Raw genomic sequence first — 72,089 nt, forward strand, 5'->3', positions numbered from 1 at the left:
CTCAGAGGAAGAATGCTCTGCAAATGAAAAGGGCAGCTTCCCTGGACAGGAGCAGGAAACAAAGTAAACAAAAAGTCCCCTACAGACCAGATAAACAGGACAAAGCGTAATTATACAGTAGTTGATCACTGCTCCCACACAGAAGGAGGGACAAAGAGGCATGATTGACCACCAGCAAGCAAGGATTTTTAAATGACACTGAAACTAACAAATGATATAGGTGGAAGCCCACAGAAGACGTATACTTAAAAGTTTACAAGAGGTCGAACGCTTATGCTCGACCTAAAAAGCACTTCAACGCAGCCAGCACAGGCCACGTCATAAACACAGTGTTACCATAATCCAGTTCTTTTCTGCTCAATTTTGTTGTTGTTACATTTTACATTATTTTGTGCAGGTAAAATTTGTAGTCCACTGAACTTGATGCATTTCCACAAAGTTTTAATACTTTGAAAGTGGCAAAAGGCCTCATAACAGCTTTTATTTTTCATTAACCCTAGTGCAGCACTGCCCCCTACCTGGAGTTTGAATGAAACTAAAATGTGGATTACAAAACACTCTGTCCTAGTAAATAATTTGTTTACACCAGATGCATATTTTGAATAGCATGTTAAATAGGCATTATTCATTGGAGAATGCTCAAATATTTGTCAACGAGCCTTGTATTGCAATAAGCTGGTAGTCATCACGCTCAAGGCTCAACTGATAAACAGTTACATTCTTTTCCGAAAACACGCATATTTCGACAAAATGTATCGAACTTGTGAAAACAAACTGTGCCGATATAAACTGGCCGTGGCTGAGGCTTGAATCGAATTCACAGCTCCCGTGGAGGGCACAGACTTTTCGAAGAACTAGCCATGGCAATAGAAGTGTGATGCATGTTGTCACGGGGAGATCTGGTTAAGTTGCTCATATTTCAAAACCACCATCAACACTTGATATAAAACCGTGTGTGGTTCATGGCGAATCGCTCTCCCACCCTGTGCTCGAAAGCGAAACTGTAAATATGCGTAATTGTGACAGAAAACGGCGGGGTACAAAATTCGAACTGTACAGTGTTCTTACTAGTAGTGCTGCATTCTGTTATCCGTCTCCCTATAAATATAGCACTTTCAAAAGCCCACTGCGTTTTGTGTAAAGCGCCCAGCTGATCACCTGAGCTGGGCAGCACTATTTGGAGCGCCTCAAGTGAAATATCTCCCTCCACAAATGTTGCATACCACTTTCAAACTTCCTGCCTTGAGCAACCGCGCTGAGCTAGGACAGTGGCAGGTCTGACTGGGACACCTGGACAGTTAGAGAGGAGTGTGGGCGGGACATCTATACATTTATACCCTGCATCCAACAGGAAACATTTGGCAGAACACTTAACATGCACCCAACACACCACGTAAATGGGCATGACTGCAATCACTACAGAACTCCATTACTAGTCACAGTAAACAACCCCTCAACATAACACGTTAGACTGAACCCTGCACACCTACACACAAACTCTTGAAGATAATGCATATAGTTGGGAGGCATGGACCTTTGGAAGAGAGCCCATGATCATATACAGCCTCACTTTGCAGCATTGCCAATTGGAGAGCAGAGCTGTGCGGCTATGACTTGGCCTTGGAAGTCTGCAAACAAAAATAAATGCCACTTAGTGTGAAATATCACCCAGCGTACATTAGACAGTACACGTACAAAATTGCACGGATACTCCATAAAGTTAGCGGTCACAGAACGCCCAACAGTCCTAACCAGCACTATCAATGATCACAACCCCCATCGGTACACATGAACTTTTCCAAAAACAATATACTCCTTCCACCCAACACCCACAGCTAGTATGATTTACAGGGATACTGTGGACGACACCATGCCTGTAATTCTTATATATTTGTCAAGCAGGGTAATGAGCATTTCAGTCCTTCTGACAGCCTGGATCCAAGTTGGAAGAGATCTCCAACTACACACACACACCTAACAACACACAGATATGCGCCCAAACTACTCATGATTCCACTGAAACAGACTCTGGTGTGTCTGAAAATCTTCTTCAAGACCACATCATAAAGTTACCTACATCTGACAGCTCTGAAAACACTACAGCTGGAAACACGATATAGATCCCCGATTACATAAACTTCTTTCTACAGACCCTGTTGTACTTGCTAGAAAATGTTATTATTTGTACTTCCTCATCGCAATCTATGGGCATTGGCACTTTATTGTCTTTTGCGGGCATCACTGCCAGCTCCATTTCAAGTTTCATGCTTTTAAATGTGCTACTTAAAGTGAGATGGACATGTTGTGTTTCCTTTGTTTTTCAGCGTGTATCGTGTCCCTAACAAAGGTGACCTGGGTCTCGCCCTCTCCAGGCAAACATCAGAGATGGGCTTCCTCTCTGTGGGGTGCGTTGTGGCGACCAGGTGTTGGCCTCTTGTCTCTTGACATAGGAGGCTTCCCTTCTGGTTAGGCAGCCACCACTAGTCATCATCAACAACTTATTTTCTGTTGCAGACCATAGCTGTGCCTATTCCCCTTAGCGTTCTGTCATCCCCATGCACTCACAGTCTACACCAAACCAAGCTTTTCTCTTTAACTTCAGGTGTTTCTAGTTCATCGCAGAAGAATGAGCTTTAGACAGGACATATATGTACGCCTTACCCACGAGTCTATGCAGGGTGTACCTGGGCCCATGGATGTGGCACATGCACCTGGGTAGGGAAGCGTCTGGCTCCTTAGCACATTTTGCTAATTCCAGGATGCATCTCGGTATTAGGATATATCCTCATGAAAGAGCCATCAATGTATGATGAAAGTTCTCTTCTGGTCCAGTTGGGATTTTCCAAATAGTGCGGCGTTGGTGCTGTCTCCGTGGAAGCTTACAGTCGTACGCTTTTCATTCTTTATTCTTTTACGTGCAACTCATGGAACAAACATTCACAAAGCCAATGGATCTTGTTTTTTAGATCTAGGCAAGCTTTAACTGCTTGATAGGTCAGTGGGTGAATGTGAGGAACATAGCGGGTAGATGGATGAATAAATATATGGGGGGGCTGGACACGGATGGTAGGATGGGTTCGGGAGTGCAAGGATTAGGGACAGATCACAAGTGGTGGTAGGAGAGAGCACCCTCCTACCACCAAATGTGGCTACAGATAGTCCCGGCACCTTTTCAGAGCCTTCCATGTCCTTGTTCGTCTAGGTCATCCATTCATTCATTTAGCCGTGTACCTACTTCCCCTTCCACCCATTCATGTATACATCTACACATTAATTCAGACATCCATCCAATCATCAGCTCCTTTACCATTCATCCATGCACCAAACTTTTGACTCACTCTCACTTTCCTGCGCTCAATACAACACATACAAAATCGCCAATTAATAAAGAAGCACTTTCATTGCAAAAAATAAATAAATCAAGGTCTTGAGAAAAGCCTTCAGATCTCACCTATGAAAGATGCTAGCAGACCTTTTGGCTTTGCCAGTGCGTAGTGATAATGCAGAACAAAATCGACAAAATGGAAAAAAAGGCATCAGGTTACACTGAACAGTAGATTATCAATAAGATATATCATTTATTTCATAACTTCAAATGTTCAGATCCTGTCACCTTTACCCATCACTATTTTTCAAAGCGTATCTTTAGAAGTGCACAAAAAAGCCAAAACAATTTTAAAATTTGTTAGGTATTCGCATCCTCCTAAATCAATGTCGTACAACATCCTAAAACATACAAGATGGCATTAAATTATAAACTATAACGTGATAAAAAATGATAGTACATGCAACCGTCTAACCACAAGGAGCCAGTGAAATTCCATGAAAAATCTGATGCAAGTTTCTTGCTATCATTAGGAAGATGCAGGACGATAAGGTCTGTGATAGTACCCATCTCGATTGAAAAAGTTTTTCTGAGAGGAAGTCGAGCATCCCATGATACACAACATAAAACGAACAAATTCAACCACTACCTGGTTGTATTGATAGTCTAGATTTGTGGACAATTGAAGGAGGTGTCATGGTGTGCTTTGAGAAATTTTCCACTTTTACATTATCTTCCATAGTCAAAACATCTAACCTCTGACCATCCCTCCAAAATACCACAGCAGTCAAAGACATTGCCACCTCGCAGAGGAAGAACGCTTGGTAATTAGATGGTCTTGCATCACATGGCGATTGCCAATGCGGACGCAAGAAACCAGGGCAAATGATCACAAGCATCAGAAAAGGAATTAATCCACCTTGCTGTTTTAAGGATGGTCAGCAACTGAAATCATCAATGCCTGAATTAAACTGAGGTGCTGTTTAAGTGTAATGTTCCAACCATACATTTGACCTTTGGTTCTAGCGGGAACTCAAGATGAAAGATCAAATATAATTCCCATCACCCACCACCGATGTGAACACCGGACCATACTTGGATTACTCAAGTCACTGGAGAATTGATACAGGATTCTAGTTTTGACATGCCTATGCCTTGGAAGCAGTATCTTGTAGGTTGTGCTGGTGGGACATCCCATCTATACATATTCCCCAGGCTGCCAGATTCCATCTGTCATCCAAATCTCCTACCACAATCCTTCAAGGTTTTTCCACCAAATTGGTAGCAGTCACTGTCGCCCACTTTCTAGGACCCGTTTCTTACCCTTCACCAAAGTTATTCCTCCAAATACTCCTTCCCGTTATCTCTCATTACTCAGCTTTAGTTCACACATTCTCAAAATGAAGTCTGAGGTTTCTAGAATTGCATCCTGGAGTATATTTACATCTTTCTTGTTTGAAGGTGGAGGAGGTAGGGCACCGGGGCTTGAAGCGCTTAGGCAGCCTTCTAGCTATCTCCATTAAAGCAAATTCTACTGCAGGACTGCACATTCAGTGTGATCTGTAACTTTATTTTACTGCAGAAGATGTGTCTTACTAATGAAGGGCTTAGGAATTCCAGAGTGTTGTGTCTTTCACACAATACCGACCTGTACATATCAGATCTTCCCACTGGTTTTGGTTGTCAGGCCAGTGATTGTGCCAGTAGAAACAAGTCAAAAGCTAGTTAACAGTATGCAATGTACCCAAGCCTATAATGCAACAAAAAGAAAGCCAGGAGGGATGTGTTTAAGAATTATATTCACTCAAATTTTACTGTGAGTGTAAGTTTCAATGTCTCAATTTCATTACAAATGAAAGGTGAATGATTACAAGCTAAATTAGCTGAGGCCTTAAGGCAGCTATATATGGTGAGGTCTTACATTTGGAACAAACCCAAACATTTCTAGTTCTGGAAATCCAGGCAATATTGTATTGACAGCCTGCAATGTTGCTCTACAAACAAGAATTTGCAATGTAATGGGTCTCCCAGTTGCTCGAGTCAGAGCTATTGGCGCTGTAAATTCCTTTTCTTGCCATATAATTTGAAAATGAAGTGTAAAACATTAGTTGACATTAGTGAGCCGATTCAAAGCGACATGGCCGCCATGAGCGCGAAGGAGACACACAGAAAGAAAAGGAAGTTCGCTCACAGTCAAACGTATTGGCAATCGTGCAATTATCCACGTAACAGGGTCATTCTGCAAGGTGGTAACAAAACCGCCCCAAGGCGGGCCAAAACGTAAAGCATTTACAAATGATAAGTAATTTTTGAAAGGCAAGCCCATGAACTAGCAAAAGTGCTGGGTGTAAAGTGGGCATGATTAAAAGGGCACAATTCTTACTAAGCTTGCACGCTTGACCTAAAAATGGCCAAGAGCACCACAACAGTACATTGCTGACATATTGGTAGTTTAAGCAACACAGTAAACTCTGGATATATTTAAGATTGAGCAACAGTGTGCTGCTGACATATTGCAGACTGAGCTACAGTACTTTGCTGATATAACCCTACATTGCTGACATGTAGTTTGAGCAACACTGTACATTGCTGGCAAATTGTACATTGAGCAAAAATACATTGCTGACATTTTAGTTTGAACAACAGATCACTGCCGACATATTGTAAACTGACTAACAGTACACGGCTCACAAATTGTGGATTATGGTGTGACTCCTACCTGTTCCATTAGTTTAAACTTTCCTTGGGCTGATAAATGGATCATTGATTTCGCTATTCAATAGTAACAATGAATATTCAAAAATACCCAGGCAAACTTTTTTTCAGGCTTGATTTAGCTGTTGCTGTGTAACATTTCAGAAGCTCTGAGGTAAATGCTGACCATCAATGTCAAACAAAGTTACACGATTTACAAATTACATAGTTTTATTTAAATAATAACACGTTTAGAAACTAAAAGAATGTTAAACAAACAGACAAAAATGTGCATCTTCACTTCTTAGTTGTCCATGAATACAAACGTCCATCAGGCTGGGTTACGGCACATTCCATCGCCAGTACAACATTCAATGATGGATGGATGGATGGATGAATAGATGGGGAAGAGGGACAGCAGCACTTTTCTTAGGTGGCCATCAGGAAAAGTTCATCATTTCCCACCTTTATCCGACCATTCTTTGTAGCCACCAGCATAGTTCTGGACCCTGTAATTACATGTTGTACACAGAGAGTGACTGATTAAAACTTTGAATAATAAATATTTTCAGTAGAAGTCAAAACTGAAGATGTTTGAAGGTAAGAGAGTGAGAGGCAAAGGCGAAAAATAAAGTTAAACAAATTGAATAAAAGAAGACTCAAGTTAGCTGCTACGCCTATGAGACTGGTAATACATGATGATGGATGTAGAGACATATTACAAAGGCAGAGGGGATACATATCGAGTTGAGAGGAAGACGAAAGTACTACATCAGGAGTATGAGAAAGTAGATGTAAAAATAAAGAACTGAAGTTGACACTTCAAGAAACAATTTAGCAATGTAGAGGACAAGTAAAAACTAGATGTCAAAAGTTGTGTTAAGGCTAATGTTGTTTTTGGATGCAACACTGGAATCGATAATGTGTTTGTTACTACAAACTCTTCCACCTTTAAGAGTGACTGTCACATCCATTTTTTATGGAGAATCATTCAACATAATTTTTCTTGTTCACTTTGTCACCCAATATACGTTTAATTAAATTGTGAGTTTCTTCTCTCAACTACTCGGTGTTACTCCCATCCGTTCCCAGAGTTACTTTACTTAGATGGTTTTTGTAAGATCCCTCTTTTAGATTTCAGATGCATAGGAGAAATCAGACAAAAATGTGTTCACGTTATTCCCTCTACCCTGGCTAAATATTTTTTCCTTTCTTCTAACAGGTTTCCATTCCCTGTTCAAGCTCTAGTGCTTTGCAGACTGGGCAACTGAAACAACTCCCACCGTAATAGTTATTTTTCAAGGTGCCCCAGGTTGTGGGATGGTGGTGCTTTGAATAGCCACCCACAGCTCATTGAGATTGGTTACCTACCCCACACTGCAAACTCTATTTTTAGGTCTGTGTTTTAACAGCACAGCTGCTAACAATATAGAGAGGGCTGTGAGTCTGCCCTTTTCAACCAATGGTTACTCCAACCCCCTTATTTTCAGCCCTGTGTTCGAGACTTTGTCTTGGATCTGCTCAGTGGATTATCAATCTCTCACCTAACGCTATTGGCTGTTTGGGTGTATCGTTCCACCTCACCCCAGTGCTTGCATCAAACTGCATTGGAGACTACTTTACACCTGTAGCCCTCTCTGTTCACTGGGGCTCATTCTCATTCTTCTGGCTCATATGTGCTAAAGCTGCAGATGTTAGCAAATGAAACCCAAATATATTGGTTAGCCAGTGCTTCTGAGGAAAGCTCTTCTATCTCTTCCTTCCTAATCTTTGTAACATTGAAGGACCTGACATCAGGTCCCAGTTGGAAGCTAGGATTTCTCTGCATGTTCTGTTCCTTTGAACATTTCCCTAAGTATTGTCTTTCCATTCATTTGCTATTCTGGATGATCCAGAATTAATTTACTTTTGTGGTTGTATTTCTTTCCGAATTTAGTGGAACAGTGCACAGCACCCCACATTATTTCGGGTTGCACATGGCACTATACCAAGGAGGTGAAATAAAATCCAGTTATTGTAAGCTAGTGTGCTCCTTGCTACATGTACCCAGCAAATAATAAGGCTTTCACCTTAATTAGAAACTCTATACGCCACTAATTGTTATTTTTTCAATATCAAGAGCCTTTTGGGTTCAATAACAGACCGATCGGAGGGGGAAGTAAAACATAAAACCAATGAGCTTTAAAGTAAAAACAAAATGGAGAGATTTCCTCTAAGGAAAAGGGGAAATACAGGAGGACAGATCCGAAGTGTGTCAAAGAAGATTGTTTTCCAAAGGTGCAGCAAACTGGGCAGTGAAAACAAATTGCATCTACGAATTTCCTGTTGGATGGACATGAGCAAAGTATAGTAGAAACTCAAAATATGATTATGTAAACTATGGTCAGTTTCTTTTCCAGCTGCATAGGCAATAATTGCTACAATGAATGCATGAAGACAAGACATAAGAAAAGAATGAATATCTAACACAAACTGTGTTTACGTGGCCATATTTAAAGGAACATACAATATGACGCTGAATTTCCTTGAACACAGGCTAAGCCAGACCTACGACTTGCATTTTACTATATGCCAAAATCTGATGTGGTATGCCTTTAAATTTATATGATTGCAGCATCTCATAGATACGTGCATGCTATTTGTGGAAGAGCATTAATAATTGGATCTGGGCATCTTGTAAGAGACAGCAGACCCTAGACACCAACCATGTCACTGAGATTTTCAAAGGGCATTGAAGAAATGGAGAATATCTGCATGAATTGCTGCGGAAGGTGGTCAGTTCCAGTAAGTGTCCTTACTTTGCATATCCCTGAGCCATGGCAATCTCAGCAGCCCGTGCGCCCCTTCTGCCCATCTGACAGTGCACGATGATATTGTCCTCTGGCTTCGGCTTGTTCACAGTATATTTTTTCTTAAATGATTCGGGATCCATTTTCAGGGCTTGTTCAATTTCATCAACTAAGGAAGAGACCAAAAAAAGAAAAATGTTTATCTGGATCACAAGTTCCATCAACTTATCATACTAGGAGAATTATGTTTATTTGGGCAAATTTGTTTTAGCATCAGATGGTGTTTCCAAAGAAAATGAAGTATAGAAACTGAGCAACTAAGAGCGTAATATGTCATCATATTTATATGGTGCAGGTTGTGCTGCTCGTATAGCCTCGCAGCACCATGTGGTGCGCGATTGTTGTTAATCTTGCAGAGCACGCGATGCACTAGACTGCTGCTGCTGTTGTAAAGTGGGCGAGAGGGTTTTGGGTGGAACAGCTTACGTAGTTGTACACTATACTACAGTCGTGTTGCGGTAAACTGGGAAGGCAGAGGCACCAAGGAGGAGTTTGTGCAGGGCAGAACTGGCAATAGACATATAAAAATTCTTATAAAGAACCCAATGTACCCACACAACTCCACAATATTACCCCAGCTAAACAAAATAATTTCCAACAGTAATACTGCCCCAGTCAAGTCCAAGCAGCCCTGTGTATCACACCCAGGATTCCTGGTTGAAGGTCTACCGAGCCTGTGGTTATTGGGTCCACAACTGCATTCTTTATTTTAGTCACCAAGTAAAGCAGTGATACTCTAGGTGCAGCCCTCCAGACTTTTACATGTGGTCCTCTGGTCATAGTCAACAGCAGCACTGGTCTACTGTCAACTAGACTCAGCACTGACATCAAAAAGATGTTGAATAAAGAGGCAGGCATCTGTTTAAAAACTGATTAAAGTTAATGAAAGGAAGTAACTAGGGTGTTCTGCACCGCTTAACTTTAGGAACAACTTTACATATTTTAAAGACTTCATGCATCAAAGGTGTAAAAATATGATAACGTCTATTCAGAATTCAAATTGTGTCCTTGATTACCATTTCACCTTAGTACATCAGTTTATTGGTGCATTGAGAAGTTTTTCTCAAAAGTGATAGTTTTCAAACAGGGATCTAGAAATATTCATTCTTCACTCAACACTGACTAGAATACCAATAGTAAACAGAAAGGCAAGTCAGTTATGTGCACTCTTTGGATGGCCTGGGTTCCTATTATAAATAAAAAGCATAATAATTTATTAAAGCAAATACAGGAGAAGGTTTTTACACAACATCTTGAAGTCATGTATGTCAAGGTCCTCTTGTATGTGATTATAAAAAAAGAGGGAAAGTGAAATAAAACAATTACCTAGGATCACACAATTTGGTTAAATGGGTCAGCCGGGAATAATCCCAGGTTTTTTGATTCACAATGTGCAGTTCAGCCACTAGATGTAAATCTTTTGCTTTACCTAAACCCACCTTACGGCCAAAAACCCAGACTGTCATCCTGCTGGAATCAATGCAGCTCTCTGTCACAATACAGAGCGATCATTTTTTTCCAGTGGGAAAATGTTTACAAGGAACCATGCAATAAAACAACTACAGCTCAAGCCAGCAGTGAGAGAGAATGTTCTGCCGGGCTCTGGCCGAGCCGAACGCCCCCCACACCCTTTCCCACCCTCAGATTTAGCATCTGCTAAGAGCAGGTGGTAAATATGGGTGGCAGACCTGCCAACTTGAACATAACATTTGCCATGTGAAAGGGGGTGTGGCCTTCTAGGGGCAGGGCTTTATGGTGAGAGCTACCTTTTGAGGCACATCTGCCCTTGTGCCTTGACCCCATCGACCTCCTTCTCTTCCTCTCCCACCCAGAAAAAAAAGAACAAAGGTTGCTGAGGCTGCACCTGACGTCCTGGGGTGTTTCCACACCTCTTCATGGACATCGGCTGCTTGCAGATGCCAGAGAGAAGCTGGAAATTCACACTTTTTAGTGGTTTCCAGCTCCTTTTGCCTGCCACCGTATGATTTTGACTCCTCCCCAGATCACCGTATGAAAAGAGCCACAATTATGTGACATATAGTGGCACGGTGTGAATGAGTCTGGGGTGGGAAAGTGCTCAGAATCAGTTAAAACCTGAAATAAAAGTGTAATTCCCCATCCCAGAGGCTACATAAGGGTGTTCCAGTATGACATGACTTTTTTTTCTTTTTTGCATCCATCAACATTCCTACTACTGTGCCAAGAAAGATGAGTCAAGCACAGGTTTGTGTAATACTAGGAATGCTATGACCATAAGCATGGGCTGCAATTCACGCTTCTCTCTATAGCAGTGGTTCCCAATCTGTGCGCCGCGGCTCCCTGGTGCGCCGTCAAAACTAGCCAGGGGCGCCGCACACAGTTTGGAAACCACTCGGAGGTGCTTTGAATCGGTAGCTTTCATCGTGGTATTGTAAACAGAACACCCTGCATTAATTACTGTGACCAACGGAGGGCGCCAAAGTACCATTAATAATATCCCTATGACAAAAGAACAAAAATAGTTTCCAATAAATGATTTTCAGCAACCTGAACGAGAGAATAAAAAAGACAAACTGTAAATAGTGTAGGTACAGGTAAATAGAGACAGACATGAGACTCCAGAGCGCCCAGCCTCTGTGACAAATCTGAATGTGGGAACAATGAAACCAGAGTTCATTTCTCTGGCGCTGACAAAGCAAGACGGATACCAGAAAGACATAGGGGCTTATTTATACTCTGTTTGCGCCGAATGTGCGTCAAAAATGTTGACGCACTATCGGCGCAAACCCTGCCCCATATTTATACTTTGACGCCCGACCCCGCGGGTGTCAAAATTCCACCATGTGCGTCATTTTTTGGAAGGGGGAACCAGCCTTGCGTTAATTATATGCAAGGTAGGCGTTCCCTTCCAAAAAATGACTTTAAGGCCTGTGCCCCTTATTTATACTCTGGCGTCATTTTGACGTACAGGAGGGGGTGGGCCTTAAAAAACGGCGCACAGCCTGATGTGCGCCGTTTTTTAACGCCTGGGTCAGAGCAGGCGTAAGGGGACCTGTGGGCTCGGAAGGAGCCCAGAGGTGCCCTCCCCTGCCCCCAGGGACATCCCCTGCCACCCTTGCCCACCCCAGGAGGACACCCAAGGGTGGAGGGACCCATCCCAGGGAAGTAAAGTTAAGTTCGGGTAAGTATTTTTTTCAGATTTTTTTTGTGGCATAGGGGGGCCTGAAATGGTAGTACTCCTGAGGCTGGGATTACGTTCCCCCACCCGCCAAAAAAAAGTAACATAATGGGGAGCCGTGGCCAACACGGCCAATAGGTCAAAGGAGCCGGGGATCGAAAAAGTTTGGGAACCACTGCTCTATAGCATAAACATTCAACTTCACAAAGAGGAAATAGAGACTGCTGAGTTAATGCACTTTTTTTTCTCCACAAGAAAATCTCAGGGTGATCTGTTCTCTTTCCCATACTGTAAGCGGAATTACTCCAGCAATCACCAACTATTTATTTCCATGGTGGAAAGAGGTGAGAGAAGAGTTGGTGAATGCCTATAAATGTAGATGTTGTTGGCATGCTTAAACTTCCTATAAAAAAAACATTCCCTGAAACACCCATTTACACCACCCTGAGTGTCCGTCTGCAATTTCACTATGGAGTAGAACCTCTAAGTCTAAGTGGTGAACAAGTCAAAAATGACCCAGCCAATAAGAATAGAATCTGGCATAACATCTTGGAACTATTTGGCATATGCTGAGGTGGTAAGATTCTGGTTACGCCTAGGAACAGGAGAAGGGCAAAAGTTATTGACACTCTTTAAAAATAAGATCATACACAGCAAGCTTAAATGGGCTAAGTGGGTCACAAAAAAACTGGAAGAAATATGTATGAGTTTGGGATCAAATATAGTGAGGCATAACCTACAGAGAGGGACCTATAAGGGCAAACTCAATTATTAATAATAAATAAATGGCGGCAGAAAACATGATATGCAGTATTTAAGGAGGAAGACTTCTATCCAATTAATGGTAAAACGAGTTATGGTTCCCATCCGTAGCTGCCCTACTTAACTCCACTCTTAGATCGGAGATGTTAGATTAAGAACTGGTTTAAATCTGTGTTATATAAACTGTAAGGGGAAAATGGCAATTCAAAGAAGAACGTTGAAGATGCACTTGCAGATTAAAGGTAAAACGTGATCGCTTGCACATTCTTTTAGATTGTATAAAGTTCTGGCCATTACAAAAAAGCAGTTTTAAAGCCATTTTTTTCTTTTTTTTTTTAAATATGGTATTCAAGAACGTAGGCAAGCTGTGGTCTTTTTAACTAATATGCGATATCAGGATCTGACGTGCTTTAGGACAGTTCATGGTTGAGGTTAAGGAATTTTCTCTGGTTTTTGAGTATAGATTTTCAAGGTATTTAAAGGGAATGGCTCAAGTTTATATTTATTTATTTATATATATATATATATATATATATATTTCTTTCTTTTTTTTTTGGTCCAGTAGAAGGCGTTCTGCCAAAACGCGTTGACATCTTATCTCAGGACTTTGTGTTACCCTTATAAGAAATAAATTCAACGAACTGAATTTGAGCTTGCTGAACATGATTTTGTTTCAATAATTGGGATCTGACTAACGGGATCGGTGCAACCGTCAGATGGTCATCGGTCCATCTGTTGAAGATTAATATATATATATATATACACACACACATTTATGAATGTTTTTTATTGTACATACGGGTATACAAGCATTTAATACTAATAACGTTTTTTTATTGTTGTTTAAAGAGTAAGGTCCATATAAACTTTTTTGACTGACTGACAACCTTGAGTGGGATTTTCTGCTGTGGATTTCTCCTCCCTTGAGGCAGAGAATCTGAAATAGGAAGGCAGCAGTCCCAGCCTCGTCACAGAGTGGGATGGGGTCAGTGAGACTGCTGACCCCACCCCACTCTGTGATGAAGTGTCACTGATTGACACTCGCCCTGGGCACTTCAGGGCTTAAACCTGAAGCGTCCAGGTCGAAGTCAATGGGTGATGCTTTCCTGGTCACCCGAGGGAGGGCGTCGAGGCACCTTTGCTGAGCAGAAGAGGTCACGCCCGTAGGAGCTGTGACCTCCTCAGCCCAGCAAAGTTAAGCACAGGCAGCCAGGAGTCTGTGCAAATCGCGCATGTCTGCTCCTGGCTGCATGACCTGAACATGAAGAGTGTCTGTCAGGCTGACCTTTGTTCATCCAGACCGGCACTCTTCATGAGGTGCAAAAGGTGGGGGGGGCGTGGCCCCTCCACCCTAAACGACGAGCCGCTCCTGATCTTTTGAACATGAGGACTGAACCACCCCTTTCCGAATTTCTTTCATGCTCTAGGAAGATGGCTGGGTGAGTTGAACAATCACAACTGAAAACTGTACAGATCTCCAAAAGCAAAAGTCAAACCCGACAAGGCCATCTTGGATTTCTATAATTCTGAAGTCAGCATATCTGGATGGATTATAAACTGTTATTTGCTGTGCCTACAAATGGTGGAAAAGCTGTGAAAAAAATTATTTTATATTATACCAGGAGCTTACAAAGCCCAGATGCGCGACACTGGGCCTCAGAACAGTTTATTCACACTTCTCTGTGAACCCACAGCAATAAAAGCAGATAAATAAAATACATTTTCAAAAAATGGGTCATTAGACCCCAGTTCCTGTCCCTTCTCCATTTTCATAGGAGTGCCTGAAATTAAAATGCACTCCAGGGGTATTTCCTAGTGACCTAGAAGCAAAAAAATAAAATACAACAAGTTGACTCTTTACCTGGAATATTAACAGTGCTCGGGATTTTGCCATTGGAGACCTCCTCCGGCGATCTCACATCGAAAATGGGTACTTTCCCAGTAACTTTCTTCAGATCTTCATATGAAATAACTTTTACTTTTTGGGAAACAATACAAAAAGACATTAAAATATTAAAATCTGTAAACAAGTATCAGTCAGACATCAAAACTGTTGGATTTTCCACGCATGTGAACACATAGCAATTTTAGAGACAAATACAAAAACGTCTGCATTAATGGCCACTGAGTAGTGACAATGGGATGTCATTGATAACTGCAGCTCTTTGAGGAGGAACGACTCTCGACTCTCCAGTTATTCTGTGGAGAATGCTGCTGTATTCCGTAGCAACAGTCCTTGGATTAGCGTATAGACTACGCGGCCCTAACATTGTATTCGCAAATGAACTGTAACTTTCCACCCCTCCCTACCTACACATTACCCTCACCTTAAAGGTCTAACTTCCCCCCCACCTAACACTTCTTACAGGCTACATGATAAACTATATTCCTCAAGCATAAATCTTGACTGAGTTTCTTGCCAGCCAGCCTGCCTGCACCAACACCACCAGGCTGTTTCTGCTGCCATGCTCTATTTTAATGCTTAAAGTCATTTTCCTTACCCCTCAGCTCCTAATCCTTCCGTGCTCTTCGGTGCCTTCATCTGACCTTTATCTTTTCTCTCTCCCAGGAAAATAATACATTATCGCACAAATAAGTAGTTCTTAATTTGTGCCATTGTCTCCCAGTGCTTGGCAATGGCGCTCATTTGTACACCAGCATATGTTTATTATATTCCACCACATGGTGGCACTATGTGAGTAGCTTTTAGCAGAGCTTGTAAGTGGAGCATTTAGCTATTCAATGTACCTTAAACATTATAAAATTAGGAATTAAACCTTCAGTTTAAGGTTACAAGTGAGTGGTGCCAGTTGCAGTGTATTCTTGTAAAAATACATTAGGCACTGGCACTATTTTTTTTATATAAATATAGATTAAGCACTGCATACAAGCCCAATTGTCCTGCCTGCTTCCAATACAGCTCATGATTTTATCCGAATGGTGGCAGATGAGGTTTCCCATGTGCTGACAAACGGAAGTGATACGGTACCACAAGGCATCACACACCTCCATGTCCATCCCATCTCTTTGCGAAATGCCTCTCACATCGCAAACGCATTCCTCCCCTCTGCTCAGAGCCCATTCTGCCCACCCTAGCCACTCTGACGACTAGCTTTCCCACAACCCTGCCCTTCCCCAGTTCAGCATGTGCTTGTCATGGATGGTCCAGCTCTGGTGCATCACTTGTAGGGTGATGGTACAGGCTCAAGAACACTAATCTCTACTGCGCTAATCAGAGTTTCTTACCCTTTGGATTTGGGGTGAGTCTCACTGAATCAATACCGGAAGCTGGGGACACCGGCCTAAGCAATTTCTCTAATCTGAACCACGAAACCAGTGGTTCCCAACCTGTGGTCCGGGGACCCCTGGAGGTCCAGAAAGCCTCCTCACAGAGTCTGCGACTGCTTAGAAAATGAAATATTAACATATTAGGTCCCCAGCTTTCAGTAATGACTCAGTGGGGGGCCCCAGATTCCAATTATGATTCATTGGGGGGTCCCTGGGTTCCAGTAATGATAAAGTGGGGGTCCACAGATGTCAAATGGTTGGGAACCACTGCTCTAAACAATGCACACAAATATTCAAAAAGTGTACTTCAAACAAATTGACAAAGAAACACATTTTAATGAGAAGACTGGAGTTTATCAAAAGTTAGTTTTATTTCTAACATATGACGCAATATGTTAGACTGTAGCATATCACGGTCTATTTATTTCTTATGCATGCTCTCTTTTAAGTCTGCACATACTAGTCCTTCAATTGAGGCCACCAGTCATCCACGCTGTATTCCATTTGCTGTTTTTATGTTGCTCCTACGAGTCCAGCTAAGGATCTCAACTTACATTTTTTTCACTTCAGTTTCAAATTCCTTTTGAGCATTTTAAAATTTTCAATTTTACGTTTTGATTTTTAATGTGTATATACTTTATTAGAACATTGGAACGTTGGCAGCTCCATTGAAAACAGTGGAGTGCTGCGGGCTTTTACTGGCCGGTAAAAGCCCGCAGCACCAACATTCCAATATTCGCTTTGTTCACAGCAACAGCTGTGAACAAAGCCTCACGGAGCCCGAGGGGATTTAAATCCCCTCGGGCTCCGTGAGCTATTTGTTTTATTAATAGAACATTCTGCCCTGAGTGGCAGAATGTTCTAATAGCCTTAGAACCCGCCGTAGCGGCTCGCCTTCGGCTCGGGCATTTAACGCGGGAGCGGGCCTTTAATAGCCGGTAGAGCCCGCTACGGCGGGTTCTAAGGCTATAGTAATGCGCTCAAATTATTAGTTGGTTTCTAAACAGTCGCAGAGCCTCAGGGGTCTGCAAAACCAAGGTTAAGAGCTGCTTCCCTCAATTGTGCCAAACCATTCCAGTGAGTAAACATCACCACAAGGCGCCAATGTCGTCTTTAGCTGCATTTGCCACCGGTCTCCTGCTACTTCAGCTCATGCACCCAGTGGTAGATAGGAAAGTCCAACCCCCTCAAGTCCTGGTACTTACTTTGCACAAGGGCCTTAAATGCAGCTATATTTGCGGCCTTACGTGCAAACACTCAAGCCTACTTCACTCGGTGCAAACAAAGTAAGGAGTGTCCACTTCCAGCAGCTAGCAATATTGGAGCAGGTGCTGGGGGTGAGATGGCCCCAGTCCAAACTGGATATTGCTCATTGTACTACCCAGCTGAGGAATGGTATGGGTATTTCCTTGGCCATTAGGGCCACTGTGACACTCTTACAATGCCTGTGATTGGGTCAGTCATTTCCACACCTCCTCCAACGTAATTCAGTGCACACTTATTCAAGAGCCAACAGCAGCTGCTTTTCAAAGCAAAGCTTCCGCCATTTAGAATGGGCTAAAATTCAACAGCGCTATTGGCATGCATAAGGGAAAAAAAGTTTTATTTTTAATGAAATAAGTAAGGTTGTGAGAAATTTGCCTGATTTGCTTTTGTGTAAAAATTTTCGGTAAGTAATGCAAAATTACAGAAAAACAAATCCATAATTTAGTGCTACATTAAACACAAAATTCATCCTTTTTTCAATGTTTCACGCAGTGTGACATTTTGCACAAAAAAAGCACAAAAAGTAGAACTGCCACGAACTTCAGACACTCGAGTTATGCCTTTTCACCCCACATTTCCAGGCAATGCTTCTGCCACGAATGGCTATTTACCAACTAAACGTGGCACAACTGCATCAATCAATCAAACATTTATTGAGCGTAACATATCACCTGTGAGGTTCCCGAGGCGCTGGAGCTGTATGCTCCTGCGTGGAGGTATGATCATTCAGGTCTTTAGTTCTCTTCTGAATCGCTAGAGTGACAGTGCGGTCCTGAGGTACTAGGCGGTGGGGGGGGGGTTGTTTTTAGCCTGGGCTGCCAGATGCGAGAAGGAGCGTTCGCTGTTGGCTTGATGGATCCGTGGGGTGTCTGCGAGGGAGATGGAAGCTGATCGGAGATGTACTGGTCGGTTGGTGGAAGGTCAGTGTTTTGTTGATGTATACTGGTACTTGGTTGTGCAGGGCCTTGAAGCGTGGGTCAGCATCCTGAATTGGCATCTCTTTTGAATCGGGAGCAGTGTCGTTTCTTGAGGTGGGGTGTGATGTGGATCCTTCTGGGAAGGTAGAGTATGAGTCTTGCTGCTGAGTTCTGTGCTGCCTTGAGTCTCTTCTGGAGGCGTGCTGTGATTCCTACATAGAGCATGTTTCCTTAGTCCAGTCTGCTGGTGATGAGGGCCTGCATGACGGTACTTCTGGTGTTTGCTGGGAGCCACCTGAAGAGCTTACAGAGCATGCAAAGCCTGTGGAAGCAGGCTGGTGGGACTGCATCGACTTGTTTCTTCATGGATAGCTTGCTATCCAGGATGATGCATACGTTGCGGGCATGGTCTGTTGGGGTGGAGGTGTGCCGAGCTCTGCGGGCCACCATGTGTCAGTCCATAGCGAGGTGTTGTTCCCAAAGATGAGGACTTCTGTTTTTTTTTGTGTTGAGTTTGAGACAGTTGTCCGTCATCCAGTCCACTACATCCATCATGCATGCATCTGTGGAAGTTAGCTTTTGTGGTGGAGGGATCTTCGGACAGTGAGATGCTGAGCTGTGAGTTGTCAGCGTAGGAGAGGATGGTGAGCCTGTGTGATCTGACAGTGACAGCGAGGGGTGGGTCATGTAGAGGTTAAAGAGGGTGGGGCTGAGGGACGATCACTGTGGGACTCCACAGATGATCTTCCTGAGCTCTGGGGTGAACGGGGGAGACGGATCCTTTCGGTTATGCATCACTTCAGGAATTTTGTAAAACATGAATAATTTGAAACTTCAGAAATTACACCAGTATAATTTATAATTTGCCCTGGCCTAGAAATAACGAAATACACAAAAGTATGTGGGTGATGACGGCATGCATGATAGCTGAGGAGAGCCTTGACAAAATTTTGTCTGCAGGTAGTAAAATTGATACCGAAACTGCCAGACTAGAATAGAAAGTAGCAGACATGTGGCACCCAATCACTTTTTGCAGACTAAATATATTTGATGTCAACAAACAATTTAGGACAATCAGGCGAAAAAACAAGGATGCTATAAAATCTCTATGTAGCAAAATGTTATTCATGGACGACCGTTGGGTTGCGTTTATTATGCACAAAAAACTCATAAATTCACAGATACTGGACTGCCCCCTTTGTTCTATAGGCTAAAACCCCTGTGGCTGTATGTCAGATATAGTCCTTATCTTAGGCCCCCTTTTCAGAGGCCCCACTCAAAGGTTTTGTACTGAGCAATGGGTCAGGGATAAGAAAAGTGAATAACCCACATTTCCAAGAATACAACTACCTCTCAAACCAAGCATAAAGGAAATCACACATAACTGCAACAATAACCAGATCTCTAACTAAATCTTAACAAGGATGAAGGAAAGTATAAATTATGCCAAAACCATGTTTACAACACTACCCACACGTGTTTTTGCGTATAATAGCCATTGAAAAACACAAAGAAATAATTGAAGTTGCAAAAAAATGCATTTATTGAAAGCCAAAGATAGGAGGTAGCACAACCAAAAATACTGTAGGACAAAGAAAGAAAGCTGTCAATAGTCAATTACCTAAACTATTATTCACCACTCCTGAACCAAAACAGGAATAACCTTGTACACATACACACGTCCATTGCGAAAGAGGAACATACACACCATACCTAACTAAACCCATTAAGAGAAGCAAGAACACCCTGTATAAGCTTGGGGGCAGGATTACTTGGAAAGGAGCTGAACTATACAGTAATGTAACCACACCCAACATGCCCTTCTCCGGAACATGCAAAGAAGGAAGCAATCACCATAGAAACAGACCAAGCAGTAAAGAAACACTGCAGATCTAGCAGTGACCAGATACATTTCCTGGTGTAAGTCATAACCAGAGACCTCCTCAAGTACATCATCCGTGTGATAATGTACTTGAATGCCAGATTCAGAAAGATGGCTAGAGGTCATACTTGTTTGGTCAAAATAAAAATGTGCATCAGGGGCATAACACAGGCCCCTGCATCTGCTGCACAGGTAGCAGGTGGGCATACTAAGGGCCCCGATTCAGCCCAATGGCAAGTATAATTTTGAAGTAAAAATTATTAATGAATGTGCCCTTAGACTCCCATAAGGAGCCCAGTCAATTTGGCCGCAAGTGCATGGGTGAGTTTTTTTTTAAGTGTAAATTGCTGATTTCCAAGGAATCATATGGTGTTGACTCTGTATTTTAAGGAAAAGTTTACCAACCCCACCCAGATCAAGATAAACTATTGTTAAAATATGGTGATACCAAACTTGCAGGTTCTTCCACTCTGTTGTTATAGTTAGAAATCCCAGAGATTGGAATTCCTCTTATTTTGATTGGTACTAACTTTGCCACATTTTGATAAATCTCCACTTACATTTGCAGACTTGTTACTTTTTCTACATGATGATCAAAGTATTGTGGTGATTAGTTAGGGGGTTAAAAGAAAAAGGGGCATCACAAAACATGTTTTTCTACCAATGCACTTTGCATAGACTTTCGACAGATGTAGCAACAAAATGGCTGAACAGATTTTTATTAAATTTGGCAGGAATTCAGAATAAGGTGTGGAAAGGGTCTTTTTACTTATTTGAACAAAATTGGTTCTATACTGTTTTTTTAAGTAACAAGGGGCAAAACGTAGTGATACATTGGTCAGCAGTATACCATGGTACTAGCAATGACAAAAACGACAAAACAAAATATCGCTGGTTAATAAAAGAAGCCTTGGAAAATGAAAAGGCAGTCATATTGTTTAGACCACACTTTGGTTATATTCTGGGTTGCTAAATGTGATATAGCTTATTACTATTTTTTTAAACGTATATGAAAAAATGAGGCACTTTAGCAAAGTGTGAATGGTTAGATGGTTAGGGAAAAAGTATTTTTATTGCTGTTTATAGCTTTAAAAAAGTTGGTACATCCTCAAAACTACCTAGGAAGTACCACAGTAACTATTAAACTTTTGTTTTAATGCAGTCCACTCTACAGTGTGCCACTCCACTGTACAACATGCCACTCCATGCTACGATACTTTACTCCACAACAATATACGCCACTCTACGACACTACTCCAGTCTAAACAACTCTACTCAATGCCACTTAAAACACTCGATGCACTCCCTCGGACACATTACTCCACTCAACTTGACTCTATACACAACCACATATCACTGTAGCAGTCTATTATTAACTTACCGTCCACTATGAAGAGACCATGAGACATGTTTAAGACTAGAATAAACAACATTTTATGATTCAAAACACATTTTTAAACAAAAATAAAAATAAATACAAATTCAATGGAAGACAACAAAGGTTTAAGACTGGTTATAGTTAGGAAAGCTTAATTCTTTCTATACAAAACCACCTCAAGCTACACAAACCATAGAAATGTAATAGTTATAATTATAACTTAGTTATAATTTGCACCAGAACAAAACATACTATACCTCACGCACCTCTGTACAGTGTTGTCAACTTGCTAGCCAGACTAAATTAAATATAACTCACTCCTCCACCATGCAGTGTTCAAATAAATGACGTCGTTTGAGATGTCATGAGTGTTGTTATGATTTAACATGCTTTAATATAAAAGTATAAACAGTGCATGGGGAAGGTGCAAATTATAACTAAGTTATAACTACAACCTTTAGATTTCTATGGCTTGTGTACTTTATGCTGATTTTGTTTAGAAAAAATAAAGTCTTCCTAACTATAACTAACCTTAAACCTTTGTTTTTTCCATTACTTACACCCACACACACCCCAGTGCTATTCCTCAAGTAATACAGATGCCCATTCTTCAGATTGAGTAACATAAGTATCTCTCATGTTAAATGAAATCTTGTTGGTGTATGCTTAAGACAGGCGAGCTATCTTAGATTACATGGAACTTGTATGTTTGGGACTTATAGAGCAAAGTTCTGATTGTACACAACTCTAACAGTTATACAGTTTCTACTGAGGTACTTGGACTGTGTATTAGGCCAACAGAACCTCAGAATGTGGAAGACTGAGTCCGTCCACACTGTCAGAAACTGCTCGCCCAATTCTTGGGTAGCTCACAGGGCCTCACCCAGGCCGCTGAACCTACCGGGTGAACATGATTACGGCAACCTGAACATGACACTGATTCCGCAAGGAAGTCATGGAAACAGATCGTACCCTTTTCTTGTATTATTCATGCATGCCCAGCAAAACACAAGAGAGATAGATACGTTTTCAATACTTTATTGAAACAATTGTAACCTTGCATAGAGAATATGAGCTGAAATTAGGCAGATGAAACAAAGCAAAGTTACCAGCATTATAAACATGGTAGAACAATGAATGACACAACTATGGTAAATGAGGTTTTAGAGAATTTGGAGGTTCCTACCCAAAACTATGCTTGAGAGCATAGCAGATGTACCCTTCTGCCTGGCCCGAGCTAAAGGATTAGCCTTCTCCCCATACCTGGGGATTGCATCAGGAGTTGGCCTGTGGTGTAGATGGCAATCCTTTCGGGAAGCTGGTAGATTAGAACCAACAGAGCAGCATGCTGAATAAAGCATTCACCCTAGGATGGCCGTGGCTGGAATGCCCTCCGCCTTCCAGTCAGTGATTTGTTTATATATTAAACCATACTGTGTTGGAAGCACAGCTCTGATGCAATGATATGTCTAGGTGTTAAACGCTTTCTCCTGAATGGGCACCACAGACTAGAAGGTTGAGTAGAGCGTTCGCACCCTTGGGTAGAAAGTACAGATTACATGTTATGCGAAGGCTAACAAAAACAAGCAGCTCCATCCTTGTATTTCTAGAATAAAATCAAGCAAATAAAGTTTGTAAAAGGTCATCACTAAAGAGGCCTTACTAAAAGCAATGCAACTAAAACGTGTAAATGTAAAACACAGCTAAAAACATGGAAAATTAACCCTAGTGCAAAAGATCCTCCCGACGAAACAGATTCAGTTCACACACTCTTCGGTGAAACAGAGATTTCTCTCAGGTAACACATTTTACGTCTTTGTGAATAGGCGTGTGAGAAATTCACATATTTGGCTTTCCCGTAATTACATGTGATTATGAGAAATGTAAATCCTGTAAACATTTCATCATGTAATGAATCCTTCCATCAACTTTTTGATGCAAGAGTACATTTAAACAAGAGCACTGTGAACAAAAGTCACTTTCGTGCTGATATTCTTGTGAATTCACATTAAACCTATACCACAAAGACCTGCATTTGCTGTAAATTTTGATTGACAGCAGCGCATAATGATGCGAAGTGGCATAAAATTTGCGTAACAAGCATAACATGAAATTCCCCAAAAAACATGAATTACGCCAGTGTAGTTTAAATGTTGCCAAGACGTATTTGTGAACAGAGCTACCTGCCAGGTTATACTGCTTCCATTGCATGACTGAGCATAATACAACTCACCCGAGTCAGTTGCTCGGAATGACAAAGCAGGATCATGCTGGACCTAGAATAGGCCCAGGCACCGAATTAAGGGCCATATGTATGAACACTTTTTCCCATAGACACAGAATGGGTAAAAAACTTTGCTACATCTGGCCCTAAAAGTAGCCCCCAGTACTGACTCAGATAGTTTAAAAAGTGACCCACATTTGCAAATCAGGGTAGTTTTAAACTTATAAAGACAAGCTGTGAAAGAGTTTGGCAAGGTATGGGAGACTGCATGCCTTCATGCTTGATCTGGCAATGCTTGTAGTGATAACAGACATTAAAACTGACCGATTAAACCATAAAACAAGCCCACAAACAGTCAAAATAAATGCAGAGTGTACCCCAATCTGTGAGACCAGTCCTTTGGGCACTGCCAGACTGCCCTATGGGCCTGTCACATAGTGTCAACAAACAAACTGGGACAATGTCTCACTACATTGACCTTGTGGTGTGAAAGGGTAGCGGGTGTAGAGCACATTAATTGTAACAGTTAACCTCTTTGCCCTAGTTATGCTCCACTCACTAGCCTGTATGTGACTTACTGAAATGGTGCTGGGAGGAAAGGACAGCAGGGGGGTTGCACTTCTATTGTAAATGCATTTATACAGTGTTTACTACCCCTAGGAGGCACTGAAAGGCTTTATGGCAGGTAGCACTTTACTCTGGAACCCAAGGTTAGTTAGTGGTTAATAATTATTTTTGTAAGTGTGTTAATTTTTGGGGTAGTTTTGTGTCCAAGGAAACAGGAGCATTTCCTTCAGTTTCTAGAGGTGGATTAAGTTACCAGGAGTTGGATGTAATCTTAGAGTAAGTTCGTGCAAGTGGAAGATTAAGTAGGTAACGGGGTGGAGGAGGTTTGATATATTGGGACTGAAGTATTCAAACCATTTTGATTTCCTAATAAGGATTGGTTCAAGCCACTATGAGGTTTTCTGTTATGCATGACTCGTTTACTTTGTGCCACAATAGGGCTTATTTGAACATATGAGCTCTGGCTGGTTCCAGACCTGGGCTTCATTTAAAAACCTACTATTTTGCGAAAATTGTAGCACAGTTCTCGCTTGTTCCTCTTAATTTTCAAGGAAAAGATGGTGCACACTATCACTGCCGAAATGGGTGACATTCAGATGGGAAACACCCGGAACAACGACTCCTAAAGCACGAAGTCATGGAAAACAAAAGCGAAACAACGGTTTCATTTTTCACGACTTCCTGGTTTTCGTGCCTTAACCACGCATGTGTGAACCACGTACATGCGTGGTTAAGGCACAGAAGAAGAGAGTCGACGCGTTGAAGGAGGGGGTAAGTTGGGCTAGGACTGGGGCTGTTTTTTTGGGGGTGGGGTGGGGGACTCGGGGTGATTAGGGTTTGGGTCAGGGTTTAGGTTTTAGGCGTGGGTTCGGGTGATTTAGGTTTTAGGGCCGGGGGTGGGGACTCGGGGTATTTTTAGTTTTTGGGGGTGGAAGGCTTGGGGTGATTAGGGTTTCGGGGAGGGGGGTCAGGGTTTAGGTTTAAGGGGTGGGTTGGGGTGCTTTAGGTTTTAGTGGAGGGGTTGTGGTAATTTTGGGGGTGGGGGGTTGGGGTGGGGGGGGGGGGTCGCAGTAATTTTTAAGGGTGGGGGGCTAGGGGGGGAAGCATGCTGGAACCGTGCATGCTGATCACTAATGCCTTTACCAGGAATGCCTTTACAACGAAAAATCGTTGTAAAGGCATTCGTGGTACAGGCATTAGTGATACCAACAAGTTAATTGTTCCGAACTCATTGAAGCACTCGTGGTTTCAACATATATCCCCTTCAGATCACACAACCGGTCTCAGCAGTAGCCACCGAACTCAATGAGCTAGGTTGTCAGATTCCACAGATCCAGTATTTAATGTGTAAAAGTGGAGGGGACCAGAAGCCTGTGGCCACTGCTATCAAAAGATCAGGGTACCAAATAACAAAGCTGCAAGAGTGAGCTGAAAGGGCAGGGAGTGGCTGTAAATGGATTAAAGAGGCCCGAGATGGCTTCAGTATTCCGCTGCCTCAGTATTCAGTGCTCGCACATTTAATTGCTGCAGCCCCGGGTTTAAAAGGAGGGCTTTGGGCATCGGCATTTTTTCATTTACAAATTAAGCACTCGTTTCCATTTTTCTCTTCCTCCTTTACCACGTTGTGTTTTTCTCTCTCTTGCTCTGGATCAAAGCCTGCTGAACAAAAGTAAGAGACGGTCCCCACAAAAAGGACATGTGTAGTCACCGGCTCAAGTTAAGCACTGCACAAATCTATACAGCCAACAATACTAATCACAGTACAAAAACTGTTAAGAGCATAGCCTATCAGAGCGCCGTACCCTTCTCAGCGGTAACTATTACTGACTTGTACATGCCACGGTATTATAGGGTAACTGGACACAGACACTCTAGTAACAAGTATTGAGCAATTCCCGATGCTAACTGCACATCTGACAAATACAAAGATGGGCGGGTGTCCCATTTAACAGGTGTGCACTCTGTAAGATATACAAATGATCAGGTATTCTACTGATTCAGTCTTTACGAGTTTCGGTCAATGGTATGGCCAATAACTTTACTACTGCTCATTAGCACCTACAATGACCTGTTCAACCTCTGATTGTCTCACTTTAGCTGCACGGTTTGCACCAGGTTTTACCCTGCACGGTCCGCACCAGGTTTTACCCTGCACGGTCCGCACCAGGTTTTACCCTGCACGGTCCGCACCAGGTTTTACCCTGCACGGTCCGCACCAGGTTTTACCCTGCACGGTCCGCACCAGGTTTTACCCTTAACGGTCCGCACCAGGTTTTACCCTGCACGGTCCACACCAGGTTTTACCCTGCACGGTCCACACCAGGTTTTACCCTGCACGGTCTGCATCAGGTTTTACACTGTCTGCACTAGGTTTTACCCTGCACGGTTTGCACCAGGTTTTACCCTGCACGGTTTGCACCAGGTTTTACCCTGCACGGTCTGCACCAGGTTTTACCCTGCACGGTCTGCATCAGGTTTTACCCTGTCTGCACTAGGTTTTACCCTGCACGGTTTGCACCAGGTTTTACCCTGGGCAAATCGAGCAGGCAACAATATTTGGATAATTAATTATCACTAGATGTGTAATTCTGAATTTGGTACAAACAGGAGTTGGGGTATAATGGACACACGACATACCACCGGCCAGGTAGCAGTGTATGCGGAGCTGCAGGATGCTTGACGAACAAAATGGAACAAACATTGACAAAGTGAAGAGGTCTGGTGTTGGCTACCAGACCTTTGGGTTTGTCCATTTTGATTTTTTTTTTTTTTTTTGCAAAACCTCTTTATAGTGTAAGTTTCCTTCTTGTGACAATCTAAAAAAAAAATACGTGATGTGTGATTGTATTCCTTGTGAAAGGGTAGCATGCTAGCACTCGCAGTGAAGTTAGTAAATGGCTGACTCATTTGCCCTACCATTGTGCTTTAGTGGGCGGGATTTCTTTTTTTGACACCAAGAGAGTTGCCAGAAAATTAAAATACCAGTCACTTAAAAACGAATTTCTAATGGCACTGAGTGGCTGTAGCAAGTAAGCCCGACCCTTCCTAGAATAGTTTTGTTCATCTTTGTATCCATATATCTGACAATTCAGTCTCCTGTTCATCATTCGATCCTTTCATCCCCTGTCGAAGCTTTCACCTTTCCATCTATCCATTCATTTATCCAGTCATCGTTTCACCCACCCGGAGTCTATTTCCTATGTCCCTTCCGTCCATTCTTTCATCATTCCTTCCAATAGCAATTCTGTTTACACATCACTCCATTCGTCCACCCATATCTACTCATTCACCCATCCCTTCAGCCTTCATTCATGAACACTACCTTCATTTGTTCTGTTCACCCTCTTTCCTTTTTTCTCTTTTCTCTCTACCATCTTTCTTTCGTCTCCATCTCCCGCTCGCTCCATTAGCTACTCTGTCCCTTTTCAAAACGTTCTCCAGTTATTTTTCTGTCTCCTTCACGGACCTTGGGTCTTTAGCAGCCCTTGTCTCCCGACCTCGGCCCTGCCATGATATTCCCTATGAGCCTCCTATGAGGCTCTGTCTGCATACCAGCAGACAGAATAGTTCGGTATAAGGCTAATACACATTTTGGTGAGATGCAGCTTCTCATACCATGAGGTCCGATGACAACCCCTTCTGAAGCTGCAAACGCTGTGGAGCTCCCAGTGCCACCGAGGGGCACCACAGGAGGCCAATGGATCAAGGAGACTCCATAAAAGCCCCTACAAGTGTAATATAAATATAGTTTCTGTCATGTCAACATTGATTTTGGCTAACACCACACCTAAAAAAAAAAATACTAACGAAAGAAAAAATTGTTCCTTGAACATTGCCCCTGAGGTGCACTATTTTCTGTACGGATACGCACTGAATAAATAGAATACAGCCAAGGCTCAGGGTGTCACAACACCTGCTGCCGAGGGGATCCCCTGGGTTAAGTATGTGCCAGCTCAAAACATCAAAAGTGGACTTCTTCGCTTACTACCACCTGAGGTGGCCTTAAAGGGAGCTGAACGTCAGACAGCCCCTATGTCCTTAGATGACCTTGGGTCTAGGATCAGAGCACCTAAGGAAAGCGAGCAGCAACCATATAGATCTAAAATGGTCGGGGCAGATGCCTTACAGCTCCACCATAAGATGGCGGCACTTCGCAATGACTGGTCCATTAATGCTATTGGTGATAGAGGTGGGATCCGTCCAAAGGGCAGCTTGTAATTTTGAATGAGGCACCTCAATAATAAAGTTGGAGCTGAAGATGGTGTACCTTTAACAAAGGGAGGTACGCGCTCCATTCGCCCCAGCCAATGAAAGCAGTGACACCCAAGAAAAACACACAAATAAGCATAAAGGATGAGGCATGCTTGAAGGACAAATGTTGTTTATGTCAAAGTCGATTCAACAAAGCAAGATACACAGAAAGAGAGCACGATTTATGCTACAATTTTATCAGGTATTAGGGTTCCAGTTTAGGTGGCCGCCTCAAGGCGTCATCACGGACAGAGTTTCTACACCAGGGCTTTCATGCTACAACCCAATGCAGTATGGGCCTTGTTTTACTCATCAGTTTCCATTAAAATAATTATTGCCAACATACTAGAGGTGTGCAAAATTCACAGAATTTACTTTGGCATAATTACACAAAATTTCGGAAAGAAATATTTGGATGCCAGACTGGCATTTGGTGCTAAGTTTTAGCGCAAAATGCACCCTCAAACCCATTTTGGACAAAAGGACTCATTTGATGGGAAAAAAAACCTAAATAATAATAAATAAATAATAATACAATTCAAAAAGTAAAGCACATTCGTCACAAACAGAAGCTGCTTGCGTTTTGCTCACTGGTATTGTCCCCGTTTGCTTGCCCTAAATATCTGCCATACTACTGTAAATTCAGGAATTTTACGTAATGAGCTTAACATTAAATTGCATGGTAACAGACGTTTCGTCCAGGTCTACATCAACTACAAACACTGGCCATGATTATTTGGAGTGAGATGCTTTAACTATTTCAAATGCAGAAGCCAAAAGTGCTTCTATTTTCAGGAAGTGAAAGAAAAGGAAGGGTCATCTGCTTCAATGCTAGAAACAAGGAGAGATGCGGAAACTCCTAATCATTCAGAAGTCATCAATAAGGAGCTAAGCAACAATGCCAGTGGTCCTGCTTTCTGCAAACTGACCCAGATCATCTGTGGGAGGAAGGAACTGGATGATGGAGGGGAAGGGATACAGATCTGTCAGGATCCTGTAGCCTTCTGCTGCAGCCATAAACTATTACTGAAAAGGTTCACACCTAATGGATACGTCCTGAACAGAAACAGATGCCTGTAAGTGATTTCTATATTTCTCAAAAATCAACACAGGATACAGTTATGAAGCTCTCAGGTCCTTGAAGATCCTGGATTTGAGAACATCTAGAATGAGTGTGGCCTTGAAACAAGCTGTAGTTGTGTCTTTATTTATAAGATCCTTGGGTGAGCTCCTTGTGAATTGGATCAAAAGGTGCATTTAACCAAAAATACCTTTTGTTGGAGGATGAGTCGATAGGGGGAAAAAAAAGTATTGCAGACCATTAACTGTGTTAGAAGGCCAGAAGTCTCAGTCTCTAAAGCATTCAAGCCAATTTCTGTAAGACTTCAGAACCAGTTGCATATGTTTTCCCCAGATACCGGCTGAAAGCTACTTGGCATCACGTATTCAGGTGCAATGAGTTATCATTACATTCTGCAAATCATTATTCAAGATCAACATTTAAGCAATTACTTTTCAAATGTGGACCTCTTGGTGTGACCGTTCTCCGTCGAGGTGCTGCAATGAAACACACAAAAAGGTGACTGATGGAAGGAATGTCTGTAACAATTAGAACCACTGGCAATCGCTCAGTTATCATTTCAACCCAATGATCTTTTGCCCGCTCTGCCACCTCAGTTTGGACATGGCCATGTGCAAATCAGTCTTGACCCTGCTCCAAGAGGAACAGTCCAGCCCGAACTGCCAGGCCAGGTCCTTACTGAACCAGAACGCAAGCAATCAAAAACGAGTGTTGCCCTGATTGGGGGCTCTTCAGTCGGGTGTAGCTTGCTTCCAGTGGAACAGTGTGCATGGAACCCATGCCTGGGCATACCGGTTCCCACCAAGGCTGAGAGCTATAATGCACTGTTGCTCGATAAGAGTTACATTCAAGACCCACTGACCATATGGCGCACACAGCACCAAACATAAAACTCGGAATGAAGCACAGAGACATTCTCTAGGAGAGTGGCAGCTTGCTCTCTCTTGAGGCTGCCATGTTGGATCCCTTTACTCCTGGCCTTTTCTGCCACAGAGTGCTCCTTGGCTGCCCAGAACTATTCTATCTGCTCTGAACTGGAGATCCGGGCCCAAGAGGTATATGTACTATTTGTGATAGCGGCGATCACTACAAATATTTTCACTCTGCAATTTATAAAATAATTGGTTTGTCCATGCTTGTTTAGGGCGAGGGCTGATGAGGCCTCATCTACAGCAGGCGATGCAGTGCTATTACGGTGCAGATGTCCCACGGCTGGGTTAAGAGTCACTTTGGTAGATCAGTTTTCTGATTAATGAGCACCTAACGAGTTACAAAAAATAACTTTTCAATCAGGCACCTTAATGCAATGGGTCACTCATTACTAATATGGCTGACACATATGTGTAACTTACTTCCAGCCTTGCTTAGAGTTTATCTGACATGGGTAATCTGCCACAACGCTGTAGGTGTACGGTCTAACCAACTTTAAGTGTAAAGGGCTTTATACACTCTAAAAAGGCTGGTTAGGACAATCACTACTTTTTAGGGGACATCCCACATCCACCAAAATCTAGACAAGGTCCTTTGTGCCCAATGATTTACAGAATGTCTTGGATCATAGTCAAAGTAAATCAAAGATATATATCCTTCGAATAAAAGTAAACCTTTCACAAAGAACAAGCACCAGATCTATACAAATACCACCTGAAACGTGCCTAAATGGTGGTAGGGTTTTTATCAGAACCCTCTACTGCGGGATTCCGCCGCTAGGTTAATCTACAGGGTGACAAGCAGGGGGCGACCAGCCCATTGGGTTCAAGGGAGATCAAGATGATACACAGGATGAGTAAGAGAAATAGGGCAGAGTACAGAAGGTGACTTGATGAGGGATTAAGAGGAGGGGTGGAAGAAGTATGTGGTAGGACAAATGAGCCAGGAAATAGAAGGTGGGTACATGAAGGATGAAGAATGTCGGTGGAGGAAGAATCAGGTAGGAGGAAGGGGTCTGGAAACAGAATTAAGGTGCATAAAGGATGAAGGTGGGTGGAAGAAAGATGGGTTTGGATGAAGTAGGAGGAAACAGAAGGTGGATGGAGAAGGGATGGAGAAGGTGGATGGAAGACAGATGTGCTAGGATAGACAGAAGCAGGGTGAAGAAGCAATAAAGAGATGGTAGAAGATTGATAAAGACAAAGGGGGTGGGGAACAGACTATGGGTGGATGAAGAAGGTGAGTGGAAGGATGGGGGAGGACAAAAGAGGAAGGAAATAGACGGTCGGTCGTATACAGCTCTATATCGTATGGTATATAGTTGTCAATATATTTACTGTGAATTGTCAAAATAACTAATTTAGTAATTAATACATAATATTAGTCCATGGACTGGTCATTATTATAGCCTGGTTTGAATTTTCTAATCCACTACAGTATTAAATGGAGTGTTTTTCTAAATCCAACATAACATGGCATTGAGTAGCCAAGATAAAGGAAGCTACACATCATGGGTTAAAATGATAGCACAAAGGAGCTGATGCTCTAGGAGTTGCCAATCTGAGAAATACAGTGTGGTCCAAGAGGCAACTGAACCAATGTAGGACTGGGTGAACCTGTTTCTATACACAATCAACTTTCCCAAAATGTTCTCCAGTCTGGGCCACTCGTTGTAACACAGATCCCTGTGAGGTACAATATAAGGGGCAGGTGCACCAAATATCTACAGGAATCAAAGAGAGGAAAACTACCTTTGTTGCCTCAGAGACCCTTTTGTTTTGCTACTAGGTTTGAGTGCCCTTTTGGAGCTCTTAGCCTTCAGCCCTTCTTGATGTGGGTCTCTTAGATAAGTCTGGGGACGCCTGTGATAGCGGCATAAGGACAGAGTACCCTGCCCTCCCTTAACTTGATACTTCGGTTCTTTCTTCAAACACTTATTCTGTCAGATGGATTTAACATCTGAGATTACATGTGAATATTAATTTAACTCCTACAAGAATTAAATATTAGGGAAAGGGGAAGGAGCTAACCATCCAGTAGCTGAAATGCTCAGTGTGGAACCAGGAAACCTGTATTATTCCCAGCTTCACCACTTGAATAAATTGTGTGATCCTCGGAAATTTTACTCAACTGTGCCTCCTTTTCCTTCATCACCACATCTGAGGACACCATGAACTATATGAGATCATGATGTGCACTGAAAAAAACCTATAGTGTAAATAGCTTAATTCACTGTAACACGGGCCATCAGTAATGGCCGCAGACAACTACAATGTCTCTTGTTGCTGGAATTTCTTTGCCTTCAAGAAAGTCAGTGGGGTAGTTTCTAAGGTTTCTAAAGTTTATGTTTAGATGCTATCACTTCTAGTGACCGTCCTTCCACTCCATGCAGTGATTAATCCAATATGCTAAACTGAAACACTTCCAAACTTTCAAGCAAAAGTCTTTTTTCCAGTTGTAAAGTCCATCATATCTGTAGACAACGAGTGTACTGTAATTTACATAACAAATGTATGGAGGGCTCGGCTCCAGCTAGGGTTCTAAGAGTTAATCCAGTAAGGGTTCTCCAACTTTTTTTGTAGCAAAAGCTACTTATGGTAATGAAAATCATCCAGAGCTTTTATTATTAGAATGTTAATACTGACCACAACAGACAAGTTTACATGTTTGTTTTAAATGTAAAGTTTTCAGTTTTTGTGGGCTGAGCTACACACAGGAGAGCTACGTATGGGTAGCTCGAGAGCTACTCGTTGAAGATGAAAGCTGCCCTCATCTCTGCTCTTCCTGTTAAACTATTGGATCGTCCACCTCTAAGCAGCCGAAATGAAGGACTGAAAATCTTGGTAGAAATGAGGAATTACTGGGTGAAATCGGTCCCGGGATTGCCAATTCACCATATAGGTCCTCATTTCTACAGGAAGCGTCAAGTGCAACTTATAGGGGACTGGGATGTTCCCCACATCCGAAGTGACGGATACGACCTATTCTGGTAACATAGTGGGTGGGGGGGGGGAGGGGAGGGGGGAGTGGATCCTGAGCCATTTCTGAGCCACTTGTAATGAGGTAATTAGGCCCAGATCATGATTGGTCCTGAAACGTAGCTACATTTTCGCCCCCCACGCAGTTACCAATTCCAATTTGGTTGTGGAAAATCCAGCCCTGATATTTTGGGGGGTCGGTAATTATGGTACAGTTCCACTGGTAATTCCACACACCCCTCCCCGCCCCCCCACTAAAAAAAAAAACCCACTGATACCGGATCTGAAACACCAATGACAGGAGCTCAGCTGACAACTGGCTCAATGTCATTGATCATCCCCTTGAGCTGGTTCCGGCTTTGGAAACAACAACACAATGAACATGGAATTACTGTTCTGCCTTCCAAATACACGCATGGCCCTGCAGTACTCAGAACACAGTTCGACAGAGCCACACGAGTACCTAAGCCAGTGCAGTTTTTTTTCACAGATTTGTAATCATTTTATTATTTTATTGGGAAATGTTCCTAGAATTCGAGGAACACTTATAAACTTAATGAAATAATCAACCCTGCTGCTGACAAACTTGAGATCTCGGTGAACTTTTTTTGGCCAACCATTAGGGGCGGAACGAGACAAAAAAAAATGTGCCAGGCACCAAAATAAAAGTGGTCCACATTTTTACAAATCAGACCTCCATCCAACTAATAAAAGACACCTTGTATGGGCATTTTGGAAGGTCTGGGGGCTGCTTGCATTTTTGTTTGCTGCTAAGTTTGTAGTTATGTAAAGAAAATAAACATTAAATACCGACCCACCTGGCCATAACACAAGCCCACAAACTGCTCTGTCAGATCAACCCATAGGGTACTGCCTGATTGCCCTATAGGTCAGTGCGTCACTGCCACCCATACTAGGACCCGTTAAAGGCGACACCCATTCATAAAAGAGCCAAGCTATGGCAACACGATCATAAACACCTAAGTTCCGAGAAAAAACAGGTAAGAGAACCGGTTACGTCAATACCATGCAAGGAGCGCTTCACATATTTAGCAAATATTCACATCGTTTAGTGTAGGAAGTTGGCTCTGTATGTGCTATTTCAAAATAAGGAATAGCATGCACAGAGTCCAAGGGTTCCCCTTAGAGGTAAAATAGTGGTAAAAATAGATAATACTAATGCTCTATTTTGTGGTAGTGTGGTCGAGCAGTAGGCTTATCCAAGGAGTAGTGTTAAGCATTTGTTGTACATACACATAGACAATAAATGAGGTACACACACTCAGAGACAAATCCAGCCAATAGGTTTTTATATAGAAAAATATATTTTCTTAGTTTATTTTAAGAACCACAGGTTCAAATTCTACATGTAATAGCTTATTTGAAAGGTATTGCAGGTAAGTACTTTAGGAACTTTAAATCATAAAAATTGCATGTATACTTTTCAAGTTATTCACAAATAGCTATTTTAAAAGTGGACACTTAGTGCAATTTTCACAGTTCCTAGGGGAGGTAAGTATTTGTTAGTTTTACCAGGTAAGTAAGACACTTACAGGGCTTAGTTCTTGGTCCAAGGTAGCCCACCGTTGGGGGTTCCGAGCAACCCCAAAGTCACCACACCAGCAGCTCAGGGCCGGTCAGGTGCAGAGTTCAAAGTGGTGCCCAAAACACATAGGCTAGAATGGAGAGAAGGGGGTGCCCCGGTTCCGGTCTGCTTGCAGGTAGGTACCCGCGTCTTCGGAGGGCAGACCAGGGGGGGTTTTGTAGGGCACCGGGGGGGACACAAGCCCACACAGAAATTTCACCCTCAGCAGCGCGGGGGCGGCCGGGTGCAGTGTAGAAACAAGCGTCGGGTTTGTAATGGAAGTCAATGGGAGATCTAGGGATCTCTTCAGCGCTGCAGGCAGGCAAGGGGGGGGTTCCTCGGGGAAACCTCCACTTGGTCAAGGGAGAGGGACTCCTGGGGGTCACTCCTCCAGTGAAAGTCCGGTCCTTCAGGTCCTGGGGGCTGCGGGTGCAGGGTCTCTCCCAGGTGTCGGGACTTAGGATTCAAAGAGTCGCGGTCAGGGGAAGCCTCGGGATTCCCTCTGCAGGCGGCGCTGTGGGGGCTCAGGGGGGACAGGTTTTTGTACTCACAGTCTTAGAGTAGTCCTGGGGTCCCTCCTGAGGTGTTGGATCGCCACCAGCCGAGTCGGGGTCGCCGGGTGCAGTGTTGCAAGTCTCACGCTTCTTGCGGGGAGCTTGCAGGGTTCTTTAAAGCTGCTGGAAACAAAGTTGCAGCTTTTCTTGGAGCAGGTCCGCTGTCCTCGGGAGTTTCTTGTCTTTTCGAAGCAGGGGCAGTCCTCAGAGGATGTCGAGGTCGCTGGTCCCTTTGGAAGGCGTCGCTGGAGCAGGATCTTTGGAAGGCAGGAGACAGGCCGGTGAGTTTCTGGAGCCAAGGCAGTTGTCGTCTTCTGGTCTTCCGCTGCAGGGGTTTTCAGCTGGGCAGTCCTTCTTCTTGTAGTTGCAGGAATCTAATTTTCTAGGGTTCAGGGTAGCCCTTAAATACTAAATTTAAGGGCGTGTTTAGGTCTGGGGGGTTAGTAGCCAATGGCTACTAGCCCTGAGGGTGGGTACACCCTCTTTGTGCCTCCTCCCAAGGGGAGGGGGTCACAATCCTAACCCTATTGGGGGAATCCTCCATCTGCAAGATGGAGGATTTCTAAAAGTTAGAGTCACTTCAGCTCAGGACACCTTAGGGGCTGTCCTGACTGGCCAGTGACTCCTCCTTGTTGCTTTCTTTGTTCCCTCCAGCCTTGCCGCCAAAAGTGGGGGCCGTGGCCGGAGGGGGCGGGCAACTCCACTAAGCTGGAGTGCCCTGCTGGGCTGTGACAAAGGGGTGAGCCTTTGAGGCTCACCGCCAGGTGTTACAGCTCCTGCCTGGGGGAGGTGTTAGCATCTCCACCCAGTGCAGGCTTTGTTACTGGCCTCAGAGTGACAAAGGCACTCTCCCCATGGGGCCAGCAACATGTCTCTGGTGTGGCAGGCTGCTGGAACTAGTCAGCCTACACAGACAGTCGGTTAAGTTTCAGGGGGCACCTCTAAGGTGCCCTCTGTGGTGTATTTTACAATAAAATGTACACTGGCATCAGTGTGCATTTATTGTGCTGAGAAGTTTGATACCAAACTTCCCAGTTTTCAGTGTAGCCATTATGGTGCTGTGGAGTTCGTGTTTGACAGACTCCCAGACCATATACTCTTATGGCTACCCTGCACTTACAATGTCTAAGGTTTTGTTTAGACACTGTAGGGGTACCATGCTCATGCACTGGTACCCTCACCTATGGTATAGTGCACCCTGCCTTAGGGCTGTAAGGCCTGCTAGAGGGGTGTCTTACCTATACTGCATAGGCAGTGAGAGGCTGGCATGGCACCCTGAGGGGAGTGCCATGTCGACTTACTCGTTTTGTCCTTACTAGCACACACAAGCTGGCAAGCAGTGTGTCTGTGCTGAGTGAGAGGTCTCCAGGGTGGCATAAGACATGCTGCAGCCCTTAGAGACCTTCCTTGGCATCAGGGCCCTTGGTACTAGAAGTACCAGTTACAAGGGACTTATCTGGATGCCAGGGTCTGCCAATTGTGGATACAATGGTACATTTTAGGTGAAGGAACACTGGTGCTGGGGCCTGGTTAGCAGGGTCCCAGCACACTTCTCAGTCAAGTCAGCATCAGTATCAGGCAAAAAGTGGGGGGTAACTGCAACAGGGAGCCATTTCTTTACACAAGCCCCCCCCAGCCCACAGGCCAGGAGACTCAGCCCAAGCTGGGAGAGTCTTCCTAGTCTGTCAGGCGAGGAAGAGTAGGAGAAATAGGCTGGTGAGTTGCAGGGCCTACTCTGCCTTACATCCTTCTGTTCAGGTCATTCCCTTTGGGGAACTGACCTACTTCCACAGTGATAGGACCTAGTCTGAATTGCCTCTTGTCTGCCTCTTCAATGTCTCCACCCATTCTTTCTATTTTGGTCTTAGAGGTATCCACCTCTGCTAACCTTATCTTGGCCAGGGTCACCCCTAGCTTACCCAGAGAGGTTACCCAGAGCTGGAGTAACCCCACCATGACCAATAGGGTCAGGGGGCCTAACTTTCTATTTGGCATGGGGTCAGACCACCATGCTAGGGATAGTGCAGCCATAAAGGCTAACACCCAGCAGAGGCCACTGACAGCTGTCAGTGCCCAGAACCACACCTTTAGCTCTTCACCTAAAAGGGAAGGGGCTAAGTTACAGGCCTCTTTGGGTTCAGGTTGCCTGTCTGCTGTATTAGAGTGGGGGGTTACCACATCTTGCAGTAAACACCCTTCTTCCACTCTTTCTTCTGTTAGCTGAGGAGCCACCCACTCAGGTTTAACAGTTGCCTGACTAGCCAGGACTTCTTGTGGGTCAGGTTGGACTTTATCAGGGCCATTTTTGGAGTTCTCCCCTACTGGAGCAGAATCTCCTTGGCTTGCTGTAACCTTGGCTAAAGGTTGTCCACCCTTCCTACTCTGTTTTCTTTTCTTCTTCTTCTGGGGCCTGCTTGCATTTACTGCAGAGGCAGGACTTCCAGAATCCTTGGGAGAGGACTGGCACTGGACCAGTTCCTCTCTTGGGCTCTGACTAACCTCTGGGTAGTCATTTCCAAGGAGACAATCAAGGGGGAGGTCTGTACTGACTACTACCCTTCTCCAGCTAAGAGTGCCACCCACTTCTATGGGTACTAAAGCCACAGGCCTCTTAGTGACCCTGTCTAGGCTAACTCTTACCCTGGCAGTCTCACCTGGGATGTACTGGTTTGAGAGCACCAGCCTGTCATGCACAATAGTGTGACTGGCACAAGTGTCTCTCAGGGCAGTGGTTGGGATTCCATTCACCAGTAGGTGGTGGAAGTGTCTACTTCCCTCTGGAATCTCCAACTCACCTGTTGGGCCCTGTTTCCAGTTGAAGGCTATGAAGACCTCCTCATCTGAGGAGTCATCTCCCATGGCTACACTGGTTACCCCTGGAATTCTGTTCTGGGGTTTGTTTTTGGGACAAGAAGTGTCCTTGGTGTGGTGCCCAGACTGTTTACAGTTGTGGCACCATGCCTTAGTGGCATCCCAGTTCTTACCCTGGTACCCACCTTTGTTTTGGGTTGTGTCTTGGGGCCCACCCACCTGTTCTGGTTTTTGGGGGCCTACAGAGGACTCTTTTTCTTTGTTTCTAGTGTCACCCACTTTCTCCTGGGGAGTTTTTGTAACCCCTTTCTTTTGGTCACCCCCAGTGGAAGTTTTGGTTACCCTAGTCTTGACCCAGTGGTCTGCCTTCTTTCCCAATTCTTGGGGAGAAATTGGACCTAGGTCTACCAGATACTGATGCAACTTTTCATTGAAGCAGTTACTTAAAATGTGTTCTTTCATAAACAAATTATAAAGCCCAACATAGTCACACACTTCATTTCCAGTTAACCAACCATCTAGTGTTTTTACTGAGTAATCTACAAAATCAACCCAGGTCTGGCTCGAGGATTTTTGAGCCCCCCTGAATCTAATTCTATACTCCTCAGTGGAGAATCCAAAGCCCTCAATCAGGGTACCCTTCATGAGGTCATAAGATTCTGCATCTTTTCCAGAGAGTGTGAGGAGTCTATCTCTACACTTTCCAGTGAACATTTCCCAAAGGAGAGCACCCCAGTGAGATCTGTTTACTTTTCTGGTTACACAAGCCCTCTCAAAAGCTGTGAACCATTTGGTGATGTCATCACCATCTTCATATTTTGTTACAATCCCTTTGGGGATTTTTAGGATGTCAGGAGAATCTCTGACCCTATTTAAGTTGCTGCCACCATCGATGGGACCTAGGCCCATCTCTTTTCTTTCCCTTTCTATGGCTAGGAGCTGCTTTTCCAAAGCCAATCTTTTGACCATCCTGGCTAACAGGGGGTCATCTTCACTGGAGTTATCCTCAGTGATTTCAGAGGTGTTGGTCTCTCCTGTGAGGGAACCAGCATCTCTGACTATTATTTTTGGAGTCAGGGTTTGAGGGACCCTGTTCTCCCTAGATAGGACTGGTAGGGGGGAATTTTCCTCCAAGTCACTATCCTCTTCCTCTGAGTTGCCACCCTCAGAGGGGTTGGCCTTTTCAAACTCTGCCAAAAGCTCCTGGAGCTGTATTTTGGTAGGTTTGGGGCCCATTGTTATTTTCTTTATTTTACAGAGTGACCTTAGCTCCCTCATCTTAAGATGGAGGTAAGGTGTGTTGTCGAGTTCCACCACAGTCACATCTGTGCTAGACATTTTGCTTCTAAAAGTTGGAATACTTTTTAAGAATCTACAACTGGTTCTAGAATCTAATTCAAACTTTTACAAACTTTTAAACTCTAAAAGAAATGCTAAACAGGATCTAACACAAGGCCCTAGCAGGTCTTTTAAGAATTTAGAAAACTTTTCAAATTGCAAAAATCAATTTCTAATGACAATTTTGGAATTTGTCGTGTGATCAGGTATTGGCTGAGTAGTCCAGCAAATGCAAAGTCTTGTACCCCACCGCTGATCCACCAATGTAGGAAGTTGGCTCTGTATGTGCTATTTCAAAATAAGGAATAGCATGCACAGAGTCCAAGGGTTCCCCTTAGAGGTAAAATAGTGGTAAAAATAGATAATACTAATGCTCTATTTTGTGGTAGTGTGGTCGAGCAGTAGGCTTATCCAAGGAGTAGTGTTAAGCATTTGTTGTACATACACATAGACAATAAATGAGGTACACACACTCAGAGACAAATCCAGCCAATAGGTTTTTATATAGAAAAATATATTTTCTTAGTTTATTTTAAGAACCACAGGTTCAAATTCTACATGTAATAGCTTATTTGAAAGGTATTGCAGGTAAGTACTTTAGGAACTTTAAATCATAAAAATTGCATGTATACTTTTCAAGTTATTCACAAATAGCTATTTTAAAAGTGGACACTTAGTGCAATTTTCACAGTTCCTAGGGGAGGTAAGTATTTGTTAGTTTTACCAGGTAAGTAAGACACTTACAGGGCTTAGTTCTTGGTCCAAGGTAGCCCACCGTTGGGGGTTCCGAGCAACCCCAAAGTCACCACACCAGCAGCTCAGGGCCGGTCAGGTGCAGAGTTCAAAGTGGTGCCCAAAACACATAGGCTAGAATGGAGAGAAGGGGGTGCCCCGGTTCCGGTCTGCTTGCAGGTAGGTACCCGCGTCTTCGGAGGGCAGACCAGGGGGGGTTTTGTAGGGCACCGGGGGGGACACAAGCCCACACAGAAATTTCACCCTCAGCAGCGCGGGGGCGGCCGGGTGCAGTGTAGAAACAAGCGTCGGGTTTGTAATGGAAGTCAATGGGAGATCTAGGGATCTCTTCAGCGCTGCAGGCAGGCAAGGGGGGGGTTCCTCGGGGAAACCTCCACTTGGTCAAGGGAGAGGGACTCCTGGGGGTCACTCCTCCAGTGAAAGTCCGGTCCTTCAGGTCCTGGGGGCTGCGGGTGCAGGGTCTCTCCCAGGTGTCGGGACTTAGGATTCAAAGAGTCGCGGTCAGGGGAAGCCTCGGGATTCCCTCTGCAGGCGGCGCTGTGGGGGCTCAGGGGGGACAGGTTTTTGTACGCACAGTCTTAGAGTAGTCCTGGGGTCCCTCCTGAGGTGTTGGATCGCCACCAGCCGAGTCGGGGTCGCCGGGTGCAGTGTTGCAAGTCTCACGCTTCTTGCGGGGAGCTTGCAGGGTTCTTTAAAGCTGCTGGAAACAAAGTTGCAGCTTTTCTTGGAGCAGGTCCGCTGTCCTCGGGAGTTTCTTGTCTTTTCGAAGCAGGGGCAGTCCTCAGAGGATGTCGAGGTCGCTGGTCCCTTTGGAAGGCGTCGCTGGAGCAGGATCTTTGGAAGGCAGGAGACAGGCCGGTGAGTTTCTGGAGCCAAGGCAGTTGTCGTCTTCTGGTCTTCCGCTGCAGGGGTTTTCAGCTGGGCAGTCCTTCTTCTTGTAGTTGCAGGAATCTAATTTTCTAGGGTTCAGGGTAGCCCTTAAATACTAAATTTAAGGGCGTGTTTAGGTCTGGGGGGTTAGTAGCCAATGGCTACTAGCCCTGAGGGTGGGTACACCCTCTTTGTGCCTCCTCCCAAGGGGAGGGGGTCACAATCCTAACCCTATTGGGGGAATCCTCCATCTGCAAGATGGAGGATTTCTAAAAGTTAGAGTCACTTCAGCTCAGGACACCTTAGGGGCTGTCCTGACTGGCCAGTGACTCCTCCTTGTTGCTTTCTTTGTTCCCTCCAGCCTTGCCGCCAAAAGTGGGGGCCGTGGCCGGAGGGGGCGGGCAACTCCACTAAGCTGGAGTGCCCTGCTGGGCTGTGACAAAGGGGTGAGCCTTTGAGGCTCACCGCCAGGTGTTACAGCTCCTGCCTGGGGGAGGTGTTAGCATCTCCACCCAGTGCAGGCTTTGTTACTGGCCTCAGAGTGACAAAGGCACTCTCCCCATGGGGCCAGCAACATGTCTCTGGTGTGGCAGGCTGCTGGAACTAGTCAGCCTACACAGACAGTCGGTTAAGTTTCAGGGGGCACCTCTAAGGTGCCCTCTGTGGTGTATTTTACAATAAAATGTACACTGGCATCAGTGTGCATTTATTGTGCTGAGAAGTTTGATACCAAACTTCCCAGTTTTCAGTGTAGCCATTATGGTGCTGTGGAGTTCGTGTTTGACAGACTCCCAGACCATATACTCTTATGGCTACCCTGCACTTACAATGTCTAAGGTTTTGTTTAGACACTGTAGGGGTACCATGCTCATGCACTGGTACCCTCACCTATGGTATAGTGCACCCTGCCTTAGGGCTGTAAGGCCTGCTAGAGGGGTGTCTTACCTATACTGCATAGGCAGTGAGAGGCTGGCATGGCACCCTGAGGGGAGTGCCATGTCGACTTACTCGTTTTGTCCTTACTAGCACACACAAGCTGGCAAGCAGTGTGTCTGTGCTGAGTGAGAGGTCTCCAGGGTGGCATAAGACATGCTGCAGCCCTTAGAGACCTTCCTTGGCATCAGGGCCCTTGGTACTAGAAGTACCAGTTACAAGGGACTTATCTGGATGCCAGGGTCTGCCAATTGTGGATACAATGGTACATTTTAGGTGAAGGAACACTGGTGCTGGGGCCTGGTTAGCAGGGTCCCAGCACACTTCTCAGTCAAGTCAGCATCAGTATCAGGCAAAAAGTGGGGGGTAACTGCAACAGGGAGCCATTTCTTTACATTTAGGAAATAAACAGTGCTCAGTGCTTTGGGCCTTCACCCACGCATTCGCACTGCACTGGGTAGGCAGCCATAAATCGGTGTCCATAATGAAGGATGGAAGCGACTTTAAACACTTACTGGGCAACGAGACCACACCAGCTGCAGTACACCAGGATAACTATTCACCCACTACCCAAGCGTGAACGACTTTTGCACCATACAGCTGAAATGTGTCTATTTAACAACAGGATCAATTTTAATCCAGGATAATAATGAACAAATGTGATCAGTCCGTGGGTTCAGTGTGCGCCGCATGGTTTGATATAGGCGGATCTGTCTCACTCCTCTACATTTGATAATGCGAGTACCATGGCGTTAGTTAAGGCAATTTTTGTTGTTTAAGAGGAACTTGACAATTGTTTGTGCAGTGTGCAGTGAGTAGAGAACAGAAGCAATTTGTTTGCATTGTTCTCTTGCCTGGATCTAGAACCTGGAGTAAACAAGGGTTGTGTGAGTACATATAACAGAAGAACGTTTTGCACCAGGGCATCAATATACTACACTGAATTTGCTCACTGTTTGTGCTTACACAGTAGTGAATTAAGGGAAAAAAGGTTCCTTCAGAATAATCTCGAATTTATTTAATCAAAACGAGGTACTGAACAAAAACTGATCTCCCTTAGAACTGATCATTACAGTGTTGTACAATATTTAAAGAATAATTCAATATTTCATGTTCAAGAAGAACTAGGCCCTCATCAGTATACTCGTTAACTAGAGACGTAACTTATATTTTGTAAGTCTCAAAACACATCTGACCAGCAGTCGCCCATGTGAACATAAGTTAAGCCATAAATTAAGTGGAGCAGTTAAAAGTTATGCACCCTTTACAATGTACATGATTAATTCCCGTTTGTAGTCTACCTTATAATGAGGCAGTAGGCAACATTGTGTGATGAAGTATCTGAAATTCTCCAGAAGACCGAAGCCTCCTCTATTCGATGCTAGGTTTGTCTAAATAATGTCCCACAAAGTCTAGCGATATACATAGTTTTTAATGTTGGCTCCCTTATGATGCAACCAGTCCTGAAGTAGACCAGGTTTACCATTTAATATGGTAAGGTTGATGTGTTTCGGCTAAGGCCTTCATCAGGACCCATCAAACCTTAAGCTATCATGAGCATATAGGTCAGTCAACCATTTCTTGAATCCAGCGCCTTACAGAGCAGCACATCTGACCGGCTCAGATGGTGGTGCCAGGTAGTGGGTCCCATGCCTGATGCAGTGAAACGGTAAAAAAAGGCGGAAGCACCAAGTCAGTCAGGAAGAGCTATAATTAAGAATGCATCAGATACACAAGACTGCATATTTAATATATATGTTTAAAAACTCATTTGAGCAAGTGCCGCGATACCTGTACATCATGGCATAAACACTCCCTACCTGAATCTGTGATTCCATTTGGTCTGGAGAGCTTTGGCTTGGCAAGCGCCTGGAGGCAGAGTGAACAACAACATTTCACCACATGAATGCTAATCTGCACTTGTTGCTTCAAATTATCCAGTATTGTTTGAAGAACTGTGCCAAGGCTTCAACTCAAGAGGACTTCAGGTCCATTCCAACAAACTATGGTTTTATACCACCACGTGGCTTAAACTGGCATATGCTACTTTGCTTTCTTGAGCATTCAAAAGCGAAGAAGCAAGCAAGGCGTTTTCAAGAGCTGATCCTGTACTCTGGAACACTGAGATTTATCTTCACACCCCTAAAGCCTGGCTTTTCCACGATGCATCAAGTCTTAGCTGCTCTCTAGTACACTACAGACACACTCATAAATGCAAAGCTCTCACCGACACAGCCACGTCTCCACGTTAAATTATTTAATTTAACATTAGTATAAGGACTAGCTGCTTCTAGAGTAGGATCGTACCTATATATTTAGTTTTTAGGTCTAACGGTGGAACTTTCTGTGTGCTTTTGACCCACCCACTGCTTACCATTGGTTCGCTTCTGTCAATCATTTGCTTGCTTCTTATTTGTTGGCTCGCCTTCCATTTCTTGCATTGTCCATCCCTTGGTCTCTCTAGCATTCGCTGGGTCGGGTGACTTGTATCCTTCCACTGCTTACATTCAAGGAAGTGCTTGTTTTTTTGCTTTCAACACTCAATGGCAGTGCATGTGTTTTCTTTCTCTTTCCTCTTTTTCCCTGGCCCCGTGTCATAACATAGGCACATGCAGGTGTGCATACGTCATCACGATTTGGTTAGACTTCAGCTTTACCTTTTTGCAGATGCTATCCAGAATCGCCAAGTATTGGAAAGCTAAAAGACCAGTTAAGGCCTTTCTGAAGACGAGAAAGATTGATTTTAATGTATAAATCATTACCGCATATATTGAAAGGCTGGAAATGGTGAACAAGTTTTGTGTTTCAGGGAATCGCGATGCTGTGAAAACTTCCATCCGCACCCCAAAGCAGTATATTTCATCTTGGGAGATAAGAGGGGACTTAAACCAAAATGGTTATTCATTGTGTAGCAATCGAGACTGCCAGCAAGGGCCGGGAAATACAGCAACCATGCTGAGACATCACGTTATTGCCCAGTGCTTAATTTGTAAATAAAAATGTGCCGGTGCTCAAAGCGCTCCTCTGAAACACACGGCTGCTGCAATTAAATGTGCGAGCATGGAATACTGAGGCAGCGTACTCCTGAAGCCATCTCGGGCCTCTTTAATCCATTTACAGCCACTCCGTGGCCCTTAAGCTCACTCTTGCAGCTTTCTGCTTTCTCCCTTTGTGGCGCATTTTCATGTTTCTCTTCCTCCGTCTTTCCCATATGAAGCTTTTGCTTGCAGTAAATACTTGAGGCAGAAGAATAAGTGCCGGACCTCAAAAATAAGTGCCAGGGCCCCACACCAGAAACCACTAGCTCAAATTAAGCACTGGTTTTGCCCAATCAAGTGAGGGTTAGTCCCAGAAGCACCGGATTGTCTACTTCTAAAAACCGTGGCACTGAGAAGGGCCTTTACTAAACACATTAAAACACTGCAGCCGTTCTGAGAGGCGCTGGCACTCTCCCTTGGGAGTACCCGTAGGAAATTATGCCTCTGTAGCACTTAATGCAGTAAATCATTAAACATATAGCAACCCAACTGAGAAGTGCTGGTTCGGCTCTCTGAAAAGGCACAGCAACAACCTTGGAAGAGCTACCACAGTCTCTTTAAAAAATAAACGTTCCTGCAGGGAAAATAACAAACAAACTCATGTTGTGTCATTAAATTTACAGCCGCCCCGTTTAAGATGTGCTGTGCGGTCTGTGAAATACAGCAATAATCTGTGTTTGATGGGCCCATCAGGTCTATGTCTGGGCCCCGGTGTCACTGCGCCTGCTACACCAATGGAAGCCGCGCCCCTGTATCTATTTATCCTACCAATCATTGCATGGTTTAATGCACCCCAGCGCCCCGCTAGTTAACCCCTCGGTTTCCAGTAGGGAGTATGTCTGTGCTTTAAATGGGTAGGTACTCTCGGGCACAGAGAACCTGGGCAGGTACCCTAGGGCCCGGGGTACCTGCTATGCTTTGTAAGGGAAAGTACCAGCACGTCTCAGCGGAGAGTAGTACTGGCAATTCTGGGAAGAAAACGAGTACTCTTATACAGTGAGTCCCTGATTTCAAGCACTAATGTGTATACTAGTTTCTTATGCGAACACAAGATCAAACGCATTAACCAAAACCCACGGATTAACCACTAACCATGGCTTCCGTTCGAATGTGATACTCACCGTATAGCGCTGTAGTGCCTCGCCATGGCAGGAGAGCTATATAAATGGAATTACTATATGACTGCACTGAAAGTATTGCCCCCAGCTAGGAAGCATCGGTGTCTCTATACAATGTTCGTGTTCACACGATATCTCCTCGCGTTGGCACAAGGCGAGATCATATTTCTTGCCCATCTGTCCCTGCCCGCTCAGCTGAGACACAAGTGCTCCGGTCCTCTCTTCGCACACAGACTTACACGCCTGTAGTCAAAACAGACTTCTGTGTCTCTAAAATGACGCCTGTTAATGAGTTTGTTTGGTTGCTACAGTTATTTCGGTGGCTTTGCAGGACCCAGAAGCTGGTATCCGGATAAGGGACTTCCGACCCCGCTTTTCACACTGATTGAGGATTGCCCCACCCGCACGCGCCCTGTACCTGGCCGTTGCAAAGACCCTCAGAACCTCGGGCACAGATGGTGGGCATAGCGCTGGCAAAAACGTCCCGTGGCGGTGGTAAACACAGACCTGTCACTCTGCTGGACACGGACCCCCGGAGTATTGCAGACCACATAGACACTGCTGAACACAGACCCACCACCCGCAGTGCTTAATTTGAGCCGGTGGGTTCCGGTGCTCCTCGCCAGCGCTTACAGTCTTGGACATAGGGTGCTGTCTGCCTCATTTACGGACAAGCACAACAGCTGTTTACTAATTCACTGTACAGTTACAATGACTAACACCTGTTGTCGAAGCCTTTCTTAAAGCTTGTGGGCATGGAATGGTCTGAAGTATCACTCTTGTGGGGTGTGATGGCCAGGTGTTGTGTTGGCACCGCCATATGGCAGCGCTGCCAGGGCCATGGTGCAAGCTGCAGTGGCCGCTTGGCGAAGGCCCTGGCACATTTTTTATTTTTATTTTTTAACAAATTAAGCACTGACATTAACTACCTGACTCTTTCGAACACAGATCCACCGGGCACACTGCTGAGCTAAGACGATTTAGCCCTATAGGTGGGCGCATCAACATATTAAGCTCCAAGACCCTGCGTGCGAACGGTGGCCTGAAGATATTTGGCATGTAAATCAAGTAACAAAACACTGTCCAGCTCAATCTTAAACTCACGCATTTGAAGGTGCTGTCTTATGTGGTAATTAATAAAAGGGAGCATCGATTAAAATAAAGCATTTGCCTAAGATCACACAGTTTGATCAAGCTAGGATTGATTCCAGATTTTCGAGTTTCACCCTCTGAAATTCAACCACTCGCTGTGCCTCGTTGTGACATCAAAGGCTAATAATGCTTCCCCCTTAATTATTTGATGATGAGATTTAAAGTGCGGGTGACAGGCTGATTCCGCATTTTTGGGGGCAGTTTTATAGAGCGCGAACCTTGTCGATGGCTACATCAGCACTTCAAAAGAGACACAGACCACTGTAAACTTTTTTCAGCGCGGGGAGTTTTGCCAGTATTAGAGTCCATCCCCCTATGATACAAGATTAGCAGATGTATCCACTAAGGCACATCACTTCGAAGGAAGATCGGCTCGTTGTGGGCTCGAGGTTCTGAAAGGATCCCGAGCTGAATCCGAGCCAGCATCTAGAGCGATCTTTCGGTAGCTGGCCCATCTCTGCATAGCCCCCTGGTGCAATAACAAGGACAATCCCCAGTGGGACTACTGGGCACAGATAGCCTGTCATAGCCCTTGGCACGTGCCTACACCCTGGAAATCCAAGGACAGAGTAACTTTCACTCTGGAGAATACGGGCGCAGCTTGAGCACAAAATTCCCTTTCACACTGCTTTATGATGTAATGTGTACAACTCTGTGCACAAGACCACTAGAACGCGCAGAACTTGGCACACACTCCCTGGCACCATGCACAGCACAGACCCACTGTTCAGCACAGCTCGGCCGTCGTCGCTTACCTTGGCTCATGGTGTCCGCCGAGCGCGTGCAGAGCCTCCCTTGAGTTGTGACGCCGCCGAGTGGCTGAAGCAGACGCCGCAGGTGGAGCATCCAGGAGGCCCTTTTTATGACAGCCTGAAACAGGAAGTAACATCCATGTAAATACAAGGCACCGGTAACAAATTCCGCCCCCTGGCTACAGGCGCTCTCGTTACAGAGGCAAGGCGCAAGACCTGCCTGTGTGTTAAATAGCGACGGTCCCTGAACAACGCCCCCCTCAACCGCCCCTGTAAAGTACAATTTACATTCCTTCTACTAGTCAAGGGAAGATTAATACCGCTTGACATACAAAGACTCGTGCACTCCTTTAATAAGTTTACCAAAGCTCCCAAGTTTTCTTTTTTACCAGCATCTCACCCAAAACAGGTTTTGACAATGAATTCAGGGATTGTGGTTCTGTCTAGCCTGTTATAAAGCCAGTGCAATAAAGCATACCGACATGCAAGGGAAAAACCTGGGCAGGATGAGCTACACTCACACGTGGGCCTGGGAGACCTCAAAGCTCCTGGATGTTGCAGCAATAAGCGAGGTATCGCAGCGCTATCAGCTGGGCAAACAAAATCAGAACTCAATCACAAAACACACTGACATAGCTGCCAAGGCTTCAGATAGTTCTGTGTTACATTTTCATAATTTCAGTATATTTATGAGTAACATTTCAACAACCATGAGTGACACTTTCTCCTGAGCAAAACCAAGCAATGAAGGTGAGGGAAACATATAAATAACAGAAATTACACCTATTTGAGCAACGAGAAACTCCAAGAAGATCTTAAAACTGCTGCAAAGTACCAATATTTTAAAAAGACTTTTCTCAGTCACTAGTCTATACAAGCTGTATCGTTAATAGCTGTGCTAGTGACCACCCCGGTTCTGCGCGCTACTGTTTGCGCTTCAGTTCAGTAACAGTTGCAACGCACCACACCGTGTGCGACCCTATAGCTGCCAGGTTTTTACATAGCTGATAAGTGATATTTCAGTGGTTTCAGTTCACATAAAGTGACATTCAGTTATGTGACAACTAGAGTGACACTTCTCAAGTAAAACCAAGCAGTGAAGTGCATGAGAAGAGATTAATATCGGAAATGACATCCTTTCAGCAATGATAAGATCTAAAAAATATCTTGAAACTGCTGTAAAACACTTGAAATGGAAGGTCACTAACCTACAACCAATTTCTACGATGATCATAGCCTTGATGAGGCTATATGCTATGATGCTATATTGCTGAATACTCATTTTGTATTGATATGCGCTGTCTCTTTTGTGTACTACCCGTTGTTTTGTGGTACAAAAACAATAAAAATAAGTTAAAATACTATTTCCTTTAAGATCTCACCACTGATACAGGATTATTTACATTTCCGCACGTTCGCTGTAATAGGAAATTGAGATTTGACAGTGCTCAATAGATGGCACTGTGGATGTAACTTTGCTGTCATCGAATTTACACAGACGTGAATGTATTTCTCTGCGCAATCTGCAAAGGAGCAAATCACGGAAAAGCGCCTTGCACAAAAATACTTGACTTACTTTTCCGCAGTGTGCAGTACTAGTGCTGCAGTAGCATACTGTGCTCGGGCAGCGCACGACTGCTCATCATGAAGTGCTCAATGTGCCCGTCCCGCTTGTATCTGCAAGTCGCGCCAGTGGTGCGAGAGGCGCTATAAATGCGTGACTTTGGATTTTAGTGAGGTGATGCGGACCACCACACTAAAATGCGTTAGTCTCACCCCTGATGCGTGGTCCTTGGCAGGGCTTCACTGATTAAAACTGGGGAAAGGATGTGGCCTCACATCCAGAGCCACTGACTTTGGACCTAGGGAACCTGGTTTGAGTCTCAGCATCAGTTCAACATCCTGTGATTCCAGGCAATTCATTTAATCTTCCCATGCCTAAAAAAATGGAACGTGTCCTAGTGTAATGTAACTGGCGCTTATGTAAAGCGCTCTGATACCTTTGGGTCGAGATCATGCTGTATAAAACTGCAAAAAAAAAGTATTTAGTGTAGGTGGTACAAGTTGTCGATACCAAGTGTTGTGAGATGGATACCACATTTACACTGCAGCTGGCTACATAGCAGATATTATGTACTAGTTGGCGGCAGATAAAGTCACTTCATTATTTACTGAGCTACCGACTAACAGAAGAGATTACATACCACTTGCTCTAAAGATAGGTGAACAGCAAAGATCTTCCATATTTACCTGGATGCTGGCAAAATATCAGAGACTGTGTTGTTCGCTGCTTTCCAGGTTACCAACTAAATAGCAGAGATTCTGTATTATTCTTCAGTGGCAATGAAAGGAGACAAAAGTCACTTTTTACATGGTCAATGGCTAAATTGCAGAGATTCCAAAATGTAAAATCCTTATTTAAGCAAAAGTTGTTAATGCCATCTAATAATGTGTATGAAGCTTATGGTTATATCACGTACAGACATAACACTGATACATGAAGCCCTTATAGGCAGGGCCACTGGAATTATGTGATTTGTGCTCGCTGAGGATTCCACATAATTATGAACATGCCACATTTGTCACATATTACATCATCCACTGCGTATTTCACAGATTGTAAAAAAAAATATTGTTTCTGGTGCAATTCGATCAAAGTTAGTAAAACGTGGTTACACATTTTGCCCCGAAGTAGACACCCTTCACAAAATTCAACTGGTTAACTTTCAATTACCTACTGCTGTGTGCGAATGTTAAACTGTTACTAATAAGGTGAAGTCTTTGCCCAGACAATGTTAACATGTTTAAAAAAAAAAAAAAAATTCAGTAATGCTGTTAAATAAATGTGCCACATATTATAGCGTAATTAGTCTTTTCTTGCTGCTTAATTTTGCCAACCATGCAGCATAATTTGATCCTCCGCTGTCGTATAATTCCAGTGGCCCTGCATATAGTACCATGGAGCACACTTCGGTGGCATCACTGCAGAGACTAAGGGGGTCATTACGACCCTGGCGGTCTCTGACCGCCAGGGGTAATGTGGCGTCCGTACCGCCAACAGGCTGGCAGTACGGAGACCCGTATTACGACCGCGGCGGTAGCGCCACGGTCGCACCGCCGGGGCTGGCGGTTTCCTGCCGTTTTAGCCCCGGCGGTGATAATCCACCAGGGCAGTGCTGCAAGCAGCGCTGCCCTGGGGATTATGACTCCCCTACCGCCGGCCTGTTTCTGGCGGTTTGCACCGCCAGGAAGAGGCTGGCGGTAAGGGGAGTCCTGGGGCCCCTGGGGGCCCCATGCAGCTTTTCATTGTCTGCATAGCAGACAGTGAAAAGCGCGACGGGTGCTACTGCACCCGTCGCACGGCCGCAACACCGCCGGCTCCATTAGGAGCCGGCTCCTATGTTGCGGCCGCATCCCCGCTGGGCCGGCGGGCGTAAACTAGGTTTGCGCCCGCCGGCCCAGCGGGGATGTTGTAATGGCGTCTGCGGGAGTGCGGCCGCACGGCGGTTACCGCTTGGCGGGCGGCAGTAGCCGCCCGCCAAGCTTGTAATGACCCCCTAAGACTTTGGAGAAGCAGGCAGACTAAATGAATATTTCACCTTGGTGCACCACCTAGCTTCATGTCGTCAAGACACAACATTCCCAGATAAGTTTTCATGTGGCAGCATATGCACTTCTGGGACCTGTAGTTAGTGGGTTCCAAAGATTGAACCAATTGGACTGGCACATCTTACTCACTGTGAAACCCTGATTATTCTTTTTAGCCCTTGATTCCTTATTCAGTGCCGACCATCTCTTTGTCCTTTGCTACGTAGAGCTCCATATCAGAACACTGTTTGACCTGACAGCCTTTGGGTGGACTTTTTCCCCTAGCTCCTACACTTTTCTGACACCATTTTAGCTGGTGTTAGGACTATGTACACTTTACCACTGATAGCCAGTGCTAAGGTGCTAGTGTTCTCTCCCCTAAACATGGTAACAGTAGCTTATCCCCCAATTGGCATATTTAATTTACGTATAAGTCCATAGTAAAGTGTGCTGCATGTGCCTGGGACCAGTATATTGACTGCTACTTGTGGACCTGCAGCACTGATTGTGCCACCTACTTAAGCAGCCCTTTGACAATCGTAGGCCTGCCATTTCAGAGCCTGTGTGTGCAGTTTTACACTGCTACATCAACCTGGTGAATTATGACTTTTCCAGGCTCAAACCTTCCCCTTTTATACATATAAGTCACCACTAAGATAGGCCTTGGACAACCCAGAGGGCAGGGAGCAATGTATTGAAAAGACAGGGCATGTACTTTTAAGTTCTACTTGTCCTCGTAGTGAAAAACTCCCAAAGTTGTTTTTCACTACAGCAAGGCCTACCTCTCTCATAGGATAACATTGGTTTTACCTTAATACATTTTATAAGTGTAATTCACATTCTGGAAGAGATAAACATTTCGAGTTTGGTGTCTCTGGAAGCACAATTTTTAAATCATAACTTATGGTGAAGTCATATTTTAAATTGTATTTCTCTGCCATCCATGAGTCTGTCCTGCCATGTTGGATCACTCCAGTCCTAGACCCTTGGAAGTGGATCTAAGGTACTTCCTCCAGTGGAAACAAATCATCCTCTGCTGCATGGACAGAATTGACACATCTCTGCAGCTGCATGGGCAGAACTGATGCATCATCACTGTTGTTGGAACAGAACTGGTGAATTGCCTTCAGAAAAGACACTATAACGCTTTTTTGGGTGGAAGGTCCCAGCATGCCTCGATGACAACACCGTCATTCTGCTTCATAGCCGCTGCGCTCTTCTGACTCGATGTATCACCTCAACGCAGCCAGAACCCACCCCCAAACTCCACTGCATCTTGGCAGTGACGCATTGTCATCGCTGCATGGGGAACATTGACGAACTTCCATGATTGAGTGGGGAAAATTAACGCTGCTCCTCAAAGGCATGGTTCAGGACCAGCGCATTGCTCCGTGACCAAGATTTAAGGTACTTTTGTTCATCAGACCCAACTGTGTAACAGTAGCCGGCCCACGCTCCATCACGGTCGGCCCGAACTTTTAACTTTGTCCTGGTCCGACATGATCAGATATCCTGGCTCGGCGCTTCTTGCTTATAAGTGCTATTTTACAGTTTAATCTTTAAAAATTCATAACTCAAGTTCTACTTATTGGATTTTTGTAGTTGTGGTCTTGTTGTAGTTATTAAAATCAGAGCTACTCTTCTAACATAGTCTGGGTTCTTTTTGTGCAGTGTTTTCACTGTTTTACTGTTTGAAGTGTTGCAAAAATACTTAAAATATTGCCTCTAAGTTAAGCCTGGCTGCTCAGTCCCAGGCTACCAGAGGGTGAGCTCAGGTTAATTTAGAGTTTACCTGACAGCCTGACTAGGACCGTGGTTGCTGTTTGACAAGGGCTCATACTCCAGTCAATCAACAACCCCATTTCTAACAGATGATGTGGTACAAGCCTTGACACTTCACTGCAAAAAAATGCATTATCAAACTGATAGTGTTGGTTTGCTTTAATTGAACCAACTATACTAGCACAGTTGATTCAATAAAATGTGTGAAAAGAAAGTCCAGGAATTTATACATGGTTTAATTCTGACATGGAGAGTAATGAGACAACCCCACTGACACACCATTATATTAAGTCCAACCTCATCACGTGATTGTGGGTTTTTCTTCCAAAATGATGGAGGGAGTCCACTGATAATTAATCCGGATATCGAACACACCAGTGTTTATTTCTTCTCTGTGCCTTTACTGCAAAGGACCAACCATGTGTAAATGAATCTTTGTCCTGGTCCATAAATGATAGTCCGTCCAGAACTGAAGGACCATAACATCCTCTGAAGAGGAACACACGGAGTCTCAGTGCATTTTAACTGTAATTCAATTATGCCAAGTGTATTTTCATTTGTTTCTAAAGCCTTTCAAGGCTTCCCTGTAGTTTGTTTTCCCGACCCTCCCTCCCTTCCTGCCCTTTTTCACCACCTGCCTCCATGCCGACCCGCTCACTGCCACCCAATGCCCCTCCGTCCCCCCAGGACCTACTTAATGGAGGCCACAGCGAAACCCCATAAAGCAGGTCCCTGTGCCAGCTCCGCCTGTTGCTTTGCTTCAAGTCAAGCAGCTGTGCTTGCTTCCTACTGTCTACCGCTGACCCCCGCTGTCTCCCCTGATGCGCCGCTCTTGTTCCCTCTGTGCTCTATGTCTACCTGACTATCTGTCTTGGTGGCTTGCTTTGCTGTTGCCAGACCTCTTGTACCCTGTACTGTATCATTTTGGTTGCCAGATGCTTTGTGCCGTATGAATTTTAATTGTAATTCAGTTGTGCCAAGTGCATTTTCATTTGTTTTTAAACCCTTCCAAGGTTTCTTTGTAGTTTGTTTTCCAGCTGCTCCCTTTCTGCCCGTTTTCGCCACCCGCATTCCCGCCAGCTCCGCCAACTGCCACCCTGTGCACTTCCCTCCCCCAAGACCTACTCAATGGAGGCCGCTGTGCAGCTGCATGCAGATGGGATGCCGCAGGCACACCAAAGGCAACCCCGTCTGTGCCCGTCTGCGCCTGGACCCCATCCAGGGGCAGGAACCCTGGCCCTGTAACCACCCACCAGTACTCCACCACCGAGCTCCGCCCCTGGACCCCCAGACGCCACCACCACAACAACAGCTGCATCGCCTCCTCTGATCCACAGAATGACCCCTCACCTGCAGTCACTGCTGCTTCTCTTGCAATACATGACCACTCGCCCACACAGGAACATTCGCCACATCCATCCAGAAGACCACAAACGCCCCAAATCTGCTTCAGTGCATTTTGCACAATGCCTGGTTTCTCTGCACGCCGATTAAATCTGGGACACCATCACCGCCCTCACCCTGACTTAATCTTCATCACAAAGACCTGGCTCAACCCCTCCTCAACCCCCAATATCACCACTGCAATGCCAGATGGCTACAAGCTGATACACCGACACAGCATAAACAAACACTGGGGAGCCATCATCCACAAGGAAACTATCTGATGCATCACTACGAAGACAATGCCACTCCTCAACTTCCAAATCCTAACCGACGCCAGGATGACCTTTAGAGACTACAGACCCCTGAGACCTCGACCTAAATTCTGTGACAACACCTTCAATTTCATCACCCTTCTAGTTATCGACTCCAAGCTCTACATCCTACTCGATGACCACAACTTCCACCTCGACTATCCCAACAACCCCTACTCCACCAATCTGGAAATTGTTATGCGAACTTGGGATACATGAGACCTCTGGTAATGTGTCTCTTACGATCAATGTAACAGTCCTAGAAGGTGAAGCTGGCAACATTAGCAACAATAATGAAAAGCAGCTATTTTATTTTGTTTTTAAATGTACTCAGAAGATTAAGTTTAAAACAATAGCTGAACATTTAAGAATTTTAAGAAAACTTCAAGCTCTGTGCCAAATGTCAGTGCAGCATATTAGGCTAGACTGGAAACCAAAATCAATCCAGGTAAAATTGTTCAAACCAGCCTCACACGGTAGGATGGGTGACTAGAATAGGGCTTCGTGGGCATAGTTGGGGGATGAAGGCAGCCCCCTATCCTGGAGCATCCCGGAGGGATGCCCGACTGGCAGAATGACCAGTCTGACTCTGCAACCATACCGGTAAAATATCTGGTAATCAGTTGTGATTAATGGTAACTTCCAAATGAGGACTCTGAATCATGTAGTAACACTGAATAAAGGAGGTTCAGTTACCAATATTCAGTCATCATTAACACTGTCAACCTCCCTCATCTCTCCCATCAGCCTGCCAAGCAAAAACTGCTGAATGGAGAAACGACAAACTACCCTGCCGTAGCTCTACGAGTCAACTCAGCAACTCACATAAACATTCGCAGCAAAGCAGAAGTGATTCCTAATTTGTGAAAAAAATAAAAATCGTGGTAGAAATCCCCGTGCCAAGCATTCAGATCCCAGTTTACACTGCACGTGCTGCTTGTAAATCCTAATGATATGCTAGCAAATGAATTAACTGCTGCTACATTACACCATCTGGAATTTCGGGTTCACAATTTGTTACTGCTCCTCACACAGCACTGTGCTCAGATATATCGGAATATTAGAGCCCTGGCACAGCCCTGCAAGGATGAGAGGGACTTTTATACAGACCATTCCAAGTCCTGCCGGATTCATCCATTCTCGTCGTCTCGCTGGGACAGTCTGCTTTCTTTGGCCGTGAAAAGGTCTTTTCTACTCAATTAGTGGTAAATAGGCAAATTCCCTAGGCCGCTTACAACATGTGTGGCACTGCGGGTGCTTACGCCCTCGCCCACGTAGTGTGGCGTGCATCATCCTCGGGCTCTCTCGTTAGGGCTACAGAATGGTTCCTTGTCACCGGGACACCCTTTTCAATTCCTGGACTTTCATATCACATGGGGGGAGAGGGTGTGGGTTAATGGCCAGAACCGCTGACCTTGGACCTGGGAAAACAGGCTCGAATCTCGGCATCCGCCCAACATCCTGTGATTTGTGGCAAATTACCTAATCAGCATCCTGTGGTTTGTGGCAAATCACCCAATCTCCCCGTGCCTGCCAAAAATGAATGTGTCCTTGTGAAACGCAACTGGTACTCGTGCAAAGCGCTCCGCGTCGACTTCGCGCTATATAAAACTGCCAATATCATTGTCATCGGGTGCCTTAGTCCAATTAGCTTAATAATAAGAAACCAATACTAGAATGCACTGATATTTTTTTTTTAAAGAAATCCAGAAATGGAACACTTGGTACATCAGTGACATGGAGCCATCTTGTCAACCGTTCTCTCACCAAACATTAGGGAAAGTAGACTCCTGAATTTGACGTCTTTGCCTGTCTGGTCTCTCTTATAATTTTGCCATGTGTTGCGTGTGTTCTAAGTAAAACTGGACCTAACTGGAGGGATCGTGTGTCAAGAGAATGTAGATTTGCCTGGTACAATGTTTTTTGGATGGGTCTCCCAAACTTTATTCCTGCCCCCTTTATACACAGGCCCGACCTTCAATCACCGCATTTGCAGGACACACAGACGCACAGGGCAATGTTACATAACTGCACACTCCGACAGGGACAAGTCACGCCAAGCAGGTTATAAAACAGCTGACATTACAGGCCCCCTAAACCCTCACTTACAGCAGGTTCTGTTGTTGGCAGCAGCCTCCCAGTTCTTCCTATGGCTTCTAGAAGTCCGCACACTCCTTAAAATTGACCTCTTATCAGCTCCAGTAGTTGGCTCTCCTTCGACAGTCCCTGCCAGCCCGGTTGCTGGTTGGCTCGTGCTTAACTATGACTATGTAGAAATCAGATTAGATGGAAATAAGGTACATAAAGGAGTTCCTTGGCACTGTGTGTGGTTCTGAATATCAGACTGAGGATCTGGAACTCAGCTACCTTACGCCATCCCTCCACCAAGCAGCTGAAGCTGTGTCCAGTCTTGATTTTCAAATTGCAGTGCATTCTGGGATCTGGTGAGGAAAATAGACCTACAACTAGAAGGCATCATGACGTGAGTTTGAACATTCGATTTGGAAGGGGATTTTCAGATTTTATGAACATCCTATTTTTAGATTGATGTGTATCGCAGCCTTTGGTTGGCCTCTTTTATAAATTGGTTTCGTTTGATGTGTTTCCTTCAGCCCTTGCTTGAGGCTCTTTGGGCCAGATTTACAAAAGATTCATGCAGCGCAACGAGTAAAGTTTCTGCGCTGTGTGAACGCAGAAGAGCAGAATTACATCATATGTACTACGAAGCGGTGAAGTTCTACTTTCTCCCTGCGCATGTGCAGTTTTGGCAGCCATGTTTCAACACAGCCACTATTGCTCCATAGTACAAGGGTGTCTGCATTGTGGTCAAGATAAATGTTGTGACCGAAGGGTCCCTTCCTACACAAAGACTATGCTTTAAGGTATTTTCCTCTTTGTATGTTGTGTTGGGTGAAGCACACAAGCAAAGAGGAAAAACGTGGACGAATGTAAACGTATCTTCTCACTACGCCTGCATCAGGGAGGGGCCACATTTTGGTACACATAATTGTCTACAATTATTTGTAGATAGGGATTTGAGTCAAATCCCACGGGTGGTTTTATGGCGATGCACATGCACCACTCATGAAATGCCCCCAATGCGCAAAGTAAGCAAGGCAGTGCAATCCACTGACTTGCATTACTTTGGGTTACAATCCAACATAATTGTAATTCCCATCAGTAGACGTTACCTCGTGTCTGAGTTAAAAAGGTAACACAAACACAATGCAAAGTCTTTGTAAATCTGGGATAAAGTATTATATCATGGTCAAGGAAATATTTTAGTCTCATAGTTTTTCAATTGGATTCAGCCTTAATTAAATTTTTTATGAAGCACTAGTTTGCGCCTGAAATCAGTTGTGGAGATCTGGGGAAAGAGCACTTACCAAAGCATCTAAACAATTGTGCTACAGAAAAGAAAGCAATCTTTTTCCCCACTAAATATTCATTTTTCAGTTGCTTTTGCTCTTCTGTGCTACCTAACGAACAAGCATTGATAAGTCCAAAAGATCTGACTTTTGCATGGTGTGCAAGATCCCGCCCTTAATGGGACATAATGGCTGGTATAGCCCGGCTCTATAATGTTTATTTTTCCTTGAAATGTACTTTTCAAATCTTGAATATCAGAATTAACAGATGGCGGCACGTCGCAAGGGAGACCGCTTTCCAGCTCTGGCTTTTACTTTAGCATTGTAATGCATTCTGGAAATTGTAGTGTTAATCCATTTCGATTCAGATACTTAGATTAACACATCAGATGAATAATCTGCAAAAGGAAAGCCCAGTCCTGGAAACAGGACGTTTGTAAAGCTCATGCGTCACTTGGTAGCCTAACTTCAATAAGATCTTCTTTCACTATGTAATATCACATTGCCTTACTGTTAACTGCCTCCTGCAATTTCAATGGGCCCTTTGCATGGGAATTAGATACTTTTGGAAACATGCACTGGTAAAGCCAGTAGGTCTGGAATGGGCTGATAAACTTTACATTTTGTCAGTGCTTGTTTTCCTATGATTTGTGCAAACAAATTTCTTTTTGGGGAGCCTTAAGGCCATCATTAGTATTAAAACATATAAATTACCCTCAATTGAAGATATTTTTAGGCCTCAGAAACCATACATTGCCATAGTAGTCCTTGGCCCTGAAGGAGCAACGTTGTGTATGGACGGGCTCCTTGCGAAAGAGCAGGGTATTGTAATTTTTGCACGAATGGTGCACAAATATGCAACCTCGTATAACAGTGTAATTTCGGGAATTTTTCATAACAAGTAACAATTAAACTTTAACATAATTGTCACGCAGTTTTAAATTATAACAGGTTTCATACGAGTAAAATGCAAAAGATGTAGTTTTTTTTTTTACTTTCAGTTCCATGGTAACAGATCTGAGTTGGCAAAACTTTCAGAGCTTGAAAACAATGCATATCCTCGTGAAGGCATTATTAGCAGTGACAGGCGGTGCTATAAACATCTTTTCTAAGTCAGAATCTGCTGAGTCACAACCACACAGCCTTTTCTGCTAAGGAGAGGGCTCAAAGATGAACGGCCATCTGTGTATGTGATATCATTTTGCCTATCCCTTTGGGTCTGGCTTGACAAAACTTCAAGTTTAAAAGAGCTTTTAAAAGCACTACCAGGAGAGGGGATATGGCTCCAACCACGTTAACTGCCTTGGTTACAGCATTTGATTAGGCAGAAATAGTGTGCTTGCACTGAAAAAGAGTGCCTGTATTACTCTTTTTGCGTTATGGCAAGCTTATGCTGAGTACAGCAGGACTGAGTCGGTTATGATTAAGGTTTGAGGCCTGACATATTTATCATGAGAGAATCCAAATTAAGAAGTTGGTCTGATATATTTATTGGGACAAGCATATGTTACAGAAAATAAGCAGTTGTACAACATATGTTAAAACCTGTTGATAGGTATTTGTTAAGTGGAATGTCACAGATTTCTCCACGTAGGCAATGGTTTTGGTGGTGGCTACCACAGGGGTAGACATTTAAATGTTATAATCCTTGTTAGGCCCTCCTAGGGGTGTTGAATAATCTTTGGCTAATTGAAATTTTGTACATATTTGTTAAATTGTTACTGTAAGTTTGGTGGTTGCCTTTACACAGTACAGCAGTCCTGAGCTGGTTATGGTGACAAGCCAATTATCAAACCAAAGATTGATTAGTTAATTGGGAAAGTAATCAAATGCGATAGGTCCAATCTATTTATTATTAAAAAAATTATGAGAAAGGCGTTAGGCCGGACAAATATATTATGAATAGCATATCCTAAAGTGAATAGTGCATTAAGTGTGGATTGATATTACACTCTGTTAAAGCCTGTAGGTAGTGTTTTTTTGGTTACATCGAATCCTACTGATTTATCAAAGTGGGCAGTGGTCTTTGTTACCTCCTCTGCCAGCTCCTGATCGTAGACTTACACTGTGATAAACCTCATTAGGTGTCCTTAGCAGGAGCTGTACATTGGTATGCCAACTTTAATTGTGCACATATTTCTAATTTGTTGACTGCCTGCTTTTCACCTTCTGGGAATCTTAAACTCAAACAACTGGACTGTTTTGGTTACGGTGACAAGTAAAATATAAGGGAATTTTCTTGATTCGTTCATTAAGAAAAGTTAAAATAGGTGCTATAGATGTAATCTGTTTATTAGGAAAGGTTATGACAAAGGCAGTGGGTGTTATGTTTTTATTGTGAAATGCATATGTTACAGAGAAGAGGCCTTTATGGGTGGATTAATAGTATACTAAGTTAATGCCTAGAGGTATACATTTTGTCACATGGAGTCTCACAGATTGCAATAGTAGGCAAGGATTTTGGTATTGGTTATACCCTTTGGCATATCCGGTGTGCAGAAGGCTTTATTGTCTCAATCCTAGGGAGACCTTGTTTGGAGTGCCTGAAGACTTGCAAGCTTAAAAAATCATTTACCCTGTGAGAAGTGTGGACTGGGGACAGACCTTTGAGACCATCATTGTGTGAAAGAAGGGGCCATGAAGAATGGCCATGTCTTAGTACCTGTCTCTGAAAAGTCACACAGAGTCAATTCAGGCGGCTGAGCTAGGTGGAGGAAGGCACTTAAGGTCCATCATGGCTTGAGCATCCCCTTCTGTCCCCCTAAAGTGCATACATTAATTATTCCAAAGCTGCACCCCATGTCCTGGGATGAATGCAAAAGCCATGTGGTATTTTATACAGGTGGAGCTGGAAACGTACTCTAAATCTGGGTGCTCAGCTCAACTTCTTTTCACTGTGTGATATTGGCTCTTTATTTGATAAAGGATGCCAGTATTTTGTGACACACCATTGTACCTTGTACGTAGGGAGACCTTGGTCTAACAGGTTCAATAGTCTGCCAGATTCTTGTAATCATAAATACATTTCTAAATAAATCATACACACATATTCTACAAAAACAGAGCTATTAATTTGTTTAACTTTCTGTTTCTTCCCATGAAAACATACAGCATGTGACAGAGAGTCCACTCAGTTTAGCCATGGGCTCCACTGCTCTGTGAGTTAAACTTGCTGACTGATCAAATATGCACATTGGCCTGTAAAAGAGTACCCTTCAGTTCTGGGGCTGGTGGGTCAGTCCTTTAGTGTTACGTGTTCAACTGTTATAGGTCCCCTTTCTTTTCCTTCCTTCTCCTTTTTTAATTTGTTATTAGAGCATCATGTGCAGAGATGTTTTAAGGCATGGGCAAAGTGGGCTCTGGCCCAGGGCCCCAGCCTTGCAGGGGCCCCTTGATAGAGCCAGCACTGTTCTGCAGAGAGTCTTACCCTGATGACTTTGAATAACTTTTAGACCGATTGTTTCAAATACTGTTTTCCTTTATTTTTAATGTGGGTGATCTTTCAGAGTTTATTACAGACATTTTGCAGATAAATGTGTCTATATTTCATGCAAAATCCATAAAAATGTTTTTTAGCTTAAAACAGGACCTCGCATATAAGAAATTTGTGGTGTCACAGGGATTATTTGCAGTAATATTAGCAAGTTGCTTTTGTGGTACAACATTAAAAACACATTGCACTATCCCTGAATATTAGATGAAAACACATTTCGAATTTGGAGGCGTGGTCAGTAACCTGGCCAAAATGGGCATGAAAGAGCTGAAAATGGATGATAAGTTCACAGCTGTTCCAAACAGGGCCCCCCAAAATATTTTTGGCCCAGGGTCCCCAAAATCCTTAAGATGTCCCTGATCCTGTGTACAACCTGATGGTATTATCACGCCTCTCGCTTTCAGTTAATTTCATCTGCAGCAAGCTGCATCCTAAATGGCATTTCTTCTCAACTGGCAGCCACCTTGAAATGGTATTGTCCCTAGTGTATCATGTTATTCCCAATCCAAGATGGTCACCACGTTTATATGCATTATTTTGGCCATTTTAGATCACTAAATTGATGATTCTTTATGCACAATATCAATCAAAGCTGGCTGTCCACCTGATTTTTACAGAGGAGTCATATTGGAATGGTAAAGTGTAGAATGCATCATTGTTTTACTGCTCCAAGATGGCAAACACTTTGCTTCTAAGCGTGATGTTATGTTAGGACTTTAAAACAATGATACACTAAGGAAGTATCTTAAGCAGCTACATTTCATTTTATTTCTTATTGCAAGCATTTGCTCACAACACTTTGGCCGCAGTTTGTTTTCTGTTGTTCTACTTGTAGTCATTTGTCTTGCATATGTGTGTTGAGTTTGTATTCTTCTATTAAATCTCAGAGCACAATACCAAGAAGGCCTCATCGACAGTGACATGTTTCTTTACCCTTGTGATGGACAAGATGACAACTGCATCTCAGTTACACAAGTTTGGCATGTGGTGGTAGGTTTTGTTTCACTGTATTTTGCCACCACCAGAGTGTCCGTGGTCTTCTATGCCTTATGCTCCATGCGTAGCACTGAGTGCAGGGAATGGACAATAAGGTGTGAGGCATAAAGGTGTCTATCTTGGGAATCTTCTTCTTTGCCAAGTCATTATTCAAAAACATCATTTTCCTGGAAGTATAGGTTGAGCTAACCTTATATCTGTGGCTATTCAAGATGGTTGTTTCTCCATTGTTGGCTGTCTGAAAATCCCAAACCAACATGTCCTCTTCCTCTTATATAATTTCCCATCTTAAGCACTTCAAAGTAAGGCTTTTGCTTTCCCTCAGTTCCCTTATTGTTCATCAGATTCATCACCCATTGCTGTTCTTTTTTGTCACTAATTTTTTTATTGTTTCCCATCAGGTTTTCATATGGGTTTGGCCTTCAGGAAGGACACTACTTAGATGATTCTCAACCCAGATTTTTGTGCCTTGAGTAGCAAATTTAGACTTGCCTCTCAATTACAATTTAGAATCAATATTGACAAGCAGGTATTCTGCCTTTGTGGCTTTTACCTCATAACTAGGATCCATGTAAGGAGACACGTGACACATTGCACATGTATATTAAAGTATTTTGTGGCACCATGGTTACTTAGAGGAGTTGCCATTTCTTCAGGAAACCGGAGAAGGAACCAGAGACATCTTTTTGTGTCCAGTACTTAATAGTTTTACTGTGGATAGACAAGTAAATGGAAGAATAAGTCAGTGGGTGAGTGAAAGGATTGATGAGTTTAAGTAAGAGAGACAGAGTGCAGGTCAGGTAAGTTTAGGTATTGAATTAATAAACTTACTAAAATGGCACTTTCACTTCTTAGCCAGACCTTCTGGCTTTTTTCAGTGCTTGGTTTCAAGACTCATGATATCTTCAGTTTCTTGCTACATTTTCATTTTTAACATGTCTCTTTTAAGGACATTTTATGTCATACATTTGTGACTGATAATTCTCTGGTGGGTAGTAAGGTATAACTTTTAAAAGTAAAACAATACTCACAACCTCAGCCATAGACCGCAGTGCAAGGCAGGCCCTACCAGCCGCATAGGTTAAATTGACAGTGACACGCAGGCGACAAAGGTGTTAGAGGTTCAGATGGTGTAGAAGTAACACAAGTCTTACATGCCTAACCCTCAGATATCAGTATTAAGCCCTAATGTCCTGAAGCCCAATAGATACCCTGCAGGACCTAACACTCAACACCATTAATTCACTATAATCCCACCGGGTTGTCCGTGCTTCCCAAGGAAACCCCTTCGTCCAACCTGCTACAGTTTTGCCCATTCCTCCTAATCCTTTGCCTTGCTGCATAACTTTCATACCCCTAACCTGACCATTGAACCCCCTGAATTCAAGTGGCACACACCCCATTTTCTATTTCCTCATTAATTCACCTTTTTCACCCCCTAGCGGAACCTTCTCTTCTGTCCTCCATTCAGTAGACTTCTACCTCCGATGTATCTTATGGTTTGTCCATTAACTGTGTCATTTTGCTTTTCTGGTAGAGCCCCTCCCATTGCTTTGCAACAAGGTTCACATGGTGTAAGTTTCATGCATCACAAATATATTTTAGAAATGCATTAATTTTGACCCTATTCACAGGCTTAACGTTTTCCGGAACTTAGATGCTCGCATGTCCATACATGGGTAGATCCGGGCTTATGTGCCAAGTATCAGCAGCTTGTAGATCATATTTTAAGCAATGCAAAGTTTGGGGTGTCACCCTCACAACATGGTTGCCATAAATATGTAAAGAATTATTAACATTATGTCAGGGGTAGGCACCATCAGTCCATTAATGCACGCAATATGCCACAAATATATAGGATTATAAAAAGGCTGGAATTGAGGTTGGGGTGGACATCATCATGATGTAGGTGCTCTTCATATGGAGTACCAAAGCAAACTTCAAGGACCAACAATGTGAGTATACCCCCATACCACTGAGAAAACATGCAAAATATTACCATCAATGCGCCCGTGTCAGCATTAAGCCGGAGTGGCACCATCACCTTATGGATGTCCAAAGTAAGCTATGAATCGCTACCACTGGGCATGATAAAGGATCTTTCCTTGGATGGCTACAATTGAGCTAAATGTGCCAATAATGAACTACGAATTACCATAATACCGTCAGGACTGGGATTTTTCCCATGAAGGGCCACAGTTGTGTTTGTATTTGCATTTCACTGTTTTGTGTTTTTGTAAACTGCGGCATCAACTCAAAGGCTTCTTGGTGCTGAAATGGAATAGACCTATGAGATCGGACATTAGGAGTGTACAAGTAAAGGTACCTTGAGAAACAGACAGTTTTTTAAGTCCCTCTTGGACTTTGGCAAAATTGATTGTGATTGAATGGGGGGAGGGGGGTAATAAATTCAATGTAAAGCCCCCTGCCACCAATAGGAGTCAATTATGCTTTAGCAACAAAGATAAATTCAGCTTTGGACAATCCAGATTAAAATGGGCAGACAAAGGTGCCAGTTTTCTGTCATTGGTGGCAATATGTAGCTAGCACTACTCGTTTACAGTACTGGTTGTTTCGTGGGTTACCCGTTACGATGACCCGGGGCAAGACTGATACAGTCCCGTTTTGATTGTCCCAGACCACGCCTGCCTGCAAAGTTATCAATTAACTGTTATTTATTAAGTGAGGCTTTTGGTAAACCCAGGTAGAGTGCATTGCAAAAACCAATCCATGGTGTCATGAAGGTATTACAGATTTGAAGTTTATGTGGGAAAACAAAAAAAAGCACAGATGTGTTTTTTGCTAGAAATTTTGAAAAATCAGGTGCTACCCACAGAATAAATCTGGGTGGTCATGTTGAGTTGGAAATTAATTTTAAATCGCAGATTCTTTTCAACAGGCGTTGGGGTGGGGCATGGATGGGCAATCCATGCCAGGAATTATTACTGTTATTCTTGGTTCAGTGTTGAGAGAGGATACGGCGTTATGGCCAGAGCTGTCCTCTTCGAAACTGGGAAACTAGGTTCTATTATCGTCGTGGGCTCAATATCCTGTGATTCTGGGCAGATCAGATCCTCAACCCCTGCTTAAAATTTGAAGCTGACCTTGTGTAATGTAACTGATGATCACGTAAAGTGCTCCAGTACCTTTGTTGCAGTTTTACATAGCACAAGGTCTACTCAAAGAAAAAGTAAGAAAATTTGCCATAGGTCGGTGCCATCATACAATTGAAATCCACAATATTTGAGGAATTAATGCATTTATCTGTGGTGGTTCCCATCATGTCACATGACCATAGTGGGCCTGGTTACAAGTTACGCGGGACGTAATTAACGCATTAATTTTAAGATGCTTGGTTATTAGTTGTTAAGTTTTTCTCCACCCAGATTTACAGGGAGTGGAAGAACATGACACAGTTTTTCCAGCTAGAAAGCCATGAGACTTTGCACGTAGCAGTCTTCTGCCTTTTTCTTCTAATCATGGGGAAGTATACATTGCTTCTCCCTGTTTAAAAAAAAAAAACGTCCTCTTCGCTCTCCTACACCACCCAGCTGCTCTTACACCCCACCCTATGCACCAGGCCCCGCATACATTTACTACCTTCTCTGACAAGGTGGTACATGTATGCAATAAAACTGCATGGAACAGGGAATTCATTTTGATGGCTGGAAAAATCAACCCACGCATTAATTCCCCATTCCAAAAGTTTTTACTCATTCTCGCACGGTAGTGGGGTCATTTTACCACACAGAAAAAAAAGCTGTACTGTAAAATCATGTGAGTACTGTGGAACTCCTAATTAGGACCAGTGTGCCAAGGAATTCCAACATTATATCTGCAGTAGGCCCCATCAAGCAAAAAGTGACTCTAGTATGGACATTCTAAATATCTTGGGTTACTGGTTGGAACAGACACACGCCCACACAGGCACCAGTTCTCTTTGGTTCTCCCTAACCCTCACAGACACACATACGTACTTAGCGTTCCAGAAGGTCTCTTGACTGGAAGCAGGGGACGTGGTTTAAGTGTTGAAACATTTTGGATGAGGTGCCACTTGGAGTGCCCGAAGGGCATGGTATCCCTTACCCTGTGCACAGTAGAGGCCTCTTGTGCTGCCTGTCATATGTCCTTGTAGAGGACACCATTGATGCGGTGCATGTCCCCATGCACACCACGTCTAAGCCCAACCTCACTGCATGCTACATACACGAAATTGAAGTGACCAACATGTCTTATGAGAGATTGGGCTCATTTGAAACAACGACGGTCGGCAGGGTGCTCTGTCTTAAATGTACACCTCAATGGAATCTCATCTGTCAATTCTGAGTTACAGGGGAAGGTATCCACTGTGCACGAGGGTGGTGGTACCCCGTATATGTATCCACTGCAGACAGAACACCAGGCACCCTCAGTGGACTCACACAATAAAATAAAAATATTGGACCGGCCTTTGGAAGTCAAATGGGGGCAAGCCGTCTCCCATCGCCATTCAAGGGCTTTCAACCCTACACTGTGCCTTGCAGCTTTGGTATTAGCAAAGGTTAAGCATAAAATCCCATCATGCAAAGTGCAACTGATCAACCTCCAGGGGCTGGTTGCAGGTGTCACACATGACATGGCGCCACTCAGCAGTGTTGTTAAGCGTTCCTCCTGCAGCCACAAGTAGCCTGCAGCTCCCTCCCTCCAAGACCTGCACAACATTTGTCTCTATTCGAAGCAAATGGCCTCAAATTACCACCCTGTCAAACACCACTGCCAAAACTCAGTCTTACTCTTCGCATTGCTAAAGAAACATCCCCAGGGAACCTATGCATACGACTCACTTCAAAACCAAATACGCTCTGGCAAAGCAAAAAGGTCTTTTTTTGCAAGTTGGTGTGCTGGTTACTTTTTTTTATTTATTACTGCAAGCATATGAATCAAAATCAAATAGAAGAAAAAGCCTGAAGAGGCTTAAACATGGCGTCCATAAGCTTGCAATAAAGAAACAAATAAAAAAAATACCCATGCCAAAGCTTTTCTTAGGAGCCCACCACCAGCGCAGCAGAATGTCAGTGATGCCAAACACCGAGGCTGACTAATTTTACTTCCCCCTCATGTCTCTTTCTTCCACCACCCTAGCATAGGTATTTGAGAAGTGTATGTTTACCCCAGCGAGCATCCTGATTCATCATAACTCAGATTTATCGCACCATAACTCAATGGTATCACATTGTAGTTTCCCATGGTTATAATGTTTTTTGTTTGCTAAGTCTTGATTTATTATAGTCATTCGAAGCATGCACGAGTTCTGTCAGCATTGTGTGTGTGTGCGCGTGCGCGCGCCAGAGGTTCCGGCTTGGAACTTGAGTTACATCCTGGATCTGGACTGGTGGCACCACACAGACGAGCTCCTTACAATTCTACGTAAAAAGACTACTCGTATTGTGTCGGCACACCCACACTTCCTTTCTCCGTCTCCCTCTTGCACATTGTGTGTCACCCTTGTTTTCCTATTTTTAATCCCTTCTTCTTTTTTCCTTGTCTCTCTCGCTTGCTCGGGGTGAAAGTCTGAGGATGAAAAATAAGTTATGTTCCTAAAAAACAAGGGCTTGATTCACGAAGGTATTTACGAGTAGTAAAGTTACGACTGCCGAGTCTCCACAGTGAGAACTGTGGCGCGGAGACTCCGCATTCGTAAATTTACTACACATAAGTACCTTTGTGAATTCGGCCCAAAGTGCCTGGTGCTCAAACAACGGCACAAATTAAACACAAGACAAGAGACTATCAAGTTTTTTGATAGACATACACGTATTACACAGCCCTTATTTACAAATTTGGGTGGAGACATGGAAAGCGACGTGGCCAGAATTATCCACCTGTTTGGTCATGCGCCAAGGACGGGATTAGAAGTCGGGCTGTAAGATTCCAAAGTCAGCAGAACAGCCGCTGGACCATATCATCCTCTGGCATACATTGTGATGTGCAGCTAGATAAACATTGACAGCTGAAAAGGACCATTGCACGTCCGTTGTCCATCGCATTATCTACCTACTCAAATGCCATGGGAACCAGTATGGGGATGGGGTGTCGTCATAATACCACCTGTGCATGTTATCCGCTTCCCACTCTTGCAATTGTTAACAGGAGTAGTTGAAGTTTTGCATTGGGCTGGATTGGCCATTTTGACACTCAGGCATTTTTCCGATGGGCTGCAGACTATGGGGCTGCCTTAAGGGCTTGATGGGATAGCAAAACCCAAGGAACACATTTTTGCCATGATTGATTTTGGTTTCCAATCTGGCCATCCTTCGGCAGCCATGTGGCGGGCCTATAAATAGCCACGGTTGGAATTTTACCAAAGATTTATGCAGATTTTGTGGCCTGACCCTTTAAATATGTCCATTTCTGCAGACAATCTACCAATCAATATATTGGACACAAACTAACAATGTCCCACTGTTCAGAAAGCTAAATGGCCCCTTTAATTTAATTTTAAATGTGTATTTGCATTTATTTGCGAGAGAAGAAGCTGTGCAAAGTAAGCATGATGGTCAAAGACAACAGAGGAGGAAATTTGCTAATTTTTGACACATTGCAGCAACCAAAGTTGCTGCCTTGTGTTGCGTGAAGAGAACGCAGTTTTCTTCTCTTCCTACCCCGGCGCAGTTTAGGCAGCCATGTACTAGCGTACACATCCTACGACCATAATGCAAGAGTATGTACATTTGGTCAAGCATGAGGTTTGTACTAGAAGGGCACACTTCCAGGAGAAAACACTATGCTTTGACAAAGTTGGACACTTTTCCCTCTTCTATGTGTGCTGTACCGTGCAGCACACATGCAAAGTTGAAATAGCTTGGCACATTTTTAAACTTGCTCCAACTATACACATTTTTTGCTCACATGTCTGCCAATATTAGTGGATAAAGATTTGCATCTGAACACATGGATGGAAATGTCCTTTGTACCTGTCAGGTAACACCCACTTTCCACCCAGTGGTGTAACATAAACCCCAGCAGCCTCCACGGAACGGGGGTCGCCAGAGCTCCTGGGGCTCCCTCAGCAAAAGTGGTAGGTGGTGGGCTGGGGCCCTCTCCATGTACTTTTGCAGTGGTGCCCCCTCAAGTTTGGTTACGCTACTGTTGCCGCCAAGTAGCACAGACCCCTACTTTGTGGTATTTTAAGCAAATTCTTTGAAAATAAATCCCAACAAAGAACTTTGTGACAGGTTTACATTAATTGTATGACACAAACCCAGTGCAAAGTGTTAGTAAAATTCCCTCAGCAAAATTACATAAAATGGTCTTGAGAATGTACAATGATATATTTTAAGTAGGGTACATTATGTAAATAGTTACAGATTTGTAGGATAGCTCTATACATTTAGGCTTGGAGGTAGGTGCGGGATGGAGGCCACAAGGGATCATTAACTTTGTCTCTTGGGTCAGGCTAGGTGTTCCCTGAAGCAGGATTTAAAGACAGAGAGGCATTTTATGAAACGTGATCTGCTTCCTGGGAATTGTAATTTTACTTTCACACTATCATGTAAAACTCCATGCTTGCTAAGTGCTTATTGCTAAATGGCAGACACTGGCTTTGTGATATGTGAAATTGTAGATATTTGGCATCTGGGGGTTCTACGTGATTTACACCATCACCTGGCGAGAAATGGTTTCCTTCAGCTCACACAATTTATGTAATTTGGATGAACGTGGATCTGAATGCAAGACTCTGAATTCCAGTGTTTCAGTTTATTCACATAGGAGTAAAGGGTTATCTTAATCAGTGGCGGTGAGGCTAAGTCAAAGTGTGCGCTAGATGCTTGCACAATGTGCACTGATGGACATGGGGATGTCCATACTCTATGCAATACCATGTTTCGTAGCCTATCAATATTTGAGGTGACTCATTCTTGGCAATACTCATAACTTGGAGAACACACACTTCTTTACATAAAAATATAATTGTTCCTCAAGCCAATCTAATTGCACAAATGAGCCCTTTTTAATAGAGCCGAATGTGAGATTTTCTGAGAGATATGTAGCTTTGGCTGACAAAATACCATTGGTTGGCCATGTGTGTTGCTGGGCTTTACATACTACAACATACAGTTAGTGAATCAGGGTAAATGGATATCAGAGGCTTTAAAATGATATATTCCTCTCTTACAACGCCAAAATAAATATTCTGAGAATATTTAGAAAATTATTCGAAAATTAGAACAGAAGAAGCTTGGTTTGGAGAGTGTCTAGTTCGAATGGGAGTCACAGCTGAAATACAACCCTGCTCTTTGAGTTTAATACAAAATAATTACATGTTGCTGCACCTGACAACTGCAAAGTAGGCCTTTCCCATGGTCATCCTCTCGTCAGTGAAAAGGAGCCAGGCCTTGCTTTGCAATGTAGGCATGTAAGCGTTAAGCTTCATGAAAGGAGTTTTACTCTTTGTCCGTAACTCCTTCCCTGTTTTCAAGACATGTAGGTCCTCAGACTGGATAACACCCATGTGCTGCTTGGAATAGAAGTGTGCACATATTCTTAATTTCCAAAGGTGAATTGACTGTTTCTCCATTATGCAGACGTTCACTTTACAGCCAGTGACATCTGTCTATACTCTCAAATAAACAAATGAATAAATGTATGTTTTCAGACCTGTAAGTTCAAATTTGAAACATACATAGCCTTCATAAAATGCACTACTTTTGGCCTACTGTAAGGCACAAAAAA

At 43.8% G+C, this 72,089-nt stretch overlaps 1 protein-coding gene across 1 annotated transcript; it reads right to left on the reverse strand.

Moving 5' to 3' along the window:
• Positions 1 to 3,554: 3,554 nt before the first annotated feature.
• TSTD1 (thiosulfate sulfurtransferase like domain containing 1) lies at positions 3,555 to 48,605 on the reverse strand. Its single transcript, XM_069218258.1, has 4 exons — positions 48,457 to 48,605; positions 14,649 to 14,765; positions 8,818 to 8,977; positions 3,555 to 6,528 (listed from the first exon to the last, which is right to left on the reverse strand). The coding sequence occupies exons 1-4, from the start codon at positions 48,545 to 48,547 to the stop codon at positions 6,474 to 6,476; spliced, it is 423 nt and encodes a 140-aa protein (XP_069074359.1). The 5' UTR covers positions 48,548 to 48,605; the 3' UTR covers positions 3,555 to 6,473.
• Between the last annotated feature and the right edge of the window lie 23,484 nt (positions 48,606 to 72,089).

The sequence above is a fragment of the Pleurodeles waltl genome, chromosome 12 (genome assembly GCF_031143425.1).
Source record: "Pleurodeles waltl isolate 20211129_DDA chromosome 12, aPleWal1.hap1.20221129, whole genome shotgun sequence".
Classification (NCBI taxonomy): domain Eukaryota; kingdom Metazoa; phylum Chordata; class Amphibia; order Caudata; family Salamandridae; genus Pleurodeles; species Pleurodeles waltl.

Bases quoted from the DNA above. Each gene is read 5' to 3' on its own strand.
- TSTD1 (XM_069218258.1), bottom strand. From the start codon at position 48,547: ATGCTCCACCTGCGGCGTCTGCTTCAGCCACTCGGCGGCGTCACAACT. The intron at 14,766-48,456 runs GTAAGCGACGAC...TTTCCCAAAAAG, and splicing joins GGCGGACACCATGAGCCAAG to TAAAAGTTATTTCATATGAA. The intron at 8,978-14,648 runs GTAAAGAGTCAA...TCTCTTCCTTAG, and splicing joins GAGCACTGTTAATATTCCAG to TTGATGAAATTGAACAAGCC.